This window comes from Erpetoichthys calabaricus, chromosome 3 (genome assembly GCF_900747795.2).
Source record: "Erpetoichthys calabaricus chromosome 3, fErpCal1.3, whole genome shotgun sequence".
In the NCBI taxonomy this organism is placed as follows: Eukaryota; Metazoa; Chordata; class Cladistia; order Polypteriformes; family Polypteridae; genus Erpetoichthys; species Erpetoichthys calabaricus.
Window position 1 is genome coordinate 31,910,052 of NC_041396.2, and position 72,089 is coordinate 31,982,140.

A 72,089-nucleotide genomic window follows, 5' to 3' on the forward strand; every position below is an offset into this window, starting at 1 on the left:
TTCCTTCCATTAATTTACCCTTAAAGATTCAGCTGAACCTCCTGATAATAAACACAAGGCATATCACTACTTGGTTTTGCAGAACAGTTACTGTATGTTAATGCTAGGCCTGAGCTTCTTTTAGGTTTTCATCTAATGGATTTAGCGACAGCAGTTAATGTGGATTATTTACGCATCTGTTTTCAACAGTTTGTAAGTTTGTAAGTTTTGTTCTGGATTAGATTGTGGTGCTCTAATTTATTTAGTTTTACACAACTTATTGGCATCAAGATACATATTAAGTTTTATTGGCAGGCAGATTTGTATAATTCTTGACTGGGTGGTTGGCTCCCTTTAACTGTGACATCAGTTTGCACATGACATTCCCAGAGAATACTAGAAGCATTTTCCAGGATTTATGCTACCCCTGAAATTTACTGACACCATTACATTGGCACATCAGAATGAATGTCCTTAGGAAGAGTTCAGCAGATTTATTTCACAAAGTCATGATGACATTATAGATAAGACATCTTGCCCACTGTTTCACAAACACTGATGATGTGGTGGAAAGTCTCAATGCATGTTTTAACACACAGTCTTCCCTTTGTTATTTAAGGATGTGTAATAGTTGGCTTTCACTTCCTGGTCTTGGATACCAAAAATACTTGATTCAAGTGATGACGTGGTGAACTGCTATTTCATCCTGATAAACGAATAACCACTGACTAACAATGTGCGTCTTCTCAACATGGAGTTTTGGAATTACTCGTGTATTGACTTCCTTTTCTAGATATGGTCACATCCATTGGCTTTGTGATTTCCACTAGCTGTCTCTTCAGCTAATTGTTCGCTGTTCATATTAACTATGTAGAAGAATTATTGACAGTCTTTTTAAATGGAATGTGAAGTAATGTGACCTGATAGCAGGGCACCCTCATTCTCTCTTTGTTTCAGCCAGGGTCTCCCCAGGTTGTGTTCAAATTTCCTTTTTATGTCTTTTTGATTTATGTTTGGTTTCCTTTGTTTATGTTAATATTGCTATTTACATTATTTATTTGTCTGTCGTGGTGAAAAATGAGCGAAGCTCTCAATTTACCAGTCGATCTATGTTCCTACCCTCACCTATGGTCATGAGCTATGGGTAGTGACCGAAAGAACGAGATCGCGAATACAAGCAGCTGAAATGAGTTTCCTCCGCAGGGTGTCTGGGCTCTCCCTTAAAGATAGGGTGAGAAACTCAGTCAACTGGGAGGGGCTCAGAGTAGAGCCGCTGCTCCTCCGCATCGAGAGGAGTCAGATGAGGTGGCTCGGGCATCTGATCAGGATGCCTCCTGGACGCCTCCCTGGTGAGGTGTTCCGGGCACGTCTAACCGAGAGGAGGCCCCGGGGAAGACCCAGGACACGCTGGAGGGACTATGTCTCTCAGCTGGCCTGGGAACGCCTTGGGATTCTCCTGGAAGAGCTAGAAGAAGTGGCCGGGGAGAGGGAAGTCTGGGCATCTCTGCTCAAGCTGCTGCCCCTGCAACCCGACCTCGGATAAGCGGAAGAGAATGGATGGATGGATGGATGGATGGATGGATTATGTGTTATTACTGTTTTGTGTATTATTTAGTTTCTATGTGTCCATGCTAATTCAATGATGTTCCTTGTATTTTTTTGGGTAGTTCCCCAAGTGGTAGGGCAGAGTGGTGGCTCTGAGGCTAGGGAACTGAGCTGGCAATTTGAAGGTTGCTTGTTTGAATCCCGTGAATGCCAGAAGCTCACTACTCCATTGGGCCCTAGAGCAATGCCCTTAACCTGCAATTGCTTTGTCCTGGGTGTAGCTGCTGGTAAGAAAGGCAGGATCAAGCATCTGGCAACTGAAATCTCTCAGGTCAAAGAAGTTTGTTTAAAAAAGGGTTTAGTGAAAATTCAAGCAAACAGTCCATACAAGAATAGAGAAGAGTTGTCACGCACATGGAATAAAAGGCAAAAAATAGGAAAATGTTCAACTTCAATTGTTTCTATACTTAAGGATGAGTTATTTCTCTATATTTTACTTCACATTTACTTCACATATGGTACGTTCTAAACATACAGCTTTGCACATACAGCTGAGCACAGTTTGAAACAATGTGCCTTTCATGTCTTACCTACGGCAAGGCAGGTCACTTACTGAAACTAATCTATGGTCAGAGGGATAAGAAATGGTTAGAATATTACAATTTAATCCATCTTGTGGGGGTTATAAGAACCTCCCATAGACTATGCACTAATATATAGGCAAACATTTAATATAACTTAGATAACTAGCAAATGGCTAATCTGCATGCCGCCTTGCAAGCAGGTCCTTCAACTTGCAGAGAAAACTAACTCTCTCTCTCTATCCCTTGCAGGCTCCGATGACGTCGCTTCCAATGCTGGCATATAAAGATGTCATCTTTGCTGACAAGAATCAGTTTAGTTGTGGGCTCCGATCTGTAAAGATCTGTAATTTATTTTCAACCTTTTGCAGCCAGGACATAATATACGGGTGGCTGCCCGAAACCTTCTTGATGTCTTGTATGATATTTGTGACAATATATACATATGAATGTTATATATAGAGAGTTCATATGCATAACATATTTGTTACTATGTCTGGATGCTCATTAATCTTACGACCTCTGAATCTACTGATGTGAGTGCCAATGGTCCTGTACAGTTTACCAGAAAGGAGGAATGAGAAAAGTGACAATGCACAGTAACTTACATCTTTATTAATACAATACTAATATAATAATAATAGTCTCTCTAGGGCAAGGAGTTTTTTATATTTGTCCTGAACAGAAGGCAGCTGGAATCTGGTAATATTCTGTTTCTGAGCCACCTTCACTACTCTCTGCAGTACTTTATGATCTTGAGCTTCCATACCAGAATGCCTTGCAATGAGTGAGGACATACTCGACTGTTCACTTGTAGAAATTGGTGAGAACAGATGGAGAAATCCAGTCTTTCTGAACATCTGAGGAAGTAGAGGCGTTGGTGAGCTGTCTTAAAAATAGTAGAAAATGTGTGTGCCAACTTCAATTAATTAGTAATTGATACTCCAAGAAATATAAAGCTTGTTTGCATCAACCTATTTTGCATTCAATAATAAAGCTCAAATACAGTAAAACCCTGTGACAACAAGTACCGTAATAGCACAAATTGTGAAATAACACATTCGTCATTTGGCAGCCTTCCTTCTCTATATGCAATTACAAAAATCACAGTAGTTGGTATGCTTGAACACAGTCTCAGACTGTCCTTGCTGAAGCAAAATGAAGAGTGTGGTGCAGGATTTTGCTGACATGCAGCATACAGCTTCTGATACTCAAAAGCCTCCTTCTAAACATCCAGTGCTTTGCTGGCAGTGAAGTATACCTAAATAATTCTGTAGAGCTACTAATAACATCATAGCCATCAACACTGCCTCTGTTTACTTACCTAAGTATTATGGCAATTTGTGGGCATGAGGTGCCCATGTCCTGACTAAAAACTTAGGGTTTAACCCAGCACTTTGCAGAAAATTTGAGAGGTTCCCATCAGTGCAATCTTCTGTACTTCTTGAGATGTATGGTGTACTGGCAGCTCCTGCAGTTTTTTGTTGGCTACTTTCTTTATGATACCAAGAGCCACAACTACCACAGGTACAACTCTAATCTTGGTGCCCCACATCCTGCTGATACTGTTAGCCAGATCGTTATATCTGCTCTGCTATTCACCTTCTTTGAACATGATGTTGTCATCTGGTACCACTACATCAATCAGCAGGAAATCCTTCTCATTCTTGTAACAGCCTACCATATCAGGATGGGTAGCTGAAATGGTATGGTCACTTTGCATTGCCATGTCCCACATGATACTAGTGTCTCAGAGGTTGACAACACCGTGTGCTGTTTAAATTCCTCAGGCATTTGCCCAGCTAGTGCAGATAGCTGGCAACCTTGTTGTGCTTGTTCATGTGCCCAGTACAAGTCAGTTTTGTGTATTTGGCAATGATATGGCTGCAGCCATGCAGCAGAGTCAATGTGCTGCTTCAAGTTGTTGCAATGGTGGTACCTGGTGTTGAGTGCTGGTCATAAGCTGCAATGATTTAGGTTGAGATTCAGTCTCTCTCTTGAGCCCAGTCTTTTCAGTCATGCCCTGTTTTCAGTCTGCAGTGACTTTTTTCTCAGCAGTTGGATCTTTTTGGCTTTAGTATTGGTCTTAAGTCTCAGCTTCATCATAGGTTGGTCAACAGGCCATGCTGACAAGCACTTGCTCTCGATTTTTTTAGTCGTTACTATGAAGGAGTATTTTGCTCTACCAACCTAATGGAGCTTCATGAGCTTGTTGGACTTAACTGTAATGAACTTGATGTAGTTGCTCAAGCCAGTGATGAGACTGTTGTACACCATTCTGTCTTTTGATATAGAGTCACTCACCATCTGCTTTTGTATGGTGAAGTGTATGCCTGGTCAGGATCTTCCTGATCTTGTTGTCTACCCTGTCAATCTCAGATATCTTCCAGTACTGAGAACTGCTGTTGATGGATGAAATCTTGCTCTTCAAGTTGAACTCACACTGACAGACCAGTCATAGTCATTGATAGTGTTTCTCTCTTATCTTCCCTTTCATCTTAGTGTACTGAATGCCACTGGTTTTGTTATCTCTCAAATGCTTATAGCCGTCTTTCTGGTCCAGGCTCTTGTTGTCCAGCTGGATGTTTCAGGTGTTGATAAGTTTGAAGACGGCAGTGGCAAACCTATCCAAGGCAAACTCCCTTCTGCTGTCATAAGTAAATGCTTTGATGGTTATCAAGTCTTATTCAAGCTGATATTCATCTCTGGTGAACAGCTTGAGATTGTCATTATTAAACAGATGATTGAAACATTATTACTTATTGTTAATATTTTTTTTCATTACTATTCAAAATATGTTGTTCTCACCAATGCAGATTCTTGTTAACAATGTAAGCTGTTCAGATTCCCACAGGCAGTCATGGAACCCCAAACAGGCTTGGCTGGCAAAGAGCTGGGGCCTAAAGGTCGAAAGGTCTTTATGAAAATTAAACTAACTGAGACTTGGAAGCTGAACTCAGATACTTTGGTAAAAGTTTTAGGGCCTCTGGGCAATATGCAGTTACTGGGGTCTTTTATGGGCCTAGGAAACTCTGAGCACTCTGAACCACTCAGTGCGTTTCCCTTTTTATAATGGCATAAAGTAATTTCTTAATTCACCTCTTCCCTTTTGTGTGCTCCACTATCTAATTGTCTGGTGTTTGCACGTCTTGGTCATTTAAGGGAAAAGCACAAAATCTTACAAGCACTCAGAATTAATAGTCTGATTATATTGTTTTATATTATTTTTGACTCCTAGTGATGTTTGGTCTTAATGATTTATGACCTGCATGTGGTCTTCCAAATTCCAGGGTGCACATCTTCTTTAAGTTTCTTCCTTTTCTTCAGATGCTGGTTCATAGTTTTAATTTTGTTTTCATGGCTGCTGACTGTCATAAGACAGGGGGTTTGGGGAGGTTACAACTTATATAATAATCCAAGAATAACACAAACCACAACAATAATGATAACGATAATGATACTGATAATCCTCAAACTGGTGTAAGCAAAGAAGACACAGACATGGCAAAATAAAATTAAACAATTAAAACAGCAACAGGAATGCTGCTCTTGAATGTGTTGCTAAAGGCTGCTTTAATTCAATTTGTAATCACCTTCCAAATGGACTTACATTAAATCTTGTGTTAAAACAACCACCATCTATGATATTTGCTCTTGGCATAATAAAAAGTACTCCATTGTCCATATCTTACTGGAAGAAACTCTCTGAAGTTATACATTAATTGAATATTAAATATTCCATAATTTGCATACATGAGGATATAATAATTATAAAATATGGGTAAATGTTTAAAGATAATCATTGTACATGTATGTCATTGCATGTTGTGATTATATTGTTTTCCAATTTGTTTATTTTTTTAAATTGAAATGTATACATTTATGAAATTGCCTTGCTATTCATTCAACATTATCATAAGATACATAAGATACTTACAGATTAATTAGACACCTATACAAGTTGACTATTATTTAAAGGGTAATTTAATTATCTCCAACAAATGTGTGTTTTGCCTTAGAGAAATTTTAAATACAAAAAATCTACTATAAAAATCTACTGTATAATAAATATCTAAAGTATAAACATTTGGGCATGAGCATCAGTAGGCCTTGCACCCAAGGAACCAAGTTATCCAAACTATTCTATAACATTTCAGTAATTATGTTCCACTCTGATGATGATCTTTCTGTTCATAAAATAGGTCACTACAATAGCAACTGACAGGAAGAATTCATAATTAATGGCAGAATTACGGTATTTGAGGGTTCCTCTAGAGTGACTCTTTCTCTTGTACGATTTGGCTCAAAAACTAATAAGCACATTGCTGTATCTGACAGAATTAAGTTTTGAGTTTAGTATTTTTTCATCCAGCCATTTTAGCTCTAGACTGTCCTCAAGAAACTGTGACACACAAACATACACACACAGTCAGACAGACACACACCCATCATCAAGATATCAATGTTTTCGGTATCAGAGGACCTTAAAATGTTGAGATCCTTCTAAAGCCTCACATTGAAATTTTTGACGAATCTAAAGCTTTCACTCCTCTCCCATAGACAATAGATTATGGTGGGGGGAAGGCACAAAGCAATAAAACACTAAGGTCTGTGTGTCTGTGTCTAGCTTATCTAAGCAATGTGATTGGTCAGTTTGGCTTTGTTGTGATTGGTCAGTTTGGCTTTGATGAATCCAAAGAGGAGGTGCAAGTGTAAAACACATGAGGAGGAGAAATGGAATAGGAGGTATGCTGACCATCAAAGGTGGAAAGAATAAAAGCAGACAGGTGGCCAGCATGGTGCCTCAAACATAATGACAGAGTATGAGAAGCAGACTTTATGGGAATACACTTGAGAGAACGACCGCTGGTCAAGAGAGGTTCAGACACATGTGGACACCGAGGAACAGTGCTGAAAGTGTGCTTAGACCAAGAGATAGTAAATATTTTTAAATAATTTCTATCACCTGTATTTGACACTTAGTGTGGCTACTAAATAAATAAAGATGGCTAGTACAACCCAATTGCTACATGTTTTCTAAAATGTCACCACTCAAGAGTATATTTACTGCCAGTATATCAACAAAAAGACTATCATGGGCCAACTTCCACAACTGCACAAAACCAATGACATTCAGAAAAATCTATTGAATGTAAATTTTACAATGAAAATTGTATTTAATGTAAAGTATTACATGTAGGAAGTAAAAGTGTTAGGTTTGAATAAAAAATAAGAGGTCTGAAAATCAAACGTACAACTTATGAGAAGGATTTAGGAGTCATAGTGGACTTGTCACTGTCAACTGCCTGACAGTGTTCAGAAGCCATTAAGGAGTCTAAGAGAATGTGAGGTTATATAGCGCCTTGATGTGTGGAGAACAAGGCTAAGGAGGTTCTGCTCAAACTTTATAACACACTGGTGAGGCCTCATCTGCAGTACTGTGTGCAGTTTTGGTCTCCAGGCTACAAAAAGGACACAGCAGCACTAGAAAAGGTCCAGAGAAGAGCAACCAGGCTGATCACAAGGGCTATAGGAGTTAAATTATGAGGAAAGATTAAAAGAGCTGAGCCTTTACAATTTAAGCAAAATGAGATCAATAGGAGACATGATTGTAGTTTTTAAAATTAAGAAAGGAATCAGCACATTGGAGCAAGAGTGTTACTTTAAAATGAGTTCATCAAGAACACGAGGACACGGTTGGAAACTTGTTAAGGGTAAATTTTGCACAAACATTGGGAAGTTTTTCTTCACATAGAGAACCACAGACACATAGAATAAGTGACCAAGTAGTGTGGTAGACAGTAGGACTTTAGGCACTTTCAAAACTCGACTTGATGCTGTTTTGGAAGAAATATGTGGATAGGACTGGAAATCTTTATTGGGCTGAATGGCCTGTTTTAATCTAGAGTGTTCTGATGTTAAAATAAAAAAAAAATGAATTTATTAAAAGTTTTTAACTTTCTTTCCAAGTGTACAAAAGTGTGAGGATTCTTTTGACCACAATGCAAGAATAGTGGCTGATATTTATATAAATATGGGATAGTCACATAGATTAAACTTGTTTATAAGTTAAATCAATTTAATTCAGCTGTTTATTTCAACAGGATTTAATTGTGTTAAAGTGCCATTCAAGAGAATTTTCCCAAGGTAATTGAAAAACATTTCGTAATATGAAGAAACATGATTTTATTTCAGTTATACTACCTTAAATTAGATAAATAAAGTGAACAACCCCGTTTGTTCATTTTTTTCTATGTAGTGTTAAGGCCAATAGTGTGAATGTGATTAGACAGGACCGCTTTTATTACAAACACTGTATAATGATCGATGACATTATTAATAACATCAGTGCTAATATCGCTACATGCTATTCCAAATAACCTGACAATGAAGTGCATAAACATTTATTTATTTATTTTTCAGGAAAGCAGTTATTAGGCAAGTCAAACGATTTTTAATTAATTCGTTCATTCAGTTTCAGGAACTAAATGATCCTTTGTCGATCCCTGGGGAGTTTCAGCCTGTTCTGGCAATAAACTACTGCAAATCAAAAAATCCTCTGTGAATGCACAATGGTGCCGTCACGTCACAGGCTTAACGAAATTGGGTACTTGGGTACTAAACATACAAATTGAAGAGGGGAGGTTGCATAAGGTTTCCCCCTACCCATTGTAGTGTTGGGCTCCTTCGGGAAGTTTCACCGCCGTTCGTTTAGTACACCAGTACCCGAAATAGTGTTTCAGGGTGCTCATCATGGAGCTCATCATCACAGGGTGATTTCCAAAGTAATCCAGAGCTTAGTGCCCTTTAGTCAACCGGACGTGCTAACCAGTCCTCGGGGCTCTCTCAAGCTACTCACACACAACGGCAGGTCTCGGAGACGCTTTTAGATTTTGCTCCAGTTCCAGTGTGCGTTGTGGTTTCCAAAATGCGCTTTAAGATTCTCGAGAACGCCGCGTCTTTTAACTGTAAATGGAACTTTTTTGATTACTTGCGCTTTCATAATGTGTAGATAACACAAATAAAACCGAAGGTGTAGCGTTTGGGAGGGGGGGGGGGGGGGGGGGGGGGGAGGGGGGGGCAAAGAGCGTGTATCGCAATGGTACAGTGAATCGGCTCGATTTCAGTACACTATCTCCTTGTGTGCATCCTACCACTTTAAAAATTACTCATATTTCATTTGGAAACTCCGATCATCCCCTCCGCACCACCCACACCCGTCCGCAGCCGTCGTCCGTTCCATCCTACCCTTGCATGTATAGATTACCACAAATGTAAGGTTCTTCAGCTGTGCACCAGCATTATCTTCCTGATAAGCAAGTGACACAATTACAGAGAAAAGACAAATGAGTGAGACGTCAGAGGAGCTGTGAATAAAATGGGATTCAGACTTCTGGAAATTCTCTGCTCGCCTTTTTATAGCTCCTGCTTATAGGTGGTCTGTTTAACGTCATCTGTAATTGATGACAGGTCCGAGGTTTTTCGATTGGCTGTTTTACCTAAATTGGTTGGGCATGACGTGAAATTTTTGGACTGTCACCTCATCCGCGTTTATTTCGTACTGTGTACTTAATAGTGCTAAACAGATCTCAAGTCCGCAGGACCCTGTGCCTGATAAAACATCGGTACCATCCATCCATCCGTCCATTTTCCAACCCGCTGAATCCGAACACAGTGTCACGGGGGTTTGCTGGAGCCAATCCCAGCCAACACAGGGCGCAAGGCAGGAACCAATCCCGGGAAGGGCGCCAACCCACCACAACATCGGTACCCCCTCTTTAAAACTTTTTCACCTGTCAAAACCAACATACAGACAGTGCGAGTGTGTTATTCAACCAAATGCCAATATTTATAGGACATCAATCACAGTCTAGCAAACAATCAGGCCTTTTTATGTAATATAAACTTATGGTTCTCAAAATGCCAGTGAGATGATTGTTTTGCTTCTTCAGATCTTTTATTTAAAAATGTGAAATTGTCAGCCTTTGAAGATGACTCCCCCCTTGAAAATGTCAGAGGCTACGTTTGAAGCTGATTGGTGGGAGCTGAATGACTGTTCTGTAACAGCAAGTCTGATTAAATTCCAGGAATAACCAAAAACTTACAATACCAGATCCACTGGTTTTCGTGAAGGTTAATTTACGTGACTCTTGTAATAAAATATAAAGTTTACACATTGATTTTGTCACTTGTGAATGGAGTGTGGTTTTAGGCATATTGAAACATGAAATAAATAAACTTTGGAAAAGGACTCGGGGGAAACAAACTCCACTGACAAAAACCAAAAGTAGAACAAGAATTCCTGAACTTAACACAAGATCAGCAAGGAAAGCAAATCACTCCAGCTTAAAGTCAATGGATGTTATTATCGCGTTTCCCAGTGTGGTATCAGGCTACAACCAACCAAAGTGGTAAAGTGGGCATCTGAAATACTAGGGAAGGGCCTAGTTTGATAAAGTTTCCGAACTCTAACATGTAATAGTATAGCTGACAGCATGGGTGGGAGGGGTTGACCTGATATTTGGGAAGGGATGACCCTTAAGTAAATGACCCCCTGGGTTCAGGCCTGACTACATCCATGTGCCACTTAATACTTAACAAAGGAAAGAAGTGCGTACCTGCTGAAATTGATGGAGGGTCAGAACACAAGCATTTTCACTGGGAGCTCTACCGATACTGAAAGGAAGGTGTGTGTTAAACAGATGTGAATTCAACATATTTACGCTATGTACATACTACTATGGTTTCGTTTTTGAATGACTGTTTTCACATGGTTTGTGAAAGTATCTCTGTCCACACTAAAACATCTGGTAATGCATATGACGTAGACGTTTACTAGACATGTGTACACTGATGGAAAAATCCTTGTAGGATGGTAATGCCATGAGATTTATCACAAAACTGTAGAGAGCATTAGATTATTTGCCTTTTATGCAAAACCAATCCCCTTGATTCAGGCTTTCTACTGATGACATTGTTTTGGGAAAGTAGAGAGGACATTGGAAGAATGGAGATGGATTTTGGAGGATAAAGTGTTGAAGAGAATTAGGAAGAAGACAAAATATTTGGGTTTTAATGATGATCAAGGTTCAGAAGTTAACCTGCAAGGAGAGCCATTGAAAAAAATGAATAAATTTAGATATCTAGGATCAGTGGTAGCCCGAGATGGAGAACTAGTTGCAGAATAACCCATACAGTGCAGCGTGGATGGAAAAATTGGAAGAAGGTATCAGGAGTATTGTGTGATTGAAGAGTTAAAGTTAAGGTTCAAGATCGGGTTTATAAGACAACGGTGAGAGCAGCAGTGGTATATGGAGCTGAGACATGGGCAGTAAAGGGAGCGCAGGAGATGAAATTAGATGTGGTAGAAATGAGAATGTTGAGATAGATGTGTGGAGTTACAAAAAAGGACTGAATAAGAACTGAGAAAATCAAAAGTGGGGGAGATATCTACGAAAGGACAGGAAAGTATAGGCTGAAGTGGTCTGGACATGTAATGAGGAGAAACAATGAATATGTGGGCAAAAGAGTGATGGGAATGAAAACAGAGGGGAAGAGAAAGTGAGGGAGGCCAAAGAGCAGGCGGATGGATAAAGTAAAAGAAGATCTGAAGGAAAAGGGCTTGACTGGTGGGTGAGGAGGTGCAGGACTGAGATGTTTGGAAAAGGCTGATTAAGCACATCAGTCCCACAAAGAAGTGGGAAAATATGATGATGATGATGATGAAGAAGAAGAAGAAGAAGAAGAAGGATGAGATGCAGCCTTCAAACTGTACAAAATGTACATTAGACGCATGCAGGTAAGCAGCACAGCAAGTGCCTTGAAAATCAACATCTGCATGGCAAGCAGCTCTTCTGTGTTTGTTCTGTTGGAATATAATTTTTCTTCTGTGAAGAGTAACCAGTCATGGAATGAAAGATTGTAATGAGAAGAGTCCCATAAGCCTGGACAAATCAGAGTGCTATTAAAGTCTGCATTTTCAAAAGTCTATGTTTTCAACCATCTACATTGAAATGCTAAGCGTTCTTTTGAGAAGTATTCAACTCTGGTGAGCGTTTTCAAAAATCTCTGTTTTCAGAGGTAGTGTGAGCAAAAAACAAACACAGAGATTGATGTCAATATTTTTAAATGAAAATTTAGTGCAGTCAATGCTAAACATTTTGAGAATGACAGAAGTGTTGGTTTTCACAAAGTTTGCTGCTTCTGTGTTTTTTAGGTCTTTTTGTCAGATGTTTCTATGGTATACTGAAGTAGAATTACAAGCATTTCATAAGTTTCAAAAGCTTTTATTGACAATTACATTAGGTTTATGCCAAGAGTCAATATTTGTAGTGTCGGCCCTTCTTTTTCAAGACTTCTGCATTCACCCTGGCCTGCTGTCAATCAACTTCAGGGCCAAATCCTGACTGATGGCAGACCATTATTGTAATGATTAATGCTTGGAGTTTGTCAGAATTTTGGGGTTTTTGTTTGCCCACCCACCTCTTGAGGATTGCCCACAAGTTCTCAATGGGATTAAGATCTGGGGATTTTACTGGTCATGGACCCAAAATTTCAATATTTTGTTCCACGAGCCACTTAGTTATCACTTTTGCCTTATGGCATGGTGCTCCATCATGCTGGAAAAGGCATTGCTTGTTACCAAACTGTTTTTGGATGGTTGGGAGAAGTTGCTCTCAGAGGATGTTTTCGTACCATTCTTTACTCATGGCTCAGGATCAGGGCACCACCAGCGCAGAGCTTGCTCAGGAATGGCAGCAGGCCGTTCAAATTACGTTTGCTCATGTTTCTTGCTTCCATCACATCACAATGAAGAACTCGCTGTTCACTTGCTGCTTGATATATCCCACATCTTGACAGTTGCCATTGTAAGGAGATAAGCAGTTTTCTTCCCTTCACCTACCTCACCTGTCAGTACATTTCATGTTGTGGCTGATCTGTATGTGCATATGTGGAATGTAATTTTTAACCCACTCCAAAATATTTAAAACGTTTGGTAAAGCAGCACAAAGTATTCAATTCTTCATCCTAGCAGATTGTAGTTGGATAAGACCTCAGCTTTCTTTAATAAGTGAGTACTGTATAGTGTGTATAAGTTTTACCATCCTAATCAAATGAATATTTGTGAATCTAAATTCAAGACTAAACAGCGTCACGCGGACATGTTTGCTGTTTTTAAGCCTCCAGCTTGCGGCTCGCAGAGAAAATATAAACTGCGTGGACGGGGGCCTGATGGACTTATATAGGCGGATGACAAAGGCGAACCCCTTCTCTATTAAGGACATTTATTTTTTCGATAACTTTAACTTTGCTCCATTACCTTTGGATAGAAATTGAACATTCGAAACTTTTTAATTTATCGTACGCCAAACAGTTATAAAGCAGGGTATCGGTTTCTCTGATGCCGATTCTCTTTCTGACCCGAAGTCCTTTTCACTTTGCCACTAGCTTTATGGACGTATACTTTTGTTTTTAAAGCTCTCAATCTCACAGGGCTTTTGCATCTGAAGCTGGCGAAGAGACAAAGTTATTTGTTTATGTACGTGGCTTTGGGAAACTTTTGGACCTGGCTCTGGGAAAATTATGCTGGCTGGAACAGTGCTGTTTTCTGGTCCGATCTCAAAGTAGGGTCTGGCTCACAAACGTCTATTTTTTTAGGGGGCTGACGCAAAATATGTAAATTAGCTTTTTTTTTTTAGCTCACTTTTGCTAAAAGGGAATGATTTTGTGTTTTCAAATGATGTGCAAGTTTACATTTTTTGCAAGACTGAATGTGTTGGCCTGTAGAAGATTTATTTCTTCTTTAAGTTTGGTAAGGGACGACAGGGGTGTATCTTTGCTCCAGGGAGCTGTTACTGAGCCTGTATTTTGACACGTCAAGTTGCCTCATCGCTTTTGTTTTTTGGAAAACTGGCTCGAAAAACTTTCTTCAATTTGCAGCCTGAGCCCGAAGGGTGTTGTTTTAGGGTTGGGGCGGGGCGTGTCTAGCGGGGCCGTGTTTAAGTTTTAGCAGGCAAGCTCTGCGAATGAGTACAGCACCGTACAGTAGTACTGTGTTGGTGACGTCACGGGGCAGTCATCATTCCGGCTAGACCGGGCTGAGTCAACACTGAGCGCTCATTGGCCAGCAGCCCTACACTGTACGCGCCCATCCTCCATCCCCACTCCTGTGCTGACATCCGCACCTTGCAGAAAGTTCCCAGCACTGCCAGGCGCAGTGCAGAAGAGAGTCGGTCTGAGAAGCGTCTTTGTTAGGAGTGCGGCATGCGGTGGCCTGTCTTGCAGTGATCGCAGCGCGGTGAGTTTACAAACCTACCGAGCATCCCGACATGCTTGCACCGAATCGTGCGATAGGAAGATCGGTACGCGGGGCGACTGCGACTATGTGAATGAAGACAGCAAGAATGCGTGCTGCCCTTGACTTCATGCTTACGGTTACGCCCATGTGTTCGGATGGTACCGACACCTGCGCAGCCGAGCTATACTGGCACTGGGCACGTAACTCGGCTTTCGTGTACCTTTATAGACCGTTGCCACAGTACTGTACTTGGAATGTTGTTAACTGATATTTATAAGTAAGAAATGTGAAATATGGGTCTTTGTACTCCGAAAACCCAGAAGTTAGCTGACTTGGTGGCTGTAAGTTGGTTCAGTGTGGCTGTGCTGGTCCTCTCTATTGGTGCTCCTGCCTCGCTGCGCTGCCCTGCAGGACTGAACTCATAGTTTACAAATGCAGGGCTTTTAGTCAGATAAGCAGCAACACTTTATTTATTTATTTATTTAGCTAAATTCCTTCGCAGCTAAAGTCGCTGAAGCGTTAGACTTTAGACACTAGTTGGCTCTCTCTGCATTTTTGGGAGGTATTAATAAGAGGAGTGACATAGAGGAAAGGAGTCAGGTAGAGAACTTTGTTTCTTGGTGCAGAAAGAATCTTCTGTGAACTAACATCAGCAAAGCCAAGGACTTGGTTTTGACTTTTGACACACCAACATAACGGCTGGTCACAGTTCAGAGGGTAAATGTAGAGGTGTTGCACTGTTACAAGCATTTGGAGGTTGGGGGATTCCACATCAGCGACAGGCTGGACTGGTCTCTTAACACAGAGAAACTATACAAGAAAGGGCAGAAAGGATTTTTTTTCTTAGGAGACTGTGTCTCTTTAATGTGGGTAGTGTAACCCTTCACGTATTCTACAACTCTTTCTGTGCTGTAGTGTGCCCGACTGATATCTTAAAGAGACTCCCACCAAATCAACAAGCTATAAAAGGTGTCTAGCTTAATTATGGGACACTCTCTTTTCCTCCAAGAGGTAATAGTTAAAGAGAGATTGAAAACAAACCTATGCCATTATGAACAAAGCTGTACATCCTCTCTGTGACACACTAGCCCTGAGGACTTTTAAATTAATTGCAGTAGAAATGTGTCAAGAAATGCAACTGGGGCTCCTTTGTACCCCCAGCAATAGCCTGCATAATTCCTCACCAGGGCAGTGACTACCAAGTCAGAAGTTTTTTTTTCTTTTTATCTTTTTTTATTTCTAATAGTTGTGGTGTTTATTTATTTATGTATTTATTTATTGAACTTCTCTAAAAATCCACATTTTCCTCAAGAGCCAAATAAAGTTCTATCTGTCTTTTTTTGTAGGTGACTGACCACAGATTCGTTATTCCTGTTGCTCCTCTAAGGGTGATGTCTTGCACTTGCAAAGTTTGCACTCCAGTTTATTTAACAGAAATGACTACACACCGTAAATCACCTGTGAAGAACTTTGAGAACCTCACCTTGGACTCTGGCTATGGAGGCATGGCAGGGTCCTGTCGGTCTTCTGTGCTCTCCTTGTCTCCTTGCAGCCTGGATGCTTCGGCCTCTCAGGGAGAGAGCCTCTGGATGATTCATGGGGAAGAAACACTTCAGACAAATGGGGATGGAAGGAGAGATGGCTGCCAGAAGTGCTTGTCACACGAACCTGAAGGACTTGACGCACACCCCAAACTCCCAACTCTAGAATACATGCCCTGGACAGAGGACGAAATGGTCAGCATAATGCAGAAATGTCAGCCAAGTTCTCCCGTGAAGCGGGGCAGTCTGGTCAGCCTCCTGTCCACTTTCCTGGGCAGGGCCCTGCTTAGACTGACCAAGGAAGCCCAACGGCTGAGTCTTCCTATTGGGAAGTGCACCAAGTATGAAATCCAGAGTGCAGCCAAGCTGGTCCTGTCTTGGACTCTGTCTGAAACGTGTATGGCTGCAAGTGTGCGGGCTCTGTCCCTCTACAACATGAGTGCAGAGGAGCCCTTCACTTTGGGGAAAAGCACCCTCTGCGGCATCACTTTCTCTGTGGGTAGCTTCTTCCGCTGGCTGGTGGACAGCAGGGTGGCTCCCCGGGTACATGAACATGCGGCCATTTACCTGACTGCTACTTTGGAGAGCCTTCTGGAGGAGGTGTATGGACGTTTACTGGCCAGCCAGGAGTCAAATGGGCACCTGGATGACAAGTCTCTAGAGCGGACTCTTAGTAATGATGCAGAACTTTGGGGGCTTTTTCAACCATACCAACATCTCACCTGTGGGAAGAATGCCTATGGTAAGTGGCAAAAAACAGATTTAATATTTGATTTGTGGGCAGCCACACTGTGGAGGGCAGCCTCCGGGTTTTAAATATGAAAGTGGAGAAGGAAGAACAGTGAAGAGCAAAGTTAGAGATTCCAGGATGACAGTTCCAGCCTAGATACAGCCAACAGGACATTCAGTTCTTAGACCAAATAGATTAGGAGCTGGGCAGAATTGAGCTTTTCAAAGGGCTTCATAGATTGAAAGATGCAGGTGCAAAAAGGGAGTGTGTGTGTGTGTGTGTGTGGGGGGGGGGGGGGGTCTGGGGCAGGGGGGTGAGGGGGTGTTCTTTGACCAAATCCTTCTGTTGGCATTTCACACACTTGAGGCCTCACCACAAGACAATTTTTGTTTCTTTTGCTGCCAGCTGCACTAACAATCCCTAAGGTCCCACAGATTGGTCCATACTTAGTGTTTGGCAGGTATAAGCAAGTCAATCTTCCCTGGGGGCATGGCTGGATGCTGACTTGTGATTGGCTGTTTGTACTGCCAATGCTTGTCTAGTCAGTTGTTACTTTGACTTCTTCCCCTGGTCAAAGTCCACAAGGAAGCCATCATTACTTGTGATTTTTAGGCAGACCCTGCAGGCATTTCTTACTAACCTAAGTTTCACACAGTAGGAGTTCCAGTGCCTCCTTCAATTGGCACACTAATTACTGAGAGTCATTTGTAAAGTTTATCAAAGCGAAGCACGCCCTGTGAGTTTTCCTTCATAAGTTCTTGTTGGGTAAAGTCTAAAGTGGCTGATGATCAGCTATAGTGGTCCGGGTTTCTCATTATGGTGCAAAATCGCAAGTTGTGTGAGGTCATAGACATATATGACTTCTCAGTGCCAGGCTGGAAGCACAAAGAGATTCCAGATTAAGTCTGTTGCAAAATCAAAAATGTTTAAAAGAGGAAGTGTATGCCAGCAGACAACAGAGGCTTTTGTGAGCATGACCTTGGGACCTCAGCAGGAAGGTTCAGTGAGGGGACCGGTAGTGGTCACATGCCAACAGTGTGACCCTGGTGGAGATTTAATTAATGATTAAGCCTAGGGAGATTGCAAGGGGTGCGGTATTTCAACTTGCAGCAATAAGACTGGCAAGAGCATTATGCTTTAACCTAAACCTAACCACAAAAGCCACAACACTGTGTGCCCATGTCGACTGCCTTGTCTTATTTTAAAGGTTCAGCTTTTACATCTGATTTCAGAACCATTGGCAGCGGGCACCTCTTACATTCACCCTGCCAATAATGGAAACGGAGCCTGCTGCTCATTTCAGATGTGACCTACAAATCTCCCGCAGTCAACACCTGGCTGTCCTCTTTGTATTCTGATATGTCCACCCCCAAAATTCTAATGATGCACTTCTATAATAGAAGACTTGCATTTAATATTACTCATTTTAAAATCAAGATTTGCTACATGAAGAGGAAAATATTCTGGCAGAACACTCCGAGTACTGTTAAGAGTCAAACTGCTTCCCTGCCCGGGCATGTTATGGGTGAGGCATGCCATCCTGCTGCTGAGCCACATGGTTTCTCTCTCTGTGTGAAAGGTGCTTCATAAGCCCTTAAGCCCCTCTGAGGCCTTGAACAATGGAGGTGCTGTTTTTATTTTTTGTTTAGAAAGCTCTCGCATGGTGCCCTGGGGCCAAGTGGATTGTGCCGAGTTCAGCCATTTGTGCCATCCAGTAAAACTGGACAGTAAGTCTGCATCTGATCATTTCTGATATAATGGCCTGGGACTTGCTTTGCATAAAGAGGATGTCTGTACTCAGTATTTCTCTGAAGGATCTCCATGCTTGTGTCCAGCTTAGCACTGACCCCTATGGGTGATGGGTCTGCTTTGCCATTTGGACTGGTGAGTGGTGACCTCAAATTAGAGAGACAGACTTGAAAAATTCTAATTTGGTACTTTACTCTGCTCTGCCTCTATGTGTAAGTAGATCCTGTGGCACCTTGCAGTGTGATCCTTTAGGAACCAACTGGACAAGTTGTGCTTGTGTCCAATTTAAGTAAGCAGCCATTTCTTTATATGGCACCTTTCTATATTGTAACACCATCCCAAGACACTTGACACGTAATTCAGTGCTTTGTGTGTATCTTTTACCATTGTAGTGCAGGCAAGTTAAATGATTTATTTAGGGTCACACAGTGAGGTCTTGGAGGGGGGAACCAACAACTTCAGTCTGTGCACTCCATTCACAACCTAACTGTTCTGTCTGTTTGTAACTCTTTAGGAGTTTAATCTGCTCTGATTTTGACTTTATGACCTTTGTGACATCTCTACGTTGGTCTTTCACAGTACTTTAAAATTATTGAACTACACAGCCTGGCATATTGTGACTGTGCATAAGTAAGGGCTCAGTGTGCCAATTTGTCATCCTATTTCAGTTCTCTAGCTCTCTAGCTAGGGGTCTAGGCTTGGCATTTAGAACTCTAAAGGTTAAGCTTGTTTGTGTGCCATCACCAACTGGGTCTATGACCCTGCTAAGAATTGTGGGGCTCTAAATATCAGCCATTTAGGCTCTCTAGGGGCACCTTTGTGTAGGCATTAATTACTCCTTTAGCGTACACACTCATGAGGATGCCCATCTTGGCTCAGTTAAAAATCTGGCCAACCTATTTACAATCCCCACTGTGTTCCCAATCTTTTTTTGTGATCTGTGTTGGTCATTGTCCACGTTGTCAACTACTCTGGGTATTTAGTTATAGCATTAAATATAATGTAGCACTCTCAAACCTACTTAATTCAATTCAAAGCAGTGGGCCTGGCATTAAACATAATGCTTTTATTATAAATACCTAAGAGGTTGCTCCAGTTGGCATGTTATTCTTGTTGTTGCATTAACATCCCTGCCTGTTCATTTGTAACCTCTATTAAGGTCTGATCCATTTGTCCACACGGTCAACATCATGTGAGTAGGTTTGTTTGCCATTAAACTTACTACTAAACTTTAAACAGTTTTGAGTGTGTCCAGGTTGGCGTGTTCTTCTTGTGCACAAATAAAAAATCTGGCCCACCCATTTTTAACCACTGTTGAGGACTCAAGCTTCTTCTCTTATCCATGTTGACAATTTTTCTACATTGTCAGCCTCTGGTGGGTATCTAGAGTCTGAAGTAAACTTACTGTATTATTAGGAACACTTGTAAGGGAGCCCAAGTAGGCGTAATAGATAGATAGATAGATAGATAGATAGATAGATAGATAGATAGATAGATAGATAGATAGATAGATAGATAGATAGATAGATAGATAGATAGATAGATAGATAGATAGATAGATAGATAGATAGATAGATAGATAGATAGAAATGAGAGGAAAGATACTAGATAGATAGATAGATAGATAGATAGATAGATAGATAGATAGATAGATAGATAGATAGATAGATAGATAGATAGATAGATAGATAGATAGATAGATAGATAGATAGATAGATAGATAGATAGAAATGAGAGGAAAGATACTAGATAGATAGATAGATAGATAGATAGATAGATAGATAGATAGATAGATAGATAGATAGATAGATAGATAGATAGATAGATAGATAGATAGATAAGTGAATTTTTTGTCTTCGCATTTAAAAAAATCAGAATTTCTATACATCCTGAGGAATGGCTGCTGCTGCTAGAAACCATTAAAGAACACTCAAGCAAAATATAAACAGACATATTATACATATACAGTACATAAAAAAATAAAAGTGTTGCACTTCTAGTAAACTCTACACAGTGAAGAGTGTATAACATGATTGAAAAAAATATGTGTAAGGTCAATTTTGAGTCTGGGGGTGCAGGTTTTTATGGCCCTATAGCGTCTCTCAGGAGGCAGCAGAGTAGATAAGGGTGAGTAGAGTTTTCTTTCACAATGCTGTTCTCTTTGCAAAGGCATGGTGATCTACGAAATGTCTTCTGGTGATGGCATTTGATATCTAATTATTTTCTGTGTGGAGTTTACCGCTCTCTGAAGAGCTTTTCTGTCTGCAGCTGGACTGATTGCGTACCACCCATTGATGCAATGTTTTGAAACACTTTCTATGGAGAAGTGATAAAATGGAGAGAAGCAGCTTAGAAGACATTGAATTTTTTAAGTGTCCTTAAAAGCAGGGATTTTTCTTGTGCCTTTATGACCCGAGTGGTAGTGTTTATTGACCACGTAAGATCCTCTGTAAAGTGGGTCCCCAGAAACTTAAAAGTGGAGACCTTCTCATTGTGCTCTCCATTGGATTTAAGAGGAGATACAGTATGTTGGCACGTAGTCTCCTGAAATCAAAGTCAAGTTCTTTTGTTTTCTTGCTTTTAAGTAACAGGTTTGTTTCTGACCACCATGCTACCAAATTGCAGACTTCATCGCTGTAGGTTGTCTCGATCGGCCCCACCACTGTTGTATCATCTGTAAATTTTGCAGTCTTGTACTTTATAATTCATGTTGGTGATTTTCTGTATTGTCATCCAGTTACGAATATATCTAGGGGTGGCATTTAAGTAGATTTTGCCTTGCTAGTTGTCCACTTTTTATTTTGACTGTCCTTTGTGTAAGTACACACCTTGACACTTTCAATACTGGTCCATCAGCTCCATCTATAGATTTAGACCTTATTTTACATTATAAATGGTCATAACATTGCCTAGATTGATGCTTCATATTCCTTCCTTCTTCTTTGTATAAGTAGTCACCTTCACATTTTCCATCTATGTCCCCATCATGCTCCTTTGTGAGACCTGTGCAAAACAGCTACAGGTGCTGAATAGCCCTTCGTGACTCCCACCTACCTCACTGGGTCTGGTCACTATTTGTTTCCATTTTGCAGACACCCAAATATGACTCCATTTTGTATAGACTGTCCAGCTGCTATCTTATCATGTGGATATCACGTGCACCACTGAGTGACCCCTGTGTGTGGGTGACCATAGTGCATTTGCCCATCATGCTAATTTAACCCCTGTTTATGAATAACTAGCAAAGCAGAATTTTAAAAAATCCAGATGGGAGAACGTCAGCTGGTATGGTTAACCAAACATCCAAAATTCTCTTCTTCACTTTCAGGAGCGATTCTTCTGCCTGTCTATTAATGACTGCTATTTTGACATCTAACTTGACATGTGTTTTGACTTTTTGAGTGGATTTCCAATATGGCACATTGCCTGGATACCCAGTCATACCTGTTTACCTTACCTAGGCCCCTGTAATAACCATTATTTTTTAGCGTGTCCTTTTGAGACCTCTCTGTATGATTCTCAGATATCACTACTTTGGTCCTTTACCAAGTGATTGTTCAACCCACTCATACTTCATTGTGCCTCCTACAAACCAACTTGTGGGTGTTCACATTTGGCACTTTGTCCAAGTGTTTGGTGTCTAACTGTGTGGGTGGGCACATTAGCATGTTTTGCATTATTACTATAATTCATAACTCCTGACTGCTGTTGACATTCATGTGTGATGGTATATTTTGATTTCTCTCTTGCCCCAATGAGCCATTCACAGTTATTAAGCATACACTTACACATTGTGACAGGTAGGTGGCACCACTGAGTCCCAAACTCTGGACACAACTGATACAAATAATCACGGGTTCAAATATAGTAATTTTAGTTTTGTTCAACTACCTTATACAGCACTGTATATACAGGGATGGAGTAACCTTCATCTTTCTTCTCTTCCTCCCAATTCCTCTTCCTCCTCACAAGTTTTGTCTGCTGCCTCCCGACTCTGACTACCCAAGGTAAGGCAGAGGACTCCTTTAAAGCCAGACCTTAGAAGTACTGTACTTCTGGTGTTTGGGTTAGTCCAGAGGAGAGGTGGAAGTGTCATAAAGTACGGATGGTCGATCACTGTAGCTCCCCCTGGTGACATCCATAACACCCAGCAGTGCTGTCCCACAGAACTATTCTCAGCCTGCACTGTGGTCTGTAAAATGGGAGCAGTGACACATGAATGCTGCCCTCTAGCCTGTTGGGGAAGTGTATACTCTAAAGAGGCTAACTCCCTCGATCCTTCCATCATTCTGGAATCCCTTTCAGGCAAGGGATCAATTCCCAACCTAATTGGGACACCAGTCCGTCACTGTTCTTCCATGCCAGCGTATCTTCCTGGCAAGGAGCCACCTTTCTTTCTGGATGGGATGCCAGACAATTCCATATGGCACTTACAACATAGATTCATTTAATTTACTCCAAAAGTACCCCTCTGAAGAAATTTGCATCTTGTCACTTTGTTTTTGCTCAGCTTTTTACTTTCTCATGACTATCAGCCAGTATTAAGCCAAGTGACCTTTTGCATCGGTGACTACTTTGACACAATATGCAGCTGACCAGCTTAACTGTTGTCTGTGCCCTTCTCTGAGACACATGTGGATGCCAGTCCTGCTACTTTGTATCCCCAGTGCATGTTTATCCGTCTTGTCCCACATTTACTTAGCACAGTATGGATAAATGAAAGTGACAATTCAGTGTGGAGTACAAGTACAGTACCCAGCATGCCTGCCCGTCTCCCATGGCACAGGGCTTTGCGTAAGCACAGAATGCAGCCTGATTACCTCTGCTCCTTTCATAGATGCACAGCTTGGCTTCATTTGCGATGCACCACTTACGTGGGCTGCGTAGCTTCCGAGGAGACATGACAAATGTGCCCCCCAACCCCCACCTCAGTTCTATTTTTAATTTGTGTCTTTCTTTACGTGGAAAATTAAGCCTCCTGTGAGCATGACTGTTTTCCACATTAAAAAAAAATGTATCAAGCCTCTTCATATCTGAGCCTTTCTCTTTTTCTTACTCTCGCTATGGCCCAGAAGGTGATGATATGGTATTGTGGTTAAGGCCTCAATCTCAGAGACAATGCCTATTCCATACAGACAACGGAAAACCCCAAATCTTCAGACTGACGCATTTGAAATAAAAAAAAGAAAAAGAAAAAACTCCGACTAAGATTGTTTACATTTTATTTTGCGCCTTTCATCCTGCACTTCTGCAAAGTCACTTCCAGTAAGTCACTCTTGAGCAAGGTCTTGGAACAAAGAGGAGCTGACAAAGACACACTGAGACTATTATTGAGACTGGAGTTTGATTGTTGTCAGTCATCTGTGAAGCACAGGGAAGTGACTCAGGGATGCACAGGTAGTCAGTACCTGAGGTTGAAGTGCTCTGAAGCAATAAGGAGATAAGGCGACTCAGGGTCTGATAAGGAATCCATGTCTAAGCCATTACTACTAGAGCCTAATTTCCTCTGGTGCATAAGGAGGTAACTCAGAGTCCCATAAGCACTCAGTGCCCGAGCTGGGTCTTCACCCTTCTCATGTCTCACTGTCTGCTCTGATGTACAAGAAGATAACGTGACCCAGAGTCATATAGGGAGTCTGTGCCTAAAGTATGTGTAACAATTGATGCTCAAAGAGGTAGTCAGTTCATAAGCCAGGACTAATAATGTAGTTACGTCAGAAACACAAGGAGGTAACATCCATTCAGGGTCATCTTGGGAGTCAGTGCCTTCACCTAATTTGAAACTTGAGTTGAGCTGGGACATTTCTGATGTCATATAATCTACTTTTGAAGCATAAGGAGCAAAGACAGCTCAATCTGTGTTGGGAGAGCCAGTGCTTGAGCGTATACTAGAGCCACATGGTCTTTTCAGAGGTATAAGGTGGTGGCTTGGAGTCAAGTAGGGAGTCAATGTCTGAAGTTGAACCGGCCTTTCTCATGACATACGTAATAAGCACGTGAAGTGACTTAAGGTCAAATGGGGGAGTCAGAGCTTAGGTTGAGAATTAACCCTGCTGTTGACGTACAGTATGTTCTTTTCTAAGGTGGTTTGGAGTCATGTAGAGGGACTTCACCTCATGTGAGGAACAGATCTAAGCCAAAGTTAACAATGAGTCTTCTCTGAGGTTTAAGAAGGTGACTCAGGGCTCTACAGGGTAGTCAGTGCCTAAGTTATGATTTGGACCATTGTCTTTGGAAGCACAAGGAGATAATGTGACTCAGTGTTATGGAAGAAGTCTATTCCAGAATTGGACTGACCCTACTCATGTCACTTGCTCTACTGATACATAAGGGATTAAACTGACTGGGTGTCATATTGGAGGTGGGGCATGGATAACATGGTATTTTATGAAGCATAAGGAGGTTACTTGTGGTCATACAAGATGTCAATATCTGAACTAGAAAGCAGTCCTGTCTATAACATTGGACAGTACCTTGAGAGTAGCAAGGATGTGCAGTGATTTAAGATGAAATTAGGAGTTATTGCCTGACCTCCTATTGTCATTCGGTCTCTTCTGAAGGACAAGGATTGTGAGATGACTCAGAGTGATGTGTAGAACCTCATGGCATCATCCAGTCTTCAAGAAACATGAGTGATTCCTAATCACATAGACCATCAATGCCTTAGGTCAAACTGAGGTCAAAGAAATGAGATCAATAGGATGGCAGGCACGCCTAAACCATGTGTAGCTGAAAAGCACAAGGAGTTGAGATGACTTCATGCACAGGGAGTCATTTCCTTTGCCAGGACTAAATCTTTCTAGTGTCATCTACCCATTTGAGAAGCACAAGGTGATTCTGGTCATGCAATGAGTCAGTATGACCTGGAATTGGAACTTCTAATGCCTAAAATTCTCCTCTGAAGCCCAAGAAGGATAGTCAGTGACGGAACCGGCGAAAGGGACAGGTGGTCTTTTTGTGAAGCATAAGGACCTTCAAAATTCAACCTGGTGCTATCTTTTTAGAAATTAAGGGAACAGAATTGCAAAGCTTTTTTGGGCTGAATGACAAGTTGTTTTCAAAGTTGTTCTCATGTTCTAATAAACAGACGAGTTTAGATCTAAAAGATAATCTATAACTGAGATAGGATTGGGTACTTCTTATGTCATGCAGTCTCCTCTGAAGCATAAGATGAGTCACAGTACATGCACCTGAACCAGGAGGAAAACTGCAAAATCTTCTCAGAAGCATTAAGAGGTGACTCTGGCTCACAATAGGTAGGGAATGCCTGAACTGTAGCTTGGCTCTCACCTGTTCAGGTAGATGAGCTAATTCAGAAGAATATGAGAAATTAGTAGTTCAACTGTGAAACACAAGGAAGTGAGTTCATCAAACAAAATAGGAGTTTGTGCCCGCTGCACTATGTGGTCTCCTCCATAACACACAAAGGCGAGAGTGTTTGTTCAATATTGCATATGCAGTTGGTGACTTTCAAACAGACGTCATTGAAACATAACAGCATAAAATGTCATGTTTAGAGGGAGACACTTGATTCTGTTCCTGAGCGTAGACTGCAGTCTTTTAAGAGTCACAGACTCTCCCCTAAAACAGTGAGAAGCTGAGATTATTCAGAGGGGCACAGGAGGCCACATACAACTTGTTATTGATAACGCACTGTCTCGTCTGAAGCTCATCTCGATGAAGTGACTCAGACTTGTCTGAGTAGTCCATTTCTAAGTTGAGCCTGGACACTCATTCAGCAAGGAAAGCTCATTTGAAGTTCATGTAGGCTTCCTCAGAGTGATGCTTATTTTAGTTAGCTGAACCCGAAATGGAACTCAATGTCTTGCCAGGTCCTCTGAAGCAATTGCTGGCAATTGAGATGAACGACTCAGGGCAATCACAAGATGAAAGGCTATGCTGTGTTTAGACCTGCATGACAACACATACACTCTAGTGAAGCGTGAGAGGACTCAGGGTCATCTGCTGAGCCTGTGGCCTACTTTTCCCATTGTCATACTGGTTCCTTTAAAGGTGATGGAGGTAAATTGACTCAAGGCATACTCTTGAATGCTGCCTGAAGTGGGATGGTATGAAAGAGAGGTGTGGAGTGATGCTGAAATGAGTCTTTAAGCTGCAGGTGAAGTCTTTAAGGTGGTAAGGTGCAAAACCAGGGGTTGTCTTAATGCCGAATGGTCCTTTGAAATGCAAAGAGCATAAAGAGACAGTCAGTGTGTATACAAGTTGAAAGATTCACCCCTTCAAAATACTCACATTTTGTTGCTCTGCAGCCTGAAATGAAGACACACACAATGCAACTTTTAACAGACAAATTAAATATACAATAGCAACAGTTAAAAAACAAAATAAATGAGATTGTTAAAGTATCACCGCCCACCCCCCCCATGTCAGTACTTTGTGGAACCATCTTTTGCTTTTGAGTACAACCAAGAGTTCGTTGGGATACTTCTGTAGTAAATTTGTCAATATTTTGAAGGGTGTGAGTCTTTTCTATACACACTGAGTGATGGTCTCTTCTGACAAGGCATAGGGAACTTCTGTTTTACTCATTGCCTTTGCTACTTTTGTTTTTGCTGGGAAAAGAAGCAATCTAAAGATAACACCCATGCCTTACTGAAACAGAGAGGGCCTGTAGTTCCCCGAGTGCAGATTTCTGTGCTTCTTATGTAACTGTTTCCTCAGCTTACAGGAAAGAGGAGCAGTTAGTGGTGAAGTCCTGTTCACAATGTGCATGCAACATGAAGTAAAGTGTGACTTTTGCAAGAAAAGGCAGGAAGTCAGAGGTCTCTCACCTGCTTTTTGTGATGCTTTTGTTTGAACAAGGTGGCCTGTGCTGGTGTAAGAGGGGACAATTTTAATGAGAACAGTCCACATCGCTCAGTGTAATTCTGTTACATTTTTTTTATTAAATCAGAGGTCATAAAGTTCAGTCTTGGAAGCCCTCAAATATTTGCAGGTTTTGTTCCAAGAAATTTCACTGTACATGTATCATTCTTACTGTTAACTGATTAAATTGTTTAGTTATTATGATTATTTCTAAGAAATTCATAAATATCTTTATGTTTTCTCATTGCTTATAAGCTTATGTGTCTTCAGTTTTTTTAAAATTCACCTGAAATGTTTTTGAAACTCAAAAATGTTTGGGTCATGGCAACCTGGTGGCTGTTTTACTAGTGGCCGGAAAAGTTGACTGTAATAAAACCATGGTCCCTGCAAGCCCATCCATTAGTAATCCCCCAAGCAATGGTGCATATTTCTTCAGAATCCGTTATCTAATCTAAAGTATTTTTTATTGATCATCAAACATCAAACTTTATTAAACGAAATATAAAGGATGGCAAAGTGACCTGTGGTCACGTGTTTGCAGCAAACTGATTAAAGCCACCATAACAGCAGAAAGAAAAAAAAGACAATGACATCTACTGAGCGTCAGGCAAATTGCAGGAGTTAATTAAGTAATGAAGAATGAGAAACAATAAGATGACAAGGTGGTCATCCACATTGAGAAGTAAGAAATAATCCTGAATATGAAGCAATTCAACAGCAGACAAACACAGTGGCTCAGAGGTGTGCAAGATAACGTGCTGGATGTGCAATTCAGGAATGCCCCAGACATAGAAATGCACAATAACAATTGAAAAGATCACCAAATAATCAAAACTTCAGACTATATGAAAGCATTAATTTATTGCTTTTACCTCCTTACATCGATGTTTCTTTGAAGACCACTACATCAGCGATGTGAGTAATGCCACACTGTGTTTCTAATGTTGAAAACAACAGAACGTGTTACCAAAATAGAAAAGCTTGGTCGTCAAATACTTGAAACATCTGACCATATGCAAGCATTGCTTTTACATCCTTAGATGTGTTTTTTGTTTGAGGAGCACTACTTAGGAAACACTCCACCAGTGTGATCCTGGTAAATCTGTATTTTTTAATCGTGAATACAAAAGAATGTGTTGACAAAATGGAAAAGTTCAGCTGGTTCTCTTTGACCTACCTTTATTTTAGGCATCAAGGCCCATTTGTTTCATTAGTTAAAAATAAATTTTCTAAGAAATTTAGAGAAAAGCCAAGCAAAATGACACCTTTTATTGGCTAACTAAAAAGATTACAATATGCAAGCTTTCGAGGCAACTCAGGCCCCTTCTTCAGGCAAGATGTAATCAGGCCTGAAGAAGGGGCCTGAGTTGCCTCGAAAGCTTGCATATTGTAATCTTTTTAGTTAGCCAATAAAAGGTGTCATTTTGCTTGGCTTTCTCTACATTCATAATGGCTAACACGGTACAACACCCTAGTACTAAGAAATTTAAACATTTAAAGTTTTGCCAAAAATACAAATACAGACAGGTCTCGGTTTATACAATGAAATAAGTGTAAGATGAAAACAAAACATAATGTTGAAACATAAACAGAGGAACATTATGCAATATACAGAAAAATATACACAGGCATCAGAAAACTGGTCCATCTCGTGTGACGACACTTCCACTTAACAAGGCAGATCAAGGATCACCACAGACAATGGAAAATGGAAACAGTTGTTAGGATTAATTAAAGAGCAGTGTCAGAACGGACTCAACAGCAGCTCCAATAATCATATTCTATATTAAAATATTGGAACTTCATCCTTGATTTAAATGTGGAGACCAATGGAGCTTCTCTGATATTTGTTATTTGATCAGGATTTGGGTACATTATAGCTCATAAATTGGCCCTAGTGTGTGCTTGGTGTGTGGGTGTGTTTGTGTGTGTCCTGCGGTGGGTTGGCACCCTGCCCAGGATTGGTTCCTGCCTTGTGCCCTGTGTTGGCTGGGATTGGCTCCAGCAGACCCCCGTGACCCTGTAGTTAGGATTCAGCGGGTTGGAAAATGGATGGATGGAATGGTGTTGCCTCACATTAGTTTTGTTTAATTTCTCAGTTTTAAGGAGGCCTGCATCTTTAAATCACAGTCTACATCCTGGGTTGATGGCACTAATAAGACCTCTATGGTGACCTCTATAAGGGGAACTAATGCCTTTATATGTGAAAAGAAGGATTTCCACATCAGTTCTAAAACTAACTGGAAACCACTGAAGTGATGCAAGGACTGGTGTTATGTAGTCATACGTCTTAGTTCTGGTTATGACCCTGTAAGTAGTAATGAGCAGTTAGAACAGCCTGACCTTAAGGTATGATTGTAGTCAATTTTGCTTAAAACAAATGAATGAATTCTTCTAACACAATGTGTGTCTGCTCTTTCCCAGGTGTTCCAACCCTGCCATCTTATCTGAGTATCTACACCAGAGGGTCCCTTGGTGCATCCGGTCAGCAGCGGGGCTTTTTCAGAGGCAATGAGCTGCAGACCTTGGAGCAGAACCTCCTGACCATCTCTGTGGGCAGTGTGGCCGAGCTTAGTAAGTATTCCTTATTTATTGGGTTGGGGCCAGTACAATAAATTCAGTATATAACCTGGTCACCTTTGCTGTGGATGGCATGGTAGAGTTCAGTGGTTACTTCTTTTTTAGTGGGTGTGGAGGGGTGGTGGAAGCTGAGTGCTTCCCACCTGTCTGCATAATGTGACAAAGTTCAGTTGTTCTGCTATATCGTGGGGAAGGTGGTGATGTAAACCTTGGAGGTGGTCCTTTATCTGGTCTAGTTGGGTGTATTGCACGTTTTGCTGAAGAACCAGCCTGTCAACTCTTGTTGGGTGTGTTACACATTTAGCAGAAGATCCTACTTACCATCTCTTTAGGCCATGTGGCCGAGGTCAGTGAGCGCTCCTCATATGGTGAAGAGAGGTGTGCTTCAGATTTAGGATGAGAAACTAGTTACTATCTCTGTGGGTAGTTCAATGAAGCTTTTAGTCTCTACTCCTCATCTGGTGAAGCTGAGTGTGCTGGTTGCCTACTCTCAGTGGTTGGTATGTGGGATCTCAGTTATTGCTTCTTTTTGCTGGAGCAGGTTGTGCTTGAAGACAAGGACATTTCTAGCCCTATTTAGTGCCTTCAACCGTCCCTGTATATCTTTTTTCCATGTGAGCATTGGAGTCTTCACTGGCCATGGTACCCCAAGTTGTTGTTTATCTTGCTTGCATCGGTAAATGTCCAAGCTTCTCCTGACTCTGAAGAAGAGCCCACTGTGGTCACTGTGACAAAGCTCTTTGTTTCCATGTTATTTAACTGTATCTGGAGTAGATTCTGTTCACCATTTCTTTGGACAGTGTTACACAAATCATTGTGCTGTCCAAAACTTTGTAGTCTAAGTGTGCTGCCAGCCTTGGAGAAGAACATGTGCACCATTTCTAGGAGCAGTGATGGCACACCTAATTGAGCTACCTAAGTTGGTTGAGTGGAGTGTGAAGGCCTTGGAGAAGCATTTACTGTACTGTGTTTGCCATCTATATTGACAGTGCATTTGGAGCTCAATAATCTTAATTTTTGGTGGAGTAAGTAAGACTCCAGAATAGGTCCTCCTAAGTTACTCTACAAATAATGTGATAGGAATTGCTTCTTTCTTGGCTTAGTGGTCTGTGCAGGCCGATCATTGTAATGGTCAATATGATGGAATCATTCTGTGTTCTTATCTAGTTTAATAGGATTTGCTTCAGACCCTGTAGAGGAACCTGCCATAAGCAGTATGCAGAGCATAAATATGTTCTCTCAGGGACTGTCCTGAATGTTCCAGAGTAGGTCCTGCTCACCACCTCTTTAGGCAGATACAGTACTTGGAATGAACTACAGAATTAAGCAAAGACCCTTCTCACCATGTTCAGATTCCATGTGGTTGAGCTCAAACGACTGCTTATTGGGTGGAATACCTCATATTAAAGGCTGTTGGGCCTCTGAGTGGGCATGGTGGCACACCTTACTGTGCTCTGCTAACTTATCCTGGACCTCAATGCCTGTGAGATGATGTGATGGAGCTCAATGAGTACTCCTCACTAAGCTTAGTGAATATAACCTTGTTTGTTGGAACAGAGTGGGAATTGCTCACCTTGTTTGGGCAATGTGGTACAAATTGCTGTGCTCTCTAATCTTGGTGGAGAAGAATACCCCAGAGAACAACCATCTCTATGCCTCTATGGACTGCATGACGGAGTTTAATGAATGTGTTTTGATTGTTGAAGCCGGATGTGTTGCATTCTCCAGAGTAGGCTCTGCTCACCATCTCCATGGGTAGTGTGGTACACCTCACTGTGATCTGTGAACTTAGGAAAGCAGGGAAATACTGCAGGCCTTGGAACTGGAGCAGCTCACTATGTCTTCGGGCAGCATTGAGCGTTCCTCATGTCAAGATGCAATGGTGGTTTGTACAAGTGAGCCGGATGTGTCCACGATTGACTGCTGCTAATCACTGTTCCTTGTGCTGCTTGAGCCAGTTAAGCTAGGGTGTGGAGAGCTAGCTAGCACCTGACGTTTGTTTTACGCAACTGCGTGACTGCTCAGGAACTGTCTAATCCTCCTCCTGGAATCCTCTGAGACGATAAGTCGGCTCTCACAAACATCACCTTTGAGCCGTGGGAATATACTGAGCTGGAGATCAGCTACATTTTGCACCAGGGTTTAATAAGATCAACTTCTTTCTGAGGTTTTTTGTTGGAAAGAAGCCAGGCATAGGTACCAAGCAGGTAGAGTTTACTGAGAGAAAAATGGATAGTGATGTATATACGTGTTAGAGAGGAAGCTGTTTCCCCTTGAGAGGCATACATAAGAGCAAAACAAATCTGACAAATGAGAGGAGATCATTCAGTCCATCAAGCTTGTTTGTTTAGCTTATAGCTAAGACTGTGGCTCTGCCTCAAGAACAGGTGATTCTCCATCAATGAAAATGTATTTGTGGTTTTGAGTGATGTCTTCCTTAGAATTGCTTTCTTTATTGCACAAATTAAAGTTATCGAACTAAGTAAAAATCATAAATAGGTCTGGTCACCTGCACAGTGCGGTTTCTTTGGCCCGGGGCCACCTTATCTCTATATGTATATACAGCTAATCCAATGTCTGTCTGTCTGTCTGTCTCTATGTCTGTTCGCTTTTCACGAGAGAACTACTTAATGAATTTAGATTGGGTTTTTTTCTATAATTGGCTTGAACATTCTGGTTAATTTTGCGACTTTGCTAATCGCACTAAGTATCATAGTTCGCTTGTGATACCGATTTATTTACACGAATCCGAGAGAGTGGCTGCAGGCTGAAGGGAAGTGGGCGGGGCCCTCCTCACTCATTCGCCAGCCTCCGTTCGAGTCGCTCTACCTCTCACCACATGTTGGAGCGTACCTCGCCTCCACTTAGCTAGCGAGAGATCAGAGCTGTGTGTATTTTAGAGGGTAGCTGCTGATTGCCAGAGATATCACGGCCATGTGCTTTTCTCCCCATGTGGGGGATGCTCTCCTGTCAGAGCTGAACATGACCAGATACAGTGCCAACGTTTGACGATGAAATGTACCTACCTTCCACTTAGCCAGAATTACATATTTAAAATTTTTTTTTTTTAATTTATTTTTAAAGTTTGTCCTGTTGCACTACTATGTGAGCAGGGACAGCTAGTAGACTATAAAAAGTCTCCAAGCTAGAATACCTGTGCCATAGATTAAGCACACATCATATTAGTCGTACTTTATATTGCCTTTTATAGTTGGCATTAACCAAACAAATTAAGAAACTTTGTTGAATATCTCACAGGTGACCTGGTGATCAGTGCAATGTACCAACTGCAGCAGCTGGGTGCCCAGAGTACAGGCCGAACCTTTCAGCTGCACTTTCGACAGGGGCCTCTGTCCTGGGAGCCTGAAGCCCTACACACACTCTACTACTACACTGCCTGCCAACAAATAGACTGGGACAATCCCAATAGTGAGCCTCCGAAAGTCAAACTCTCCAGTGACAGGTAAGCCCCCATTTCCTCATGTGACACTCTCCTTCAGTTTCAGACAGCTTCATCATGCTGCCTCTTCACCTCTTTCACAGGCCGTATGCCTCCCTGCCTCCTTTGGTCGAGTGGATCCGTGTCTGTGTTGCCTATGCTGAGCACCGGCACAGCTTGACAGTGGACAGCAATGACGTCCAGCAGGCAGCCAGACTCCTGCTTCCTGGAGTGGACTGTGAGCCACGGCTTCTGAGGTAAGACTGGGGGAGGTGGTGCTGGTTTTGGCGAGTGGAAACTGGCTGAGGGTTTTTAACATTTAGTGCCTTATAATGGCCTATCTATAAAAATTAATAAATATCTTCTCCTCAACGGCAGTGAAGTACAGTATATACAGTATCCATATTACTAACCGAGAATGCTAAACCGGATGATGGACGCAGGCACATCCGGCAATGGGCCGTAGCTGCAAAAAGACGTACTGCGCAGGCGCAAAAAGAGTCCGCGAGAGTCTGTCTGCTTGAACAAGTTTGGACATTCTCGTCTGACCTCTCACATGAACAATGGGTTTATGTCCAAAAAACTAGACATTTTTAGTTTTTTCACTCCATTCTGTAATCTCCGTAGACTGGAGATCAGCAGTTAAAGAAATACTCAAACCTGCCTGTCTGGCACCACCAGTTATCCCACAGTCAAAATCACTCAGATCATACTTTTTCCCCATTTTGTACTGTTGATATGAGCATTAGCTGACCTACAAATATAGCAAGACAAGCTAGTTAGGTAAGTAAATGAAACGTACTGGCAGGCAAATAGGTAAAAATATATGAAAGAAAAAGACAGACAGACAGACAGACAGACAGACAGACAGACAGACAGACAGACAGACATGAAAAGTGCTAATGTGAAATGCACTATATAATAGATAGATAGATAGATAGATAGATAGATAGATAGATAGATAGATAGATAGATAGATAGATAGATAGATATGAAAAGTGCTAATGTGAAATGCACTATTTGATAGATAGATAGATAGATAGATAGATAGATAGATAGATAGATAGATAGATAGATAGATAGATAGATGAATTTATTGTCTTTGTATGATCCTGAAATGAACTGTACTCCAGCTATATATAAATAAATATATGAATGACTAATACAAAGAGTGGGCTATGCAGTAGTTTCTGACGTACCACTTCCTTATTTTCACAAATCCCTGGTTCATGTTATCGCATTTCAGTCCAAACACCTGATTTGCCTCTGCTGCTGCCCTTACCACCTAGGTGGGCTGTAATGAATGAAATGCCCTCCTTTAGAAAGTTAGAACAATGATTAGAGGTTGGTATGCCATTCCGCTCTAAGGTGCCTGCTGACTCCTTCCATTTGTCAGACTGACGTAGAAGCTGTCTAGTGAAAGGTTTAGGTGGCTGTTGGAAGCTGGCTGTTTTCTTTATTCTGTGTCAGAATTAGAACAGTTCGGACCATGAAAACAGCAGTGAATCGTGACTGCTGAAGTTGCTACCCACTGAGCTTTTATTCTGTTAGTCTTTCTACATGGTGATTGTGTTTTGTTTGCCTTTCATATTTTTTTTTCCTGCTTAAAAAAGCCTGAGTGCTTTGGGTAAGAATTCAAACAGTGGCAGTGCTGTGATTTAACATAATTAAGAATATATGACCAATTGACAGCTTTATCAGTAATATATTAGACACTTATGGTATCCTGGATGGGAGGCCACCCTGAACTTGCCCTGATAGGGGTGGCAGGATAACAGACAATGTAAAGATGTTCTAAGCATAAATTAAGAATGGAAGGCCTGCAGGAAACGCTGTCACAGTGGTTGTGTGGCCTTTGGCCAAACATTGTCATCAGGAAGGGACACTTACTTGCACTATCTATGGCCTCTTGATACTTACTATACACACAATGACAAAAACAGTATCTGAAACAACATGACATCTGCCCTGCTTAACCAACACTAAGAAATCATTCAGTATCAAGCCAAGATAACCTATAACAAGGAGCTGGAATTGTGACTAATGTAATGTGGATTATAGACAGAATTATGTTCCTGCTATGAAATACACTTTAGTCAGGAGACTGTATTTAAAAATACTCTTGGACAAAAATACATTTCTGATTAAGTGTCTACCAATAGGCGCTTTAGAGGTCAAATCCGTGGATCTTTCCATTCTGGCAAATTCATGCACCCTTCTTTCTTGGTCTATCCCTCCTTGATATACATATATATTTTTTTCATTTTGTCATTCCTTCTTCTGAAAACGTATCTTCCATACCACCCTGGACTGAGCCTTGCATATGTTTCACCACATCCCAAAATACTCCTCAGGCCGTTGGACGATTGTGAGTTGATGTTGATAGGACTTGTGTTATGTCCAGTTTTTATGGGTTCAAAAATGTCTGAAAAGAGAACTGTGTTACTGCAGTTATTGGGACTTTTCAATGTCTGCTTTTCGCCTGCCCCCGCAGAGCTCCATTACTCACACAGTGAAGCCCTGCATTCAGCTCTTGTTACGCTGTGCATTCCTGAGATTGATTTTAGCAGCTTGTTTTCTCTGTCAGATGGTTATTCCATGACCAGGGCTAAAGTAACTAGCTGTTGTGTTGGTGGTTATTCTTCTCAGGAAGATCTTCTGCCCAAATTTTAAATCAATTGTGTTATTTCAGTGGTTCAATCTGTAACATACAGTCTCAAAAATCAAGTATAATGTTATATAAAATGGATACTTTCTAGAGCAGTGGTCTCAAACTCCAATCCTGGAGGGCCCCAATGGCTTCAGGTTTTCATTCTAACCCTTTTCTTAATTAGTGACCTGTTTTGGCTGCAAATTAACTTCTTTTGAATTAACTTTAGTTGACTTGAAGACTCAGAGCCCTCAATTGTTTCTTTTTCCATATTTAGCAACCAAACAATAACGAGATACAAAATGAGCCAAAACATGACCAGTAAACTGTGTCCATCATACAATATCTGAAAATAAAGAAAGATGAAGGTTTCAGGAATGCTGATCTGCTCAGGTCCTCATTTTAACAGTCCTCTTAGAAAAGGGAAAATCAACAATTTTGGAAATGTCTGCTATTGCACAATGAGAACAGCAACAAGCCATGGAATTAAAGAACGGGTTTAATTAACAACAAGACTCGGCGCCTAATGAAGGAACTGGTTGGAGTGAAATTAGTTGGAGTTTGAGGCCCTGACTTAGTTGGTCATCTGTTGGTTCACTCACTTCACATTTCATTTCTGTTTGGGTGCCATTTAAGGAAAGAAATGAAGCAAATCAGAGGAATGATGAAGAAATTCAGGGGATCAAATCTTAAAAAAACAAGCCAATTAAAATGAAAGGTAAAGGAGTTAATTAGCAGCACAAACAGGTCACTAATTAAGAAAGGGTTAGAAAGAAAACCTGCAGCCACTGCAGCCCACCAGGACTGGAATTTGAGACCACTGTTCTAGAGGGCACATTTAAGCATATTGAAACAGGAGACATTCAGTCCAATTGTTTTAAACATATTAAACAACTGCATAGTTGTTTGTCTGTGGTGGGCTGGCGCCCTGCCCGGGGTTTGTTTCCTGCCTTGTGGCCTGTGTTGGCTGGGATTGGCTCCAGCAGACCCCAGTGACCCTGTAGTTAGGATATAGCGGGTTGGATAATGGATGGATGGATAGTTGTTTGTAATTTTTAAAAACTTTTTTTAACAATTTATTTTTTTTTTTTTGTTTTTCAATGGACGCTGCAGGGCAGTTCAATACTTTGTAACATTTTTGTGATTGCATTTTAAAAGGAGTGTACAGTGAAATGTCTGAACATTGTAATTAAACTTGTGTTTCAAGTCACAGAAAATAAAAAAATAAACTTCTCTTTAGGGAACTTTTGGCTTAAATTTCAATTTCTGACTTCATTTCCCGATTTTGGTTTTGGTTTAGACAAATAAGATGGTGGGGACATCACAGTGTGACAGACTTGTTTTCTAACTATTTCTTTGCCAGTTCCTTTAAGTAAGCCTTTGCTAATCTGTACCACGCTCTAAAAATAAATAATTTGTTTAATTGGAGGGCTCCACCCGTCCAATTTGAACGTAACACCAAGTGACATTGAAGCCTCTTTTGAAAATTTAAATTTTCACAGTCTCATGTCTGTTACTCCAGTGCTCTCCAAGTGCCATGATGTCACACAGCTTTAAAAACCTGCAGCAGACTTCTCTGATGGATAGAAATAAATGTGTTTTTTTTAATGGGGTGTGTACTTGTTCTGTGGTCATGCTTGTAAAGTATTTGGTAAAACAAATGGCAAATAGGAAAAGCTTAGGGACAGAATCACACTTGGCACCTACCCCATTCTTCCACATCCAGCATCTCATCAGAGATCAGACAACTCAAGAGGGAGTGCTGGATAACTATCTGGTGCTTCCTTGATCCTTAGTTAAGTGGTAGGGACAATTTAGAAATTGTCCTGTTGAGGGACCCAAGGAGACTGTTTGGTGGTAAGGATTATCCTAAATGTCTGTATGTATGCAGACGGTGCCTATATAAAATATTCAACTCTGGATGTTTTCACATTTTATTATAACAATCTAGACGTGAACAATAAAGCTCAACAGTCCTATCCACTTAATTGTTCCAAAATAACATCAAATTTGGTTTTAAAGGTCCCTAAAGTTCTACTGTCTACCACATAACTTGGTAGCTTATTCCATGTGTCTGTGTTTCTTTGTGTGAAGAACAATTTTGTAATATTTGCGTGAAATTAACTCTTAACAAGTTTCCAACTCTGTCCCTGTATTCTTGCTGAACTTATTTTAAAATAATAGTCTCGATCCACTGGACTAACTCCCTTCATAATTTTAAACACTTCAATTGTGTCACCTCTTAATCTCATTTTGGTTTAAACTGAAAAGGGTCAACTCTTTTAGCCTTTCCTTATAATTCAGGAATCAATTTGGCTTTTTTGATACTGATCAAAAATATTATTGTTAAAGAGCACACAGATCTCAGCAAAGTGATCTAAATTAATTACAGATACCAAACACAAAACAATTAACCACATAAGTATTCACCTCCTTCAAGTCAGTATTTAGTAGGTGTACCTTTGACAACCATGAGAGAGACTGCTGCTGAACCTGCTTCGTAATGCGCTGGTTCTGTCGTGCAGCACAATATTGGCTGTCGGAAAAAGGGGAAGACACGACTGTGCTGGAAGATCAGCTCTAAGTCGGTAAATGCGACGTGGGCTATGATTTTTTGTCGTGTAATTTGACATGATGCAGTGACGAGATCAGCGACTGAGATTGGCTAATCTGACATACTCCATGAGACAAAGCCGTGTAATGTGACTTTGGCTTAAGCGATAGGGCGGGGGCAGTTTAAATTAATTGAGAGGCAGTGCACTTTCACACTTATTTAAAGAAATTGTTTGAAACCCATCCAACCTTTATTCCTAAAGCACTAAAATAACTCAAAACATCCTACTATAAGGTGTTATTCTATTATCTTAGTTAAGTAATACATTCTATTTAAATTTAGGTTATAAAATCTTTCGGTAAGACCAAAAGCCAGCAGGGGTTCAAAAAAAGACTGCTCCATACTGTTCCTTGTTAAAATTGCAGATCAAAATACCATATAATTATATTTCATACTTAAAATAAAAATTTAAATAATAAACATATTAAAAGTTATTTAAAGTCCATCATCATTATTTTAGGTCAGGTATTCTAAAAAGATACAATAGAACAAACTTATAGGTTAACATTAGGGCATTGAGGAGAGATTTTTAACTTTAGGGCCCTCAAATAGCATTGTTAACCGTAGGGCCCCAAAATAGTATTTTTAAGATTAGGGCACAAATTATAGAATTTAAGATTAGGATTTGTGTAAGGGGTAGGGCATACAATAATTGGGGTAATTTAAGGGTTGTAGTAATTGATTAGAGGAACTAAAATTAATCTTCTCCAACAAAGAACGTAAAAGTGCTTGTGCCAACTCTTGAATGAAGTAATACATGTCCTCCTTTATTCTATGTGGTTTAATTATTGAATTACATAAAATGTTTGGGTACTGTAAAAGTGCCTGATTAAAAGTCCCTTAGGATGTGACACCGGGGGAATCTCTGTTAAATAGAGGGTTGCTCTTGGAAAGCGTTTAGCAAAAGCCTTTAAAAGGTCAGCCATATCCCATTCAAAATCTGTTGGAGTAAATAAGTCTCGTAATCCAACCATCAAAACAAAATAGGGCTGCTGAAGATGACACCCCTCATTTCTCCAAATAAATCCCCAAATGTCATGTCCTGGCTGGCTGCAGTTGCCTTCAGGTTTTTCACTTCAACCAATTTCTTAATTAGAATCTATGTATTTGCTGCTAAAGCAATTTGTTTTTTAGACTTAATTTTAGTCAGCCCACTTGCTACAATTCAGAAGCCTTAATTGTCTATTTTAATTTTAAGCAGCTGCATGTTGGTGTCAGTTCTTTCCTGCCTTCATAGTCAGCTATAGCTAATAATGAAATGCAAACAACAGAGAAACCACCAGCTCTCCACCTGACTTGGTTCCATTTACAATGGTGAATGTACATCACAAAGTATCAGTGTTAACAAATTGTTTAGAAATAAATGAGAGAGTTTAGGGGAGAACCGTAAAGTGTAAATCTATTCTGTTCCATAAAACGTATGGATAATATTATCAGAAAAGGAAACTCTGCAATGAAATTAAAATTTGTACTGGAAGAATGAAAGGACTGCTAGGCAATGTAATTAAATATCCAGTTTCATTGTCTGCAAGGACTGTCTTCTAATTAGGAATCTGGTTGGAATGAAATCCTGCAGCCACTGTGGCCCCCCAGGGCCGTAGCTGAAAATCCCTCGACTAAGTGATGGGCTAGCCATAAATGCACATTGAAATGGAGTAGTGCCCCCTCCTGTTTTTTGATTACGCATACAGGCTTATGGATGTGTTCTTCTCCCACCTGGGTGGCATCATTTGATATATGACACCTCTTGTGCCATTTCTCTGTGTCAATAGCCCTGTGTGCCTTTTAGGGCAGGTGGGTAAATAAAGTAACCAGGAGGCTATAAAAAGCTAGCGTGAGAATAGCCAGCTGGTGATGGACAATTTTATTCCTAATCTTTCCCGACTGGATAAAGAGGCCTAGGCTGTCCAGTTAACTGACAAGCAGAAGGTTGTTTGTTTTGGTTTTTTTTTTGGTTCTTCTAGGCATGCAGTGCTGAGCCCTTACTCACCTCACCCTCCTGAATTTAATGGGACTTTTTTGTTCTCTGTCGGCTCATCTGTCAGATGCTGTTGTTTTAGACCACCAAGAGCTGACATTCAAAACTGGTCTTTTCTTGGACTTTCCTTGGGTGAAGCACAATGCTAGTCATGTGCTCTGTGAGTTTCAGTATTCATGAAACGCTGTGACCACAGCACCAGAGGACTGGAACGTACTGTCCTTGATCAGCTGTAACTAATCACACAGTTGTCTCCTAAAAGCTGGATACTCCAGTTCTGAACCCCCTATGCAGGGGAAAAGTGTGACATCGGGAGACTGGGCGATGAGTAACATTCTGAGGTTTCGAAATGAGATCACGTAAGAGTGTTTTTTCTTTGTTTTTTTTTAAACCACAATAAATGAGAAGATTGGTTCATTGCATGCTGGGACCCGTTTTCTGCTGCTGCTGACTGGTATGACCGGTGTGTCAGCATACTACTCTGCGTCCCAGCTGAGTCTGACCAACCCAAGCACACCCACTGAACCCTGGCACATGCTGACAAGTTGTTTTAGATGGTCTTGGTTTTCTCCACAGGGTGGAATGCTGCCTCTATGCCTCTAAACGCCTGGAGGCTGCTGCTGCGGCCCAGAAACTCAGGTGGAACCTGGCCTTCCGCATGCTTAGCTGTGGTCGCACCGATCTGCTGCCCGCTGCCTGCTCTTTGTTGGGGCCTGATGGAATCAACTCAGTGAATGACCAGGTGAGTAGCTGATTGGTGGTGGAGCCATAGAGAGAGAAAGGCAAAGAACAGTGTAGCCCAAGGCTGCTGGTGGTGTCTGGACTCATATTTAAGTATTTGCTTGATGTGAGAACAGCTACCTGGAAATGTATAACCTGTGGAACAGGGCCTGGGAAAAATGAGCAAGCATCCTGTCTGAAATTCCAGTATGTTTCAAAGCATACATCCCATTTAGCAGTTTAAATGAAGCTCTGGTGAAATTTGAGTCATAGTAATACAGTCAGTCAAATGGCACAATAAAAATCTTCAGCAAGCATAGTCACACATAGAGTGCTAAGTAGGACGGCTTCACGAAAGGCTGAGCCCAAATCAGCCACTCTAGGAATTTTATGGATGCACAATGATTGGCGAGCTTGACGTAGGCTAACAGTGCCCTCTGCTGGCAGGACTTACAACCACCATACAATTAGTACTCTGACGTGTGAGTTGGACACAGTGGACTCAAATGGCTTCCCTAAACCACAAACTAGGGTGGTGGCTTTTTGGAAGGACCTGTGCAAAAGTGGTTGACACAGGCTATAACTAACCATCCTGCCAGCATAGCAATTTATAGCAATCCAGCAATTTATAATCCATTCTTCATGCATTCTAATCAAACAGCAGAATAAGTGAACCTTTTAGTTAGTTATATCAGAGCCTGAATTTCATTTGTGCCATTTTTTTGGTTAAGGAATTTGTGGATTTTAGTATAGGTACCTTATAGAATGATATTATCTTCATGAACTACCTCATTTATTGTACTATGGGCATATAAAGCAGACCACAATTTGTGAGGCTGAAGGATGGTGTCTCTGATATAGAGGTGAGCAACAGGTAACAGTCCTGTCACCTTTTCCCATCACCCAGTAAATATAACACCAGTTCATATCACTTGCAAACATTCTCTGACGATTCTGCACTAATGGGGTGGATCAACAAGAGGAAGATCTCTGAGAACAGTCTGTAATTTTACATCAGCAAAGCCAAAGAACTTGCTATTGACCACATGGTTATTTACACTATCAAAAAGCCTCTACATCCGGTTGCTATTCAGGGAGTGGATGTTGAGGTACGAATGCACTGCTACAAGTACTGGGAGTCCACATAAATACTAGGCTGGACTGGTCTCGTACCACAGAGGAACTATTGTAGAAAGGGCAGAGCAGACAGGATTCCTTCAGTGTAGTGACATCTTTTGCATGTTCTAAAACTCTGTGATGGCCAGTGTTATTTTATACATTGAGGTGTGCTGGGCTGGTAAGATCACTTCAAGAGAGGCCCACCGAACCAACAAGCTAATTAAGATGTGCATGTCTGCATCTTCCTAGGGTTTGACACCACTGATGTATGCCTGTGCAAGTGGAGATGAAGCTATGGTACAAGTACTCCTAGATGGAGGAGCAGCACTAGACATTAAGGTACGTGGAAATGTGAAGATGTATGAGGTAATTCACACCGCATGTGATCTAATGTGCCTTGACATGGCTTATTAGAATGTCAACTGGCTCTTGATGGTCTGAATTAAGTGTTTACAGGTCAATTCTACAATTACCTCTTTATGTGAATGATGACCCTTTTACCAGATCCCCTCACTCCAAACTTTAGTTTGTCCATTTTCAATGCCTGCTTTGTCTCGTTCAGGATTGTGAGGTGTAAGAACCTGTCAAAGCAGCAAGGTGGGAAGCAATCCTGCATGGAGTGTCAGTCCACTGAAGGGCTAACTCAACCACAAACACTTCCACTCTACTCACTCCAAGCCATCATTTGTAATCATTGCGTGTTTTTATTTCTCTCTTTTATATAATAAGGAAAACATGGTGCTTTGAATACAATAACTCATGGGAAACAAGAAAAAGACATTCCCAACCCTATAAGAAAGCCAATAGGGAAAACAGCAAAAAGAATCAGAAGAAAATTAAAGTGAACGTAAAATAAATGGTACTACCTCACAGATCCAGGAAGCAGGTTTCTGAGTCCTGGAACTCTGAGTTGTGCCTCTGTGTTCTATCCATGTCATTATGGAGGTTCCTTCTGGGTATTCTGATTTTCTTCTCAGATCCCCCTTGTTAGGTTGATTGGCACCATATGTGGAATTGTGGCTGCATTGTGATGGACTGGCATCCATCTAGGGTTTGTTTCTCTGTTGTAACCCTTAGTAAATGAGAGGCTCCAACAATAACCAGCAGAAAATGGTGCAGGAAACGGGTAAATGGAACAAGTGAAAATTAGCAACATAACCTTGAAATTCACAAATAATAAAGCGCTGATTCTAAAGCAGGACAGCAAGTATGGAGCAATACCAGTCGTCTGATGATAGAGTTGCATGTAGTTCTTTATCCCAAAATGGGAAATTTAGACAAAAATGGTGTAATGCATTGTTTCTTTAAATTTTTTCTCATAGCCCAGTTTTGCCTTCTTTGTGTCTCTAAGACACTGAATCACCAACGGCAGTCATCTTATGGGGGTGGGTGTTCCCCTGTGGGGAATCACCACTGTAGGTCATAGTGGAGTAATGTTGATTACTTAAACTGCCCATGGTGGCCCATTGCGAGACACTCCACAAACTGTATGTGACCCTTGCTCATTGTATACAAATATGTGAATCATGACATTGTGTGACCTATTTACTTTAGAAAATGACCCTGTGTTTGGATTCAGTGGGTTGGAAAATGGATGGATGGATGGTCTAATGGGATTTAATTCTTATATCCACTAATAAATAGTATGGGTTTTGCATTTGTCATGTTTTAGTGGGTGTTAGCATTGAATTGGATCTGGCTTGACACCAGAGATTGACAACATTATGAAGACCACTATTTTAGCATTCCAATTACCAGTAGCTAATTCAGATTTTATCTTGAAATCTTTTTGTCTCCTTGCCAGTCATAACAGCAGGTGAGAAAGTGACCAGGGTGCACTTGTGGGTTCGATTGTGTAGCTGATGAAGAGTCACCCTCTCACCTTTTCAATTCTTATGAGGGTTTTCCCTCAACTGCCCCCTCCTCTTTAGTTTCCTGACTCTTGACCTGGTCCTGTCCAGGTGGTATCATATTGGAACGGGGTTGCTCACACATGTCGCTACACTGCTAAATGACATCTGTGCAGAGCCATGTCTTCTGATCATCCTGATTTTGCTAATCTCATTGCTGTCCTGATTCCACTATAAGAAATTGTTGTGCTGAATGTTGATGCTGTGCTTTGTGGTTTCTTGTGTCATCTTTAGTAACTGATCTTCTCTTCTCCCTTTGCAGGTCCCTGGAAACCTCCAGAAAGCCTCCTGTGCACACCCTGACACACGAGGTTGGACTGCACTCATGTTTGCAGTTGCCTTTGCGCACACTTCTGTAGTTCAGGTACTCTTAACTCTAAATTGCTGCCTGTCACTGAACAGTGAGTGACAAGTTCTTCACTTAACATGGCTCTTTCTGGTTTAGTAGCAGCAAGGCTTAACTGCTCTTTCCTCTCCAGTTGTTGTTAGATGCTGGAGCAGACGTTGATGGTTGTGTGGATGATGAGGAGATGACAGAATCCCCTCTGCAGCTGGCATCAGCAGCGGGTGAGCACCTAAATAATTTTTTGGGAAGGGACCTAATGAGTGCTACCTGTTGGTCTCACTGATTTCATGCCTCCCTAGGTCACTACAATATGGTTTGTCTGTTGATGGAGAGGGGTGCAGATCCCTTGGCTGGGGTATCTTGTAAAGGCACTCAAGGAGCTTCCAATGCGTATAGCCTTGCAGCAGCTCATGGGCACAGGTAAGCAGCCCTGCCAACTCTCAATGAACAGCTAATAAAGAGAGGATTTGAGTACAAAGATATGTGGAATACGTTAACAAGCAGTCTATCTATAGGAAAGTAAACTCAAATTGATGGTATTTTGCAACAGTTAGTTGTATAAGGACTGTTGTGTTAGGCCATAATGTCCTCCTCTGATTGGAATATTTATGTCCTTAGCTGATAATAGTGTTCCAAAATTGAAACACCAGCATGCCAGAATGTGAATTGGGTTGACAGACAAAACACTACAGAGCTTTGAGGCCTATAGTCAAGTCACAATGCCCACTCCTATCTCTAGTACTTGATTATGTTTCTAACCTGCTTGCTAATGGTCATTGTTATCAACAGGAATGTCTTAAGGAAGCTATTGTCCCAGCCGGAGTCACAAAGTAGTGAGATCCTTTCTCTAGAGGACATGCTGGCTGAAGGGACAGAGCAGAATGAACCAAGGGGAGCCAGATGGAGTCGCAGTAAGAAGGTGCGACTGAAGGCACTGCAGGAGGCCATGTTTCACAGCTCAGAGCATGGCTTCCTAGACATCACAGTGGAGCTTCGGCGACAAGGTGAGACAGCAATGACCATGGCAAGACTACAACATGAAAGGTTCATATTGTCAAAAAGTGTAGTTAACTATCATTTGACCCCCCCCCCCCCATAGAAGCTGTCCCCTGGACCCTACACACTTGGCTGCGCACCCTACAAACATCATTCACTCAGCGGCGCTGGGATTTGATCCACTGGCTGCTAGAAGAGTTTGGAGAAGTCAGGGAAGTCTTCAGTCATGAGATGGTGTCCATTGGCCTGCCCATCCTTTTTGAGATACTCAAGGATAGCAAGGTAGGTGTTAATGGAGAAATATGGGTTGATTGGGAATGGACAGGGGAGCAGGGGTGCTTGGCCTTGTGCATCACTGAACAGAATAACATAGAAACATGAAAATGAGGAACGTTCAATATTAGCTTGCAAATTTTAGGCTCTTAAAAAATGTAAAGGGATAATGGAAAACCCACAGACAAGAAACACTCACAAGCTTAACCTAACCTTTGATGTCTTAACACAGAGTGAGGCTACAGTCCAGAAACTTGCTGCAGTTTTCAGCCGCTGCTATGGACCATATCCCATTCCAGCTGTTCCAGATGGCAGCCTCCGGTGCAAGAACGTAAAAGGTAACTATGCAGGAAGAGATTGAGATGAATTTGGGGGGAAAATCTGTCAATCAGTTGTCCAGACAAAATTACAATACAATACAATACAATTTATTTTTGTATAGCCGTAAAATCATACAAGGAGTGCAGCAATGGGCTTTAACAGGCCTTGCCCTTTGATAGCCCCCCAGCCTTGACTCTCTAAGAAGACAAAGAAAAACTCTAAAAGAAATTCTTGTGATGACCATCCTGGTGCCCTGAGCACTGAGTTTCATTTTTTTTGTTGCATTCTTGCCCCAACTGTCTTCATCTTTTATATGTAGATATATGTTTCCTGAACTGCAAAGACAAGAGTGACCTCACCTTCCTTATTGAAGGGAAGCCCTTCTATGCCCATAAGGATCTGGTGTCTTCTGCATCCACAAGGTACCTTTTTACTGTTCCTTACGTATTTTCGTGAATCACTCCAATGAGACTGGGTCAGTACAAACAATGAAACATACTGTAAGTCAGGATGCAAAATAAAGTTTGGATGATGTGGTGTTATACCAGTAATCAAAGGAAGGCTTAGAAGTCAGCAAAATGGAGATTCGCCAGAACACATTCAGAAGACAGCTTACTTTTACTTTCAGTACTGCAAGACATAAGTTCTTCAGCTGGTCACAACTGGGCTGCTCAAGAATGTATTTTGAGGTTTAGCTGTTGTACTATACACAGAAGAAAGTGACCAACCTCAGCAGTTGTTGTGAGTCAGCCTGTAGGTTTTTCCAACCTGTTGTGTAGAATGATTAATAGCCTTAGAAAAAGGCCAATAGGATATTAGGATATACATCATGACGTGTAGTATACAAGTCAAGGGAGGTTATGATTTAAGATATGCAACATAGTAGTGAGGCCTCACCTGAAGTACTGTGTACAATTTTGGTCTCCATATTACGAAAAAGACAGCAGTGCTAGAGAAGGTCCAGAGAAGAGCAACTAGGCTGATTCCAGAACTGAGAGATGTGAGCTACGTGGAGAGATTGAAGGAGTTGAACCTTTTCAGTTTCAGGCAAATGGAAAATTAAGAGGTGACATGACTGAAGTGTTTAAAATTAGGTAAAGAAATGAGTACAGTAGGTTCCAGTTGTTACTTTAAGATATATTCTGCAGGAAGAGCACACGGACACGATTGATATTTTTTATGAGGAGATTTTATACAAATGTCAGAAAGTTTTTCTTCACACAAAGAACTATAGAGACATGGAATAAGATACCAAGTAGGCGAGTAGGACTTTAGGGATCTTCAAATCTCGACTTGATGTTATTTTAGACCACCTTGGTGAATAGGTTGGACAAGCTTGTTGGGCTAAATGGCCTTATTGTTCTAATGCTCTAACATCTAAATATCTTTATTTTGTGTTTAGATTTCAGAAGCTTATAGCAGCAGCATCATCAAAAGGCCAAATTGAAATCAAGGATATGAAGTACAACACATTTCAGGTAGATCATCCCATGCTGTTATTACTTTATTTAGCATTGTCAATCAATACTGTGAAGAAGAAGAAAAAGGCAGGCAGCTATCTTAACTCCCTGAATATTTTTGGGCCAGTAAAAGCCAACAATCAAATTTATATGTAGTGTAGTTGAGAATTTCCCAAAGTCTATTCTACATGAAACTTGTGGCTCCATTTCACACTGGGATAATCAATTAACACACTTCTTACTGATGATAATTTAAAACCCGGTACCAGGATCTGTCATAAATGGGCCCACAGCTTAAGACTGACCAGGCCATTCCATGTGAATAGCCCTGCTGGGTGACTACATGTACTTTTATTTCCAGGAAGCAAAAAAATAAAAATAAAAATCTGCACCATGGCATGGAGTTGTTCATTCAGAATCATTGAATTGTGATTTGCAATAGATTTTCCCTTCTAAGAGGGTAAGAATGCCCAAACCATGACACCATTAATGAACTACCAGGCTCCTCATGGCTGCTAAAAGTACACCAGCCAGTAGGTGTCTGAGCTGAGAGTCATGTTTGTACTGGGTTCTCAGTTAAACGCATCCATTTATATTATGCATAATCCAATTTTTTAGGATCAAGAGAAGCTTTAAGTACAAAAAAAGTTCATACAGACAGTGACATGGCCAGAATTTTAACATTTTATGTTTCTTAAATCACCCTCTTGTACGTAATTAGCACTGTAAAGTAAATTAGACTAAAGGCTTCTGGCACCAGAGAGAGTCTGCACTGGTAATGGATCAAAGTAACCTGTATGGGTTATTGGCCATTGTGTCTCTCGAAGCGTATTTCCTGATTTTGGACCACTATCTGCAGGCGCACAGAGGAATGACATGTAATGCAGGAGATCCATGGAAGGGGAGCTCAGTGTGTCACTATTGCACTAACTTACAGTTGCCAACTAGCATGCAGTATATTTATAAGTTAGGACAGAGAAGCCCAGGATGCACATGGTTGCCCTTTATGAACGCCGAATGTCTCAGCACAGTATATTTGAGTCTTAACAATCTCCTGTTACTTTCCAGATGGTAATGCAGTGGTTGTATACTGGCAGCTTGGAAATACCTCATATTAACAGAACCCAAGTTCTTGAGGTAAGATTGTCCTGTTCCATTCCAGCATTCATTGTTCTTGATTTGAAGAGCCACTGGCCCAACACCCTCTTTTCATTTGTTTCTCTCAGGTTCTGCAAGCAGCAAATTTCTTCTGCCTAAACCCATTGAAGCGGCACTGTGAGATGCTCTGTAGCAGAATGGTACACCCAGCAGACATTGTAACCATGTACCAGCAAGCTAAGGTAAGAACGGAGCGGAGAGAAAGTCCTAGCAGAGTGGTGCAGTCTTTCTCCATTGGCATATCCTGTGTTTAATATACAGTGCACATGGACAGCATGGTGATGCAGGTAGCAGAACACAGTGAAACCTTAAATTGCATGACCGACCATCATGTAACATGTCTACACACTCCACTGCTATCATAAACAAGAATGTAGTAAAGCACTGACCTTCACTACATTTAACAGAAAACACAAATCAGCCTACTTGATGTTCACCTTACTCTTTTTATAGTTCTGTTTCCTTAATCTCTGCGGATAAAAACCCCCGAGGAAAAAAAACAAAACAATATATAGCGCCATTAAAAAGTCTTCACCCTCTTAGAATGTTTCACATTTTATTATTAAATAGCATTGCACATTTACTCAAACATTTCCCTCACATTTCCCTTGCAGTAAGGAGACCAGGTTTTGTGTCCCTGGTCCCCCCTTCATGGAGTTTGCATGTTCTCCTCGTGTCTGTGTGGGTTTCTTCCAAGTGCTCAGATCTCCTCTTACAGTCCAAAGACATGCTGGTTAGGTGGACTGGTGATACTAAACTGACCCTAGTGTGTGGTTGGTGTGTGTCTCTGTGTCCATGTATGTTCACCCTGCAATGGACTGGCACCCTGTCCAGGGTTTGTTCTTGCCTGTGCCCTATGCTAGCTGGGATGGGCTCTAGTACCCTCTACAAACCTGTTCAGGACTAAGCTGGTTAGACTGATTTCCCTCACTATTTTTATCAGGACCCCAAGCTGTCCTAGGTGGGGACAATCTTGTCTCTGGACTTACTTATTGCAACTGGGGATTCCATGCTCCAGGAGGTAAAACTAAGAATACTGGGTGTATACAAAGAAGCTTTCCATTGCTGTCAACATCTATGTACTACATGTAACATGTTTTAGGATAGTAACTTTTGGTAATATATCATTTGTAATTACCTTTTACCTTTCCAGTCACCTAGTTGGTTTCTAATTAAGAAAGTGGCTGGAATAGCAACATGCAGTGCCTACATTGATGGATTGAAGGCAAGAGGTCCACATGACCATCGTCGTCTAATTCTTCCATGTGAAGCATGAAAACCACGAGGACTGATTTAGATCTTTAATGTTAGGTAGAATGCTTGGGGCTGGGTGGTCTCGTGGCCTTGGAACCCCTGCAGATTTTGTTTTTTTTTCTCCATGTGTCTGCGGTTTTTTTTTGTTTCTTCTGTCCTGCCTGGCCATTGGACCTTACTTTATTCTTTGTTAATTAGTATTGCTTAATTTTATTTTTATATTTTTTTCTTTTTTCATCTTGTAAAGAACTTTGAGCTATATCATTTGTGTGAAAGCATGCTATAAAAGTAAAAGCTGTTGTTATTGTTGTTGGAATGAAAAGCTTCAGCCACTGTGTATCCCCCTGACACTCCATTCTAAAGTCTCACCAGGTTTTCACTTTTCACCACAACACAATAACTTGTCCAAAGATTTATTCCATCCATTCATTTTCTAGTCTGCTTATTCAATTCAGGGTCAGAACCCCAGACAGAAGCCAAGAAGGCCAACCCCAGAAGAACTGGGTACTGGTGTAGTAACTCGCTCTGGATGGTATGCCAGTCCATCTCAAAACCTTCTCACATCTGCACCCTCTTCCAGATTAGGGTCACCAAATAACCTATAGAGCACATCTTTATGAATGTGGAACACATACATGGAGACACAATGCCTGAGCTGGGATTCAAAGCCAGGACTTTGGAGCTATAGCTGGAGCAGAGCTAACCGATGAATCAATGTTATTTTCTTTCCTAAATATGATTGCTTCTGGTGTTGCTGTAAACACTTTTGGTCTGTACTTGTATGAACTGTTTCTTGTAGAAGATGAGTGCCCTGAGGCTATTGATTTTTTCTTTGTTGATCTTGCCAGGAGTGGGTGGAGTGCTTTAATAATAACAGACCACCATTTCCCTTACGTCAGCCCTGCACGTGTAACGCTCACACTGTAGGCAGGTTTCTGTTTTTAGATCTTCAATAACCATTGACTCATCTCTCCTTTAAAGCCCCGATCCATAATGATTTGTGTTCACACCGTGCCCAGACGTGCAGCAGGCACTCTTACTAAAGGGGTGATTCACCCTCATGCAGGTGCTGTCCGGTGTCCAGCTAGCAGACGTTTCATATTGTCACCCACCACCCACCAGCCTGCTGATTAATGTCTGATTCTTTCTCATTCCAGCTGTTCAAGGCGTCAGAACTGAAGGCTTTCTGTGAGGGCTACTTCCTGAAGAACATGACTGCCCTCTTAGAGGTGAATGCTTTCCAACACCTCCTTCTGGGCTCTGGCGGGTCATCTGGGGAAGACACCATGCTCCAGGACCTCAGCAGGGCACTGGCCACCAGAATGAATGCCATCTACCAGCCATCCTCCAAGGAGACAACGGTGTAGGACCATAGGAGGAAGAATGTGCTTTTTACATTATTTTGTGCCAGCTTGACGCTTTTTATAATGGGTGTTTGCATTAGTGTGACCAACAACTAGAATGCTCGGCACCATTGGAGGTGTACAAGTGAAGGAAGATTTTGGAGAACAAGTTGGGGGGCATGGCTGCAGTCTTAAATAATTTGTTGTTGATGCCCCTCTTTTATTTGGAGAGCTGGTATCTCCTTTAAAATAAGAGTTTGAAGTTCTGACCCGACCAGTGAAACATTTCACTTCTGTCTAGGGCAAGTGGTACATGTAGGAGCCAGTTGTGCCAGTTTCAAGTTCCATTTGTAATTCATTACTTTAGACAAAGGAGCGGGGTGGGAGGGGGAGTTAATTTCTTTGTTGGTGTTGCTCCACTGCCAGTGTAGGGTCCCCTGCTCACCTGGGACCCTCCATAATTTTCATCAGTTACCTGCCGACAAGCAGAAAGGAACCCTTCCTAAAAATCCAGAGGTCATCTTCTGGGGAGCTCCACGCAGTCCAGACAGCTCGGGGGCTTTTGATCTGGTGGGACGGGGGCTGCCTTTGGAAAGCCTTGCCCTCACATTTCTTTCAGTAGCACTTTGTACTGCTAAGCCAGTTATTAATATTTATGAAAACGTGCAATATTTGTAAATAGATCCTACTTCACCGATTCATTGCTTGTGTTAATTTATTGTTTTTGTATGTTGTACAGATTTGTATAATTTAAAAGAATTAAAGCGAGCAACTGACAGTTCACCCAGACCTCAGTTGTCTTCATTTTTGTTTTTTTTTTAAATAATCTACAACTGTTTAAGGCTGTGACGTGTACAGACACTTTGATGGGCAGTAGCTCAAAAAGTGAAATGGAGCACCATTATGGAACAAGACTGGTTATATTTTAATCCTAGTACTCAATTTATTTCTGTGTTTTTAATTTCATTGGATAATTTGATGTGACTTCAGGAGCGTCATAAAATTCACAACTTAGGCAAAAAAGTTTGTCTATAATTGCTGTTTATTTTAGATGATCAGAGAAGACACTACACCCCATCTATTACACATATAAAGTGCCTACAAAAAGTATTCAACCACTTGGAAATGTTCAAATTTTATTGTTAATACAACACTGAATCCTTGTAGATTTAATTTGGCCTTTTTGACACTGATCAGCACGAAAAGACTCTTTAATTTCAAAGACCTCTGCAAAGTGGAATGTCAGTTTTCTAACCTGCTTAATCCACACCAAGGTTACATTGGGGGCAGGAGCCTATCTCAGCTGTCATAGGGCTCAAGGCAGGAACATACCCTGGACAGGGTGCCAGTCCATCACAGGGCGAACACACATGCTGCAAACACACAAGGGCCAAGTGATTTTGATATTTGCTGATATTCTTTTATTAATCCCTGAGTGGATGACTTTTGGGGTTCACAGCACAGGGTCAACCATTGTAAAGAAACAATGCAGCAATTTTCAGATTAACAGCTTTGATCAAGGGCCCAACAGAGTAGGATCCTCCTGGTAGTAAGATAGATAGATAGATAGATAGATAGATAGATAGATAGATAGATAGATAGATAGATAGATAGATAGATAGATAGATAGATAGATAGATAGATAGATAGATAGATAGATAGATAGATAGGATTTGCCTACAAGTGATGTGCTTCTGGCACTGCATAAAAAGACGAGACGTTCAAAAACATCAACAAAAAATATTCAGAAACCTGAGTGATCAGCCCCAATATTGGCCTCACTTAGGCAAGCCTAGGTGACTGGCCAGACTAGGCCCCAAAATGGAGAACATGACTTTTAAAGAGCAGAGTCACCATCCACAAAACACATGGAATGGAGACACATTTCAAAAGACAAAACACAATTATAAAAACAATAAAAAATACCTAACAATGTGAAAAATGATAGATAGATAGATAGATAGATAGATAGATAGATAGATAGATAGATAGATAGATAGATAGATAGATAGATAGATAGATAGATAGATAGATAGATAGATAGATAGATAGTTCAAGGCAACTGATGTTTTTGTCTTTTGTTACCTGATGTAAAGTAAAAAGAGCAATGTTGCGGGAGGTTACACAGGTACACGGAGAATATGCAAACTTCACACAAGGAGGACCCTGAACATGAACCCTGGTCTCCTTACTGTGAGGCAGCAGCACTAACCACTGCCCTTTTGCCACCCCTTTGCAAAGTGGTCTAAATAAATTACCAATATAAAACACATTAATTGATAGTACAAGTATTTAACCCCCATTAGTGTGACTCACTTGAATCATCACTGGCACAGCCATTTGGTTTAATAAGTCACAAATTTAGTTCAATGGACATCGTCTGTCTTGGTTTCAGTTCATTGCAGTATAAATGTCAATTTATATAAAAAGGATCACTTGTGGTGATTAAGTATGGCAGGCTAACCTACACAATGAAGACAAAAGAACACTCTGAGCAATCAATGTCATTTGATGGAGACAAGAAAACCTCCAAGTCACTGAATATCCCATTAAATCAGCCATTAAGAAATGGGAAGACCAGCTGCATAGCAGTAACACATCATAAAAATGTATAATTTAGGTTGTATGTATCATTTTCTGCGGTGGGCTGGCGCCCTGCCTGGGGTTTGTTTCCTGCATTGCGCCCTGTGTTGGCTGGGATTGGCTCCAGCAGACCCCCATGACCCTGTAGTTAGGATATAGCGGGTTGGATAATGGATGGATAGATGTATCATTTTAGCAGGGTGTGTGAATGATTTTGTCCAGCAATGGGAATGGCAGCTTATCCACAGTGGGCTTCTTCTTCCCCCATTGATACTTGGACAGGCTCTGGAATGTCACACCCTTAATGGCTTTAATAGAATTTTATAATACAGTAGATGTATGGACAAAGAAGAGATCAATAAACTATCAACAAAACTTTACAGGCACAGTTAAAACATACTGCAAAAGCTCAAAACACATTTTTAGACAAGAGTTGCATTCTTATGTACATACTTCTGTAACTATAAACCTTTCTGAACATTATGCAGAGAGCTGTAATGTATAACAAAGCATAAGACCTACTGTGGCTATAGAGAGCATTGACTGACCCCCTTGGAAGCTTTCACATCTTATTGTTATATACAGCAACATTGAAGTCAATTTGGCCTTTTTGTTACTGATTAACAAAAAAGACACTTTAGTGTCAAAGTAAAATACGATCGTTGCAAAGTGGTCTAAATTAATTACAAATATACAACACAAAATCATTGATAACATAAATATTCACCACACCTGTTCATCACTAGTACGGCCAACAGGTTTTAGAAGACACACATTTAGCTCAATGGAGGCCATCTGTCTGGGGTTTCAGTTGATTGTCATTTAAATGTCCCTGCATGTGGAAGGAACAACATATGGAGAGTCAATATGATGGCTTAACCTACACAATGAAGACAAAAGAACACACCAGGCATCTCTAGGAAAAGGGGATTGAAAAGCACAAGTCAGGGGAAGGAGACAAGAAAATATCCAAGTGACTGAACATTCCAGTTAAACCAGTCATTAAGAAATGGAAAGGGTATGACAGAGCTGTAAATTTACTGTCCATAAAAACTGAATGATTGAGCAAGAAGAAGAGCAGCAAAGGAGGCCACCATAAGGCCAATGAGAACTTTGAAGGAGATACAAGCAACAGAAACTCAGATTGGAGAGACAGCTCAGACAACAACTGTTGCTTCACTGGTTAAAGCTTCATGGGAAAGTAGGACAGAGAAAGCCCCTGTTGGAAGAAAAGACAGGTGACATCATAGGTGGAGTTAGCCAGAAACCTCATGGGAGACTTTGAAGTCAACTGGAAGAATGTCCTTCGGTTTGAGGAGATGGAAATTAGTCTTTTTGGCCATCAGACTAAACACTATACTTAGCATTAGCTAAACACTTATAGATAGATAGATAGATAGATAGATAGATAGATAGATAGATAGATAGATAGATAGATAGATAGATAGATAGATAGATAGATAGATAGATAGATAGATAGATAGATAGATAGATAGATACTTTACTTGTAATATAAAACTTTGCCACCATTAAGCATGACAGTGGCAGCATCAGGCTTTGTGGATGTCTCTCTGCAACAGGAACTGGGAGGCTTGTGAGTGTAAAATGAATGCAACAAATCCTGATGCAGTCGTCTTCTAAACCCAGCTCACTCAATGGAATGCCTCCTAAAAACCACTAGTGAAACTTGTGAGGCTTTTGCTATATTTTTTAAACATAAAATAAATGAAATTAGGGATAATATAGTACATCTGCCCAAAGTTAATCCCATGGAACCCCAGCATTCCCTTTTAAGAGAGTTCAATTCTTTCATTCGAATACAGCCATCTAAAATAACTGAAACCATCCATCTGTGTCCTTGACCCAATGCCAACAGGCATTTTCAAAGAAGTCTCCGATGTCCTTATTCATAGTGTACTTGACACAGTGAACTCCTCATTAGATACAGGGGTCTTCTCTTACTCTCTGAAGACTCCAGTTTTTAAACCCCTGCTCAAGAAAAATAATCTCAGCCCCTCAGTCTTCAACAACATTAGACCAATTTCTAACCTGTCTTTCTTAAGTAAAATTTTAAAAACGGCAGTTTGTTAAAAGCTTAATGATTATTTGATTAAAAATTCTATTCTTGACAGGTTCCAGTCAGGTTTTAGAACAAATCGTAGTATAGAAACTGTGCTGGTTAAAGTGGTTAATGATTTGTGGGTTAATGAGGCCATATACCTCGTCTTGTTCTCTTAGACTTGAGTGCAGCATTTGACACCATAGACCACATTATTCTTATAAATTGCCTTAAACAATGGGTGGGCCTATTTAGAAGCATCTTAAATTGGCTTCAGTTGCACTTAACAGCTAGACAATTCTTTGTTAGTTGTGGTGATTGTACTTCAGTGACACATGATATTGTATATGGTGGTCCACCAGGATCTATTCTGGGTCTGCTACTTTTTTCATTCTAAATGCTTCCATTAGGTCAGATTATTCCAAAGCGCAAGGTGAGCTACCACAGCTATGCTTTACTTATCGACAGCACCTGATGACCCTGATGCTCCTTGCTCTCTAATACAATGTCTGAGCAGTATTTCTAATTGGATGAGTAGAAACTTTTGCAAACTAGATAAGGAGAACACAGAAATCTTAGTGATTAGCAAACATGGAAATAGTGAGGGTATTAGAAGTAAACTGAATCCCTTAGGTTTAACAGTCAAAGCGGAGTTAAAGAATCTGAGGATTATCATTGATGCTGACCTAAACTTTAATCGCATATTAACCACATTACTAGGACTGCATTTTTTCACTTAATGGATACAGCAACATTTAGGCCTTTAAGAACTTTACAAGATGCTAGAAAATTACTTGATTACTAGTCAAAAGAAAGACATCAATTGGCTACAATTTGTGCAAAATGCAGCAGGCAGAATCTTAAGTAGAAAAGAAAATTTGAGCACATCTCACCAGTTTCAGTGTTGTTACTTGGTTACCTATAATCCTTCAGAATTGATTTGGAAATACTACTAATTACAAAGCCTTAAATAATCTCGCTCTGTCCTAAATCTCGGAATGCCTGTCCCCCTACACTCCATGTCGTAACCTTAGATCTTCAAATGGAGGTCTGCTTATAATTCCAAGAGCCAAGCTTAAAAGAAGTGGTGATGTGGCCTTTTGCTGTTATGCACCTAAAATCTGAAATACTTTACCAATAGAAATTTGTAGCTACATTTTAGTTGTGTTCCTAATAGACAAAATGGGCAAAGAGTTATCATATTTTTCAGGGATCTGCAATCAGTACTAATCTCTACTACTCTCTGCTCTCTTTTCTCTTTTTTCTGTGGTGGTGATCTGCACCACCACCGCATGATCAAAGCATTGTGCAGCCCCCTGAGATGATGGAATGAAAGTGGGTGTCTCAGGTGCCCACAAGACCAACTTCATCAAATCCTATCATATGAATCCTGAAAATAAAGAAGACTAATTTAGGGACATTTATGTTAGGTAGAATGCCCAGTGGGAGCTGGGCGGTCTTTTGGCTTTGGAACCCCTGCAGATTTTGCTTTTTTTCTCTGGGCATAACTGGTGTTTTTTCCTGTCCTCCTTACCTTTTTCTTTAGCTACGTTTTTTAATATTGTTGCCAATTCTTTAATTGTTTTTTCCATGTAACTTTCACTTTGTCATCTTGTAAAGCACTTTGATCTACATTGTCTGTATGAAAATGCGCTATGAAAATAAATGTTGTTGTTACCTGCAAACCTGCATCTCAGGAGTAGATTTGTTTTCCAGCAAGACAATGACCTGAAGCATAAAGCCAAAGCTACACAGGAATGTCTTCAAAACAACAGTGTGAATATCCTAGGGTGGTAGAGTCACAGTCCAGATCTCAGTCCAACTAAGAACATGTGGCTGGACTTGACAATGGTGCTCATGTACTGGATGTTCCACAATGCAACCAGACATAGCCAGAGCAGTGTGTAACAATGAATGGGGAACAATGTCACTGTCCAGATGTGCATGGCTAATAGAGGGAGAGAGATGAGTGCAAACAGACTCAAAGCTATCATGGCTGCCACCTACTAAAAACTGACTTGCAGGGGTGATTACTCATGGGACCAATTATTTTGAGTTTCACATTTGTAATTAACTTAGACCACCTTATATAGATCTGCTTTCACATTAGCATTAAATGTCCTTTTCTGTTGTCAAGTGTCATCCATTCATCCATCAATGTTTAACCTGTTTATCCAGGGCAGGGTTGCAGGGAAGCTGGAGCCAATCCAGTAACAATCCCTGAGCAGGGTACTTCACAGGGTGAACACACATACACACACACACGCACGCACGCACACACACACACGCACACACACACACACACACACACACGCACGCACACACACACACACACACACACATACATCAGGGCAAGTTTAACACTGTACTTATCTTTTCTTATATTTAACACCCTGGGGATTTTTCATGATGAAATTGACTTTCCAAATATTTCCACATGGTGGCATTGTAGTCAAGCAGATTTGTTCATAGAGCTCTGGGGTTGCTGGGTTATCCTCAGAGCGCAAACATTTTCATTTTAAAGGCAGCTTCATATTAAAACTTTTCAGGCACATATTTAAAATAAAATTTTATGAAAGTGGGAACAGGGGAATGTGAGCCTGTTGTAAAGCCTCAAGAGTTCTATATGTAACAGTTTGGGAGTGCTGCACAGTCTGTATCCTTATAAAAGAGGAAGAAGCAGATGCTGAATTTAATCATAATAATCTTTACATTGATGTAGTGCTTTTCTCACTATTCAGAGCATTTTAGTGAGTGAGGAGCCACTTCAACCACCACTAATGTGTAGCATCAACCTGGATGATGTGACGGTGGCCATTTTTGCACCATTACACTCACCTCACATTAGCTGTTAGGTGGTAAAGTGGTGAGAGAGAGAGACAATTAGAGAAAGGGGATGGATAGGGGGCCACAATGAATATGCCATGGAGGGCAGTTTAGCCAGGACTTTGGGCTACACCCTACACTTTACCAAGGATGCCCAGAGAATTTTGATGACCACAGAGAGTCAGGACCTCAGTTTTATATCTCATCTGAAGGACAGCACCATTTTTACAGCACAGTGTCCTCTTCACTGCACTGGGGCACTGGGATCCAAATTCAGACCACAGGGTAAGCAGCCTCTGCTGGCCTCATCAACACCACTTCCAGCAGCAAATCAAGCTTTTTCTAGATGGTCTCCCATTCCAAGTGCTGGCCAGGCCCAAACATGCTTAGCCTGTTCTGAATTTATTCGTTTCTGTCAATTATGTCATATTTCCACAGATCCAGGGTTATGTCTTTGTGTGTTTTTTCAAGTACCTCCACATAATCAAAACTACAAGAGAAAATGGTTGTTTTTCTAACTTTAGTGATTCTTTTTACAGTGAAACATCACCATTGGTTGAAACTATTAATGTCATTTGATTGTGCACTTTTTCTTTAAAGAAATATTATTAAATTTTCCCAAGAGAAAGATCAATACCTTGCAATCCTGAACATCCCCATACTACTGAGGTAATATTTGTTTGAAATTTGATATTCGCTAGTCACCCTCAATAGTGTCTAGCTACAGATCTCCAGATGCAGATGCCCCCAACCACAGGACTCTGTGACATCTTTCAGGAGCCTGCAGCTGGAGGTGTGAAGTGGAGAGTCTTGGTACACAGCTACCTTGAAAATATGCCTTCAGTGCTTCCCTGGACTAAAACGTTAGTTTAGTGGATAAATGTATGTGAGCTGTAGTGTTTGCAAAATTCAACAAACTGCTTTCCACAGGGAATATGCTGTATTTGCCAGTGACCTTGTTCACCGAAACTCAGCTTGGGGCCAACATTGGTCAACATTTTTTCCCCAGTGCCCTATGCATGCTCCCATCCTCCTCCTCCTCATCATGATGCTTTGTGAGACCAGTGTGACATCCCATAGATGTATCAGGCTATGGGATTTCACTTGTAGAGCTGCTAGAGAATGTGTGATGTGTCAACACCCAATCAGTACTCCAGCCTTTCACCTTGCATGAAATAAAAAATTTGAGGAATACATTAACAGACCATAATGAAAATATTATGAGTCCTACCATTGGACTTATAACACCGATCATTGTGTTCTAGATGACTGAGCCAGAACATCTCCAAAATGGCAGGTCTTATATGATGTTCCCTGTATCAGTGGTTAATATCTACTAGAAGTGGTCTAAACAAGGACAACTGGTGAACCTGTCACACAGAAGAGCTACAAATTGCTGAAAAACGTAATGCTGGTCTCTTTCAGCACGCACTGTAAAAATGATTCAGGGATGATTTGAAGAACATGCCAAGATGACTTTGGTGCCAAATACAGTAATCCCTCCTCCATTGCGGGGGTTGCGTTCCAGAGCCACCCGCGAAATAAGAAAATCAGCGAAGTAGAAACCATATGTTTATATGGTTATTTTTATATTGTCATGCTTGGGTCACAGATTTGCGCAGAAACACAGGAGGTTGTAGAGAGACAGGAACATTATTCAAACACTGCAAACAAACATTTGTCTCTTTTTCAAAAGTTTAAACTGTGCTCCATGACAAGACAGAGATGACAGTTCAGTCTCACGATTAAAAGAATGCAAACATATCTTCCTCTTCAAAGGAGCAAACAAATCAATGGTGCTGTTTGCTTTTAAGTATGCGAAGCACCGCGGCACAAAGCTGTTGAAGGCGGCAGCTCACACCCCCTCAGAAAGGAGCAGAGAGAGAGAGAGAGAGAGAGATAGAGAGAGAGGGATAAAAAAATCAATACGTGCCCTTCGTGCTTTTAAGCATGCGAAGCACCGTGCAGCATGTCACTTCACGAAGCAGCTGCACAGAAGGTAGCCAACGTGAAGATAATCTTTCAGCATTTTTAGACGAGCGTCCGTATCGTCTAGGTGTGCGAACAGCCCCCCTGCTCAAGCGCAAGAGAGAGAGAGAGAAAAGTAAGCTGGGTAGCTTCTCAGCCATCTGCCAATAGCGTCCCTTGTATGAAATCAACTGGGCAAACCAACTGAGGAAGCATGTACCAGAAATTAAAAGACCCATTGTCCGCAGAAATCCGCGAACCAGCAAAAAATCCGCGATATATATTTAAATATGCTTACATATAAAATCCGCGATAGAGTGAAACCGCGAAAGGCGAAGCGCGATATAGCGAGGGATCACTGTACACCAGATCTCAATTTGATTGAGCATCTGTGGTGTGTACTTAAAAAACAAGCCCAATCCAATGAAGGCTGATCTCACAATTTACAAGATATATAGGATTTGCTGCTAACGTCTCAGTGACAGTTACCACAGGGCTCCATTAGATGGGTTGAGTTCTCCATAAAGATCCATAAAGGCAGGCTAGCACCATTACTAGCCAGCCCAGATGAGGCACACCTAGTCCTGCTTGCCCCAGACAACTACTCCCAGCTTCATCCTGGCTAGGCCCAATGTTGTAAAAACTGGCTTAACAATTCAACATATAAAGAAATATTTATAAATATATCTATATGTTCTACAAAGAAAAGGATAACCACAAACCCTTTTCTTGTAAAGAGAAGGGCAACAGAGAATCGTTATTAAGGAAGAATGTACTTATCAAATAGGAGAATCAAAGCAAAATGCTCAAAAGAGCAACAAAGGATTTGCCTACAAGTGACGTGCATATGTAGCTATGGAAGATATGTAGCGCTATGGGAAAATAAATAAATCTACATACGGAATAAGCAACAATACCGTGTTCTCCTGGGAACTGGGACAGTACCGATAGTTAGGTGTCTCCCCTTGAAACTAAGAAGGGAACAGTTTAGGTTTAGTGAGTGGCACACTTAATGCCTCGCTGATTCATACGTACAAGGGATTAGGCGAATCAGTATATAGTTGGAAAATTAAATACAGAACCCAGGAGAGCAAGGGGACATAATGGGAATTTATAACAGTAAGCCTGTTAATCGCCGCACAGGGGGATCAAAATCATTAATGCTGGAGGAATTATTTTCGGAGGATCAACAGACGCCCCGTAAAAATGGGTCTCCTAGAAAATTTATAGAAAAGAAGACAGGTTTAGATTTATCCTATTATTTTTTTTCCCCTCCTCAGAACCAACCTCAGACACCTCTATTATCCCCTCCTCTATTCCCCATTCCGACTGCCCCCCCCTGCACTACAACTAGCAGAAGTTTCCCCTGATGATTCCCCAGGCACAGATCACTATGACCCCTCAACCCATCGTGATGACCCACCCTGTACTAGACAAACCCCCGTCTCCAAATGCACTCGAAGTCAAACCTCCACTCACAAACTAGCTCCAACTTTTTTCTCTTCTGATCCTTCACCTTCACTTACTTGCCCTTTAATAGAAGTTCCCAATCCCCATTATAACCCTGCCCATCCAGCTGGACCCCAAAATCCCACAACAGTAATGATACATCGGAACTGGGACATCCAAGAACTAAAAGATGTCGTGAATGCACTTCCAGATCCAAAGGAAGTAGGAGGACTAAAATTTGTTGAACAACTTGATCAGTTAGATAGCATGTATAAGCCTAATGCTGCTGAATGGACCCAGGTACTTCGTCGAAAGCTTGGGACCACATGGGCCACTGTTGGCAGGGGTGTCCGCAATGACGTTCCATGGGTATGGAACCCAGCTTTAACTCGAGGACAGGGGATAGGTGGAGAAGGCGAATTTAACCCACAATGGGAGGCGTTGAGACAAAATATTGCAGAAAAATATAAAAAAGGAACGGACTGGTCCCTTATTTCTGCTGCAAAACAAAAGAGAGATGAGACGGTTGATGAATGGGCACATAGGATTCAAGACCTTATGGCTAATCACTCGGGCTTGGGAAATGCTGATGACCGCACCCGAGCTGCAGTTCCACCTTTTGTTTCCAGTTTGCGCTTTGATATACAAAACAAGGTCCGCACTTCCTGTATTGAGTGGGAAAGTGCCACGTTTGATGAAGTCAAACGACATGCTGAACATGCCGAATCGGACTCTCATGCCAAATTATTGGCAGCACAGATGAACTATTATACCAGGAATACTCCTGACCAAGGTCGAGGATATGGCTTTAGAGGAAGGGGACGAGGACGAGGAAGAGGACGAGGTGGTTTTAGAGCTCCTCCTGTTGACCACACTAAGAATCCTTTTATTCCCTCTCCCTTAAATTCCAATGCTAATTCCTACTCTTGCTACGCTTGTGGTGAAACTGGACATTTTCGTCGGGAGTGCCCTCACAGACAGCAACAGCCCCCACCTCCCCTTATTTCCACCTGTTTTCTCTGACACCCCTGACTAACAATACTGGCCATAGGAAAACGCTGGGACCTCCAGCCACTCTTTTCAACTACCTTTGCTCACCCATAATTCAGAGACTGATCCTTTACTGACATTGTTCGTTGATGGCACTGAGACTGTTTTCTTAATCGACACTGGTGCCACTCGCTCGCTGGCAAAGGTCCCTGCCTCAAACGAAACTGTTACTGTGCTTACTGCTTCTGGACAACCTCACCTTCTTCAAGTATCAAAACTTCTTCAAGTCCAGTCACGTCCTGGCGGACATACCTTGTTCAACCCCAAAGTTGTTGTGTCAAATTACCCCTTACCCCAAACCCTCTTTTGCAGCATGGACTTTAGATATTTTCCCCACACACCATTCTCCTCAAAGCCCTACACTCTTTTTCCCCTTGTCTTTTTCCCAATTTACAGGCCCCTAACATTTTACACTGTACTGCCCAATACTTCCCTATAGAAGTAGACACCACCTGGCTAGAATCTTTCCTTACTTCTGGTACTTGCCCCGAAACCCTTCATATCTACTGTGTTTTTATTTCATCCACAAAGGTAGCTGCTTCTGTTCATCTTACATGCTCACAGCATATATATTATCTTGGCAGCATAGTGCCTCATATTTTCCTTAGCTAAATCACACACTGTTAAATGGGAGAAAATAGGACCATGGGTGGAAAAATGCCTTGAAAGAACAGACTGGTTACAAGTTACTCCAGGTATTTTTGATACTCCTGACCATTTAATAACTAAAGTAGTGTTTCAAAGGATAGCCCATTGTGAGCCTCTGGTGATCCACCCGAAATCCTCCTTCCGCCCGCACCGTGCCCAATATCCTTTGTCTCCCGAAGCAGAGGCTGGCATCTCCGCCGTACATCCCGATCTCGTCAAACGCGGTACCGCCGATGGACATGGACCGTCATGCCTCAGGGATACAGAGAAGCCCTTTGTGTTTCTGGTTAAGCTCTTGCCCAAAATTTAGAAGGCGTCTGGCCGGAAATAGGACATTGATACAGTATGTAGATGGCCAATGATATGTAGCGCTACGGAAGAAAATTGTACAATAGATACCCAGAAATTGTTGCTGTTTTTGGGGGACAATGGCCATAAAGTTTCTAAGGTTAAGCTGCAGCTAAACAAAACAACAGGTTATGTCTGTTTTAGGTATTCTGGGCTACTGCAGACAGTGGGTTCTAAATTTTACTGAAAGAGCACAGCCGTTGCAACAATTGGCTGAGAAGGCTCTCTGTAACCTCAAAACTACTCTTTTATCTGCGCCCGCGCTAGGTTTGCCTCATTATTCTCGTCCATTCACTTTGTTCGTGGACGAAAAGCAGGGATTTATGAATGCAGTACTGACGCAACAACATGGAAACAACATGGAGATAAACAAAGACCGGTGACTTATTTTTTTCTAAAAAAACTGGATCCAGTGGCCGCAGCACTTCCTCCGTGTCTTCGTGCTGTGGCTGCAACAACAGAAGCTGTTTTAGCAAGCACGGATGTAGTTCTCATGAGCCCCCTAACAGTTAAAGTGCCTCACGCTGTACATTTTATCCTAGTACAAGCAAAAACTTCACATCTCAACTAGTTACGCAGTGGTCCAAGGGGACCGCCTGCTGGAAGCAAATCGAATTTCATCAAGCTTAAGTGCACAAACAGCTGAACTCTTAGCACTCACTCAAGCATGTCAGCTGTCCGAAGGGAAGATCGTAACAATTTATACAGATTCCAGGTATGCTTTTGGAGTCTGCCATGATCATGGAACACTATGGAAACTAAGGGGATTTAAGACCAGTACTGGAGAGCTCTAACTAAAAACTGAAAAAGATAATTATCGATTTGTGTAATTGGTTTAACGCAAATGAATGTCTCCACTTTTGTTTAAGGCTTGTAGATATACAAAAGTATTTTCCTTTTAAACCCTGATCAAGTTTGAAGGAAAAATACTCTTTTAATAATATTACATGAGAAGGGAGACAAGTTTTTTGGCGATAAGCGGAATGTGTCTAATTGTGATATGAATGGAAATTGTGTATTTTAGGTACTATAAAGGAAGAGCATGGTGACGCAGTGGTCAGCACACTTGATACGAATAACGGTTCAAGCACGTATGTTTTCCTTGTTAAGTCAGAATGTTCTTTGTGACCGCGTAATGGGAATGCTTTCTTGTTGTTGGGAATGCTTTCTTCTTGTGGAATTGTGCTGCGTGATTTCCCCGAGTGGATTGTCCTTGTTTGTCGCTGGAATTTACGGCTCGCCACGGAAAATTTAATGATTTTTCCTTGTTGCCGCTGGGCTAAAATTTTGCCACGGATGTTTCATGATCTGGAACACAGCGCGCATGAAACTGAGGTAAGATGAATTCCTAATTTAATGAAAGTGATACCAGCTTGCGGCCTGAGAAGTTGTAATAATAAGCATGAAGGAAAAGACGCGTTTAAGTATGTTGCATAGATAACCTTTAAGCACAACTTAAGACCAGTACTGGCAAACCCATCCAACGTCAGAAATTGATCGAATCCCTTTTAGAAGCTATAACCAAACCATCGAAGCTAGCGATTGTTAAATGATAGCTCACACAGGATCCTGTTAGCAAAGAAAATGAATTAGCTGACCACTTTGCTAAAGAGGCTGCATATAATAACACACCAATTTCTTTATTCCAACAGAGAAATGACCAGGATCCTGATAATCAAATTATTTCTTTACAGAGTGCAGCCACGGATATCGAAAGGAGAAAATGGTCCAAAGAAGGGTCCCTCTCTGATGGAGTCTGGACTCATAAACACACTAACAAACCTTTTCTCCCAAAAGCCTCTTTCCCAGGAATGGCAAAAATCGCCCATGGCCTCGATCACGCAGGAAGAGATGCCATGGTTCGAGATGTTGAAAAACATTGGGAAGCTGTAGGTTTCTTTACATATGCAGAGCAATTTTGCAGATGCTGTGCAATATGTCAAAAGTTTAATGTGGGAAAGGGTACCCAGGTAAGTCCCGCCGTTACCCCTAATCCAATGGGTCCGTTTGAACACCTTCAAATGGATTTCATTGAACTAACCCCGTCGAAAGGGTACCGATATTGTCTTGTGATTGTCGATGTGTTCTCCCGATGAATAGAGGCTTTCCCTTCTAAACACAACGATGCCAAAACAGTAGCTAAAGCACTAATTAAAGAGATTATTCCAAGATGGGGTATCCCTCAAAAGTTACAAACAGATAATGGCACTCATTTTGTGAACTCCATTATAAATGAATTAACCACTTGGCTCCAAATTAATGTGCACCATTATTGTAAATACCATCCCCAAAGCGGAGGCATCGTAGAACGATGCAATGGCACTTTAAAAGCTAAACTCGCAAAAATTTGTGAACAAATTAATTTATCATGGCCGGATGCACTACCCTTAGCTTTAATGGGACTAAGGGGACGGACACACCGACAACTGGGACTATCGCCGTTTGAGATTCTGACCGGACGTCCCATGCCCGTTGGCATGGTTGTAATGTGAATTTGCATACTGTGGACAATGATCTTCTCTCTAGTCTTGCAGGTTTGCGAACCTCGTTGAAGGAAATCTACCAGCAGGTTAATCAAGCCTGGAGGACCAGTCCCCTTTCCAAGGATTTACCAATTCCTTTGGGCACCTGGATCCTGGTTCGAGATACTCGGAGGAAACACTGGCATCAGCCTAGGTGGAGAGGATCATTCCAAATTCTTCTATCCACACCACACGCCGTGAAAGTTGAGGGACTGCCTGCCTGGATTCACGCCTCACATTGCAAGAGATGGCACCCTTGATTGCTGTGCTACTATGCTTTTCTTTTCCCTTGTCTACTGCCCTGGTCACCTTGACTTTCCCGTTGGGAATTACCACATCAGTGCAGTTTGATTTCTGCTCTATTATCAACTGTGGGACTGGTCGACAAGCCCAGTGGACCGGATCTGACAAATACGTGTGTATGAGGGGAAGTGACTGCGACAACTGGCAATGGGTTTTTGCTAACACTGGAACTGAGGACTGGGGTTATCAACCTTTTGAGGCCCAAAAATACGGTTTGAAAAATCGGTTTTCTATCATAAAAGGACATGCCTCTCATGAATGTGCTGACAACCATTGTAACCCCTTGATCATTACTTTGAAGAACCCCTCTTTACATGACTCAGGTATTTATGTATTAGGGGCATATGTATCTGGAACAGACCCTTTAGGGAGATTTCTAATTAAGATTGACGATCCTGTTACTAACACCCCTCATTCTCTGGCACACACACCCATCTCCCCAACTTTTGGTTCAGATTTTTCTCCTGTTAAGATTATGAATATTTCCACCCTTTCATCCACTTTTTCAGTAGAAACTGGTTATGGGAATCAGAATAGATGGTTGCAGTGGGTTCTCTATTCAGCTAAGCAAGTTAATCGTTCTCATTGTTATGCGTGCGCTGCAGCCCGTCCTCATTTAGCTACAGTCCCTTTCCCATTATCTAACATTTCTGACCCCGTGGGGTTGCCCTGCCTTCTGTACTTATTCACTACTTCCAAGAAACCCCTCTCTGGTTCAAAGTGTTCTAATCTATCTATTCTTTTTCCCCCCACCCGTCACATGGATACCCCTATGTTTCAAACTCACGAAGGAAATTATACATGTTTCAAATCTTATGGAACGACATGGGTAGGAGAATTACCATTTTCTTTCTGTTCTCAAACTTTTCAGGTTAACTTTTCTCTGAACACCGTTCTGTCTTCCTTTCTTCTCTCCCAAACCACTCTTAGATCAGATATTTGGTGGATGTGTCGTAGGTCCAAATTATTTGCCACCCTTCCCCCTAACTGGTCTGGTACCTGTGCTCCAATCCAATTAGTTATGCCTTTTAGACTTCTATCCTTACCTCCCTCTCACTCCCCATATTATTCCACACCTCCTTTTTATTTCTGACATACCCGCTCCCTTTTCCATACGCCTATTAATATCTCCTTACATGGCCCTGGAGTATACATAGATGCTATTGGAGTCCCTAGGGGTGTCCCAGACAGATTTAAAGCTAGGGATCAAGTCGCAGCCGGTTTTAACTTCACCAAAGACGCTATTGAAGGCATACATGAACAGCTTGATCGTACTTCTCTGATGACTTGGCAAAATCGTCTAGCCCTGGACATGTTACTTGCGGAAAAGGGAGGTGTCTGTGCTATGCTTGGTGATGCTTGTTGTACATATATTCCAAATAATACCGCGCCAGATGGATCAATAACTCGTGCATTGGCAGGCCTTACTGCTCTCTCTAAAGAACTTTCCACTAATTCTGGCATTACAAATCCTTGGGATCAGTGGTTTACATCCTCCTTTGGATCTTGGGGACAATGGATAAGATCTGTTTTCATTTCTTTGGTTGTGACATTTTGTCTCCTCCTCCTGTTTGGTTGTTGTATTATCCCTTTGTTTCGCTATATAATATCTAAGTTCTTTACCGCCTCTATGGAAAGGGCATATATGCTACATGAGGAGCGCATGTCTCGTATAGTTTCTTCCACTTCCTATCCCCCTTCCCCTTCATCAACCATTTCAAGATAGAATTATATTGCCCACATCATTTTGTTCAAAAAGGGAGGAGTGTGAAAACATAAAAAGATGTAATTGAACAAAATGTATGTGTGTACAGAAAATAGGACAGAATGATGAAACTTGTTTGTGTTTTGCATACGTGACAAAAAGCATGTATACTTTCTGGAAGTTTTCTTTTGATGATGTGTGTGACAAGAAAATATACCTTTAGGGTAATGACTTTACAAAATTGGAAAAGTACAATGAGTCAGGACGCTATTTTTTGCTTACGTGGTCAACGATCAGGAGATTAGAAAGGTATAAAAGAACAAGGACATCTGCGCTCGAGGCAGATGAAGCGCGGTGTCCTAGGACTGTGTTTCTCTGACATTTTACCCTTGCCTGGTATGTATTAATAAAAGGTTTTGACTAATTTTAATTTTCTTCTCTGTCTTCAGTCACAAAAAGTGTCCACACGTGCTTCTGGCACTGCATAAAAAGATGAGACCTTCAAAAACATCAACAAAAAATATTCAGAAACCTGAGTGATCAGCCCCAATATTGGCCTCACTCAGGCAAGCCTAGGTGACTGGCCAGACTAGGCCCCAAAATGGAGAACAGAGAGCAGAGTCACCATCCACAAAACACATGGAATGGAGACACATTTCAAAAGACAAAACACAATTATAAAAACAATAGAAAATACCTAACAATGTGAAAAATGATAGATAGATAGATAGATAGATAGATAGATAGATAGATAGATAGATAGATAGATAGATAGATAGATAGATAGATAGATAGATAGATAGATAGATAGATAGATAGATAGATAGATAGATACTTTGTTAATCCCCAAGGGGAAATTCACATACTCCAGCAGCAGCATACTGATAAAAACAATATTAATTAAAGAGTGATAAAAATGCAGTGCAAGAGGAATAATTTTGGAGGTCAATCATCACCCTGAAAGCGGATAGTAGACGTCACGTAGTATATGTGTACCAAATTTCAGGTCAATACGTCAAATGGTTTGCGAACTACAGGTGATTTAAAATCCTGGACAGACAAATGGACTGCCACGATTTTTCTTCTTCCCCAGTTCTGAGGTGTCACCTGCTGCACTCGGGTCACAATCCATGTGGTCCATCATGTGATGGGTGCGGCAACGTGCTATTAGCGCATGGTCCCAACTATCCCTCCCACCCTCCAATTCTGCTGCAGTTGGAAAATGAATATGCACAAAAAATCATTACCTATGCAGAGCAAAATCTACGAGAGTGATTTTGTTCAAAATCAAAAGGCTTTTAGAATATGAGAATATGTCAAACCTAATAATATTGCAAAGTTCCATGAAGAGGAATTCCATGATTTGTTTTTGAGTTTTCATGTCTAAGTTCTCTTGTCCATAGCCTTGCACTTCATACATGTAAAGCCTTAATGGCCTTGTCCCTACAGTATAGGAGCATATCATCCCTGAGGAAAATTTTACTGCTCAAAGGTTGATCTTTGTTGGCTCCTGAGACTTTCATTTAAGAATCAACTTTGTCAGAGATATCTCTCCTAAAATTCCTCCAGAGAAATACAAGGACACAAGGATTTAAAATTGAGAATTTGGTTTGAAAAGCATGTTACATTTTATGAGATCTCCTTTCAGTCTTTCTTTAACCTCTTCTAAGATTTCTTTTTTTCACTAGTTATTGGAGTGATGTCTTTATCCAAGGTAACACATTTGTGATATGATCAGTTACATTTCTTTTGCTTTTACAATTGGAGCACAAACAGGTGAAGTGGTGGTGTCAGTAGTGGGATTTGAACCCACACTCTCAGGGCTTGCAGCCCAAATTTTTAAGTATTATGTCACACTGGCTGTCTGTTCTTCTAGAATGAGCATAACCTAATTGGAGCAGAGCAATATAAATAAGAGCAACTAATAATATTAATACAAAGCAAACTCTGTAGTTTTGTAATCATAGTAAAGTGTGTTATTACCACAGATAACTGTCCATACATTTCAGCAGGTGATGCAAGTACATACTTTCAAATTGCAAAAAAAAAAAAAATGTCAAGAAACTTGAAAAATGTTATAAGCATAAGACAAAAGACAATGTTTCTATTTCATTTATTTCTGATCTTGTTGTTTTATAGGAGAAACCAAAAAGAAATTAAGTAAATCTCTTTTTTGATTTTTCATTCCTATGGGATCACATACAACCAGAGCACATTTTAATATCTCATCATGTCAGTATATTAAGGATTCCTGGAATTCCAAGGATTGATAAAACAGCAGTGGGACATCTGGCTTTTAGCTAATGGGCCCCAAAGCAGTGGCCCTTGGGTTTCAGCTTTAAAATCCTAGCTGAATACTCACTACTGTAGTTTAATATCCCCTGACTAGAGCTGCTGATTAGCTATGCATATTGTATCTCTGTCTGTTAGTTATTTTTGCAAAAATAATAATAATACAATAATTATGAACTAGTAATAACCCTGTACTTCACCACTCTTCTTCCAAGAAGTGTTCTTGCTCATGGGAGAGACATCACATATGCTGGGAGCGTAAAAATCAATGGATGAAAGGATCTCGTCAACTTATACTATAGATTACCCAGGAGAAGGTGGGCAGCCAGTTGGTCGAGGTCTTCAAGACTGTGACTGTGTCTGACTGATTCTTTGACTTTTCGTTATCCCGTCGATCCTCAAAATTCAACTTTCTCAACTTTAAGCATTCGCACAATTATTATTAGTAAGCTCAATTTTATTTTTGCATTGGCCACCACATTGCATGGCTTTGCGCACAGAGAAAAAATGAGAGGCACAAAGCATGCAATTTTGAGCTGTGGTTGGTATCCTGCTAGGTGCTTCACTGGTTTTGTTCACCCTAACTTTGTACAGAAAAGAGCTCATCGTGCATTTGTTGTATAGTTTCATTGTTTTGCTTAAAAAAAACATATTTGCCCCCAAAGCACAGTGCAAATCTAAACCAAAGTGTGCAAAGTCAGTGATGTGACTTAGTGAGAAAGTAAATGTGTTAGTTAAACTTCATGCCAGAATGTCAACAGCTGCAATTGGCCACAACCAGCTGGCTATAGCATTTGAGGCAGACGATTTCGTCATTGACCACAGACTCGAGGATAAAAGTCATTTTGTATCTGCTATGCAAATGATAACATACTCCGAGACCCTTAAGGACCTCAAGAGATGCATGAAACAGACGTCACTGATGG

The 72,089-nt window shown here is 41.1% G+C and overlaps 1 protein-coding gene across 2 annotated transcripts; it reads left to right on the plus strand.

Moving 5' to 3' along the window:
• Nucleotides 1-14,161: 14,161 nt before the first annotated feature.
• Nucleotides 14,162-52,199, plus strand: LOC114647881 (ankyrin repeat and BTB/POZ domain-containing protein 3-B-like). 2 transcript variants are annotated; one of them, XM_028796558.2, is made up of 18 exons: nt 14,162-14,403; nt 15,750-16,686; nt 29,674-29,823; nt 33,088-33,292; nt 33,373-33,525; nt 41,087-41,252; nt 42,599-42,688; nt 44,522-44,623; nt 44,739-44,826; nt 44,905-45,025; nt 45,395-45,609; nt 45,705-45,883; nt 46,107-46,212; nt 46,515-46,617; nt 47,598-47,673; nt 48,724-48,792; nt 48,882-48,995; nt 51,225-52,199. In XM_028796558.2, the coding sequence occupies exons 2-18, from the start codon at nt 15,795-15,797 to the stop codon at nt 51,432-51,434; spliced, it is 3,039 nt and encodes a 1,012-aa protein (XP_028652391.1). In that variant the 5' UTR covers nt 14,162-14,403; nt 15,750-15,794; the 3' UTR covers nt 51,435-52,199. The 2 variants fall into 2 exon arrangements, with proteins under 2 accessions (XP_028652391.1, XP_028652392.1); XM_028796559.2 differs by having other exon boundaries at nt 45,708-45,883.
• The last annotated feature ends 19,890 nt before the right edge of the window (nt 52,200-72,089 follow it).

What these genes read in the sequence shown, in the direction of transcription:
- LOC114647881 (XM_028796558.2), top strand. Translation starts at nt 15,795, where the DNA reads ATGTCTTGCACTTGCAAAGTTTGCACTCCAGTTTATTTAACAGAAATG. An exon ending in GCAGCAGCTCATGGGCACAG is followed by an intron (nt 45,026 to 45,394) that starts GTAAGCAGCCCT and finishes TGTTATCAACAG; the next exon opens with GAATGTCTTAAGGAAGCTAT. An exon ending in TGAAGTACAACACATTTCAG is followed by an intron (nt 47,674 to 48,723) that starts GTAGATCATCCC and finishes GTTACTTTCCAG; the next exon opens with ATGGTAATGCAGTGGTTGTA.